Raw genomic sequence first — 58314 nt, 5'->3', positions numbered from 1 at the left:
GTTAAAAATGAAAAAAATCTTACAAAAAAAAACCAACACTCGGATCTGGCTGAGCCTGTTGTGTGTCAGGACTATAGAATGTGAGAGTTTGTCAACAGAACACAGTGATAGATATATTCAGTAAATGTCTCCGTCTTGAATCTCTCCTGCACAATGTAAGAGACACCCGGTTAAGGTAGAGAATGAGCATCTGCAGAAACCGATCTTATTCAATAAGTTCCTGTGAGGATAAGGACAAGCGGGAAGCTGACTGGAACCTTGGAGCAGGGAGCTGTCTTAAGCAGGGGAGAGAAGGAGGAGGAGGGGGAGAAGAAGTGTAATGTGGTAGTGGTAGGGAACTCAATAATTAGCAGGGCAGTTAGCATCCTCTGTGAGCAGGGTCAAGAATCCCTCATGGTTTGTTGCCTGCCTGGTGCCAGGGTGAGGAACATCTCGATCTGGATTGAAAGAATATTGGAGAAAGAGGGGAGAGAATCCAGTTGTTGTCATCCATGTTGGGGCCAACAGCAAATAGAAGAGTATACAAGGTGTTCTGTTTAGAGAGTGCCAGGAACTGGGAGCTAAGTTAAAGAACAGGACCACAAGGGCAATAATTTCTGATTATAACCCAAGCCACGTGCAAATTGACATAGGAATAAATAGATTAGAGAGATGAATATGTGGCCTAAGGGGTGATGTGGGGCACAGAGGCTCCATTCCATGGAATGCTGACACGTACTGCGACAGGAGGGAACTGCACTTTTGGGATGGTTCCATTTTAACTGGGCCATTATCAGGGTCCTAATGGAAAGGATAAATAGGGCATTCACAAGGATTTAAAACTAGTAAATTGGAGGAGGGTTCAGGTGGAAAAGGTCACAGAAATAAGAGCTCGAAAGCAAAAAAATTGTAGAAGAGGACAGCAAGAGTTAGAAATTGTGATTTAGACACTACCAGTAATGGGGAAGCTAAAAGATGTAAAGTAATTAAACCAGGAGAGATAAGTAAGAAGCATGTGAGAAGCTAATTTTCTGCAATATGACCTAGGACCAACTAGGCAATAAACCATGCTTGATTAACCCCCAATAGGGAACTGGCAGAAATTTTAACAGTTACAGAAAGGTCAGAACAATACAAATAGAGAACTGGCAATAGAAATGGAGAATGTTTGGAAATTGTGATTACAGGCTATAACGAACTAAATCAACGAATGTTAAGAATATTGGCAAGTTGCCTGAATTGTAACACTTAATTTCCCCACTTCTTGCAGCAGCCATTCTATTGCAAAATCCTAAGTATTCCAAAGGTACTGCCATGCTGATATACAGTTATAATTCTGTAATTAAAACTTGCTGCCAATGTTTGCCTGGAAAAAAATGGCCTGTCCTTTAAGTGGCAGTTACAGTCCTTTAAACAGTTGCAAATAAATCAAAAATACTATCCCCAAATTTGGAAGATCCCTGTGACTAGTAAGTTATATGCCAGCTTACGTCTGACCCTGCAAACTTTGTTGTGTGTGTGTGTGTGTGTGTGAGTGAGTGAGAGAGAGAATCCCACACTACGAGGGGGGAGGAATTTTGTCAACATTCTGCTCTCTCTTTTTGCCATTTCTCACATGATTACAGTTAAAATTCTAAGTGCTGGCTCCGTGCATGGAATCAGCGGCGGGGGGTGGGGGTGTTTTCAATGGTGAAACCTGCCATCAGCTGACAATGCAGTAGGTATGGGCAGGCTATTAAAGAGAATTCTGGTCAAACAGGGAATGTTTGTATCATGGACACATCTTTCCTACCCAGTTACAATGCCAGTAACATAAGATTTGCGAGCACAAAGGTGGCATAGGTGTTTTTCAAAATTAGATTTCATTTGTAAAGATTTCACATTACATTGGTTTCACTTTATTCATGGTACATTGTCATTATTTGTTGAGACTAGCTTAGTCAGAGAACTAAATGTCCCGACACACCTCATGGGTGGCACGCATTGATGGCTACAAGGGAGTTGGGACATTTCCTCTACTGTGGAAGAAACAATATTGTGGTTTTTTTTCTTCATTTATTATTGAATGTTCATGTCTCTGTCCCGCGTTCTACTCATCACTCTGTGGAACATGGCTGAACTTGTAGGCTCAGCTGGCCCTCCCTCCTAGGCATTGTAAAGGACATTTTCCAAGATCACTTTCAGTGGGGATAATTGAAATGTTGTAGGTGAACTCAAAGCCCTGTAAAGACTCTACCAACCTACATCCTGAGGTGAACATACATTTGGGCAGTACTGACAACACCCTTTAGGCCCCTCATTTTCTTACCTTGACTGACTGTTCCGACTTATATGCCCCACCAAGTCGAGGACGGCTTCTCACATCATTCCTCCATGCCCCCGACCCCACCCTCAGTACTCCCTTGGACCTCTCTTCCACTCTTCCATGCTCCCAACCTCACTATACACACCCACCTCACCATTGACTCACCCTTACTGGTCCTGACCTTCCGCGTAATCTGCCACTCTCCTGCTCCCCTTCCTTGTGATGTAGGGTTAAACAAGAAAACCTGCTGATCTAACACACAACTGCACAAAGCCAACTGCTGAACACCACCATTAAACGACGGCGAACTGGGTGCCACGGCATTCACATGCGCTGTTGACTTTATTCTGAGGGTTTATTGAAAATTGTTTCATGCTAACGAGTATTCACAGCATTCAAAATATCACAAATATGAACCTGCCACAAGCCAATGAGGCTCAGCACATGCAAACACACAGTTGACTTTATCTCTGCATCTTGTCATGTCCATAAGACATGAAAGAGATTCTAAGCTGTTTAAATCAAACCTTACTTTCTGTTTATTTAAAAATGGACCTTGCTGGACCAAAAACTACTACAGGTCACATGATTTGCAAGTTGACTACAGTTCTGGGAATTACAAGACAAAGCTCAACCCTCATCCTTGTGGAATCTCACACCTATCACTGTGTTCACCCATTACAATCAATGAAACAAGGGAGCAGCAGGTGGTCTGTCTCCCCAGCCTAAACTTATAACAAAGACTGAGAATGTAGGAGTCGTGGACACTCCCTGGAAACTGAGCGCAGACCTACAGGATGCATTTGTAATGGTTGCACACTAGCTGCACATTCAGCAAGTGGAAGCCCTTGCAGTTGACATAGTTGACTTCTTATTATGACGGAGATCTGAGCGCCAATTGAGTGCAGTTGATGGTACCCTGCACCTGTGGGAAACCTAAGATCTGGACAAATCCAATTGCTCTTGCATCCTGGCTTTACTATTCCCAGGCAAATTGCACATGGTTGTGTGCCCTCGCGACGATGGCATCCATGACCTCATGGATGCATTTGTGGGTGGAGACGTCTGATATCTCACAGAGGTCACTTCTGGAGCCCTGAAAGGAGCCACTGGTGTAAATATTGAGTGCTGCGGTCACTTTCATGGCCACTGGCATTCAGTACCCTCCATGTCGGCGTGGCGCCAAATCCTGCAGTAGCTGGCAGGTGTGACCGACCTGATGTACTCCTCCCGCAGGACGAAAGAGAAAGACACAGGTTTAGCTTGGCTGTACTAAGAACCTCTCTTGGTTAAGTCTGAAGGCCCCTTAACACATCGCAGACAGTGCTGGCCATCACTTGTATGGCCAGAGTTTAGTGCGCTGCATATCTGCCCGATACCCCACCCTCCTCTGCCCCACTCCACCTGACCAATTAGCAGCAGCTTTGCCCATTGGACTGCATGCTGTGCCCACAGCTGAGGAGCAGGCATTCTTCTAACCCACGCTGCAAGGCTGCACTGTTAACTTGAACCATGGGGGACACTGGTCCAAACCGGAATAATGACATTGGAAGGGGCTGTGAGCACCTCCACCAGTGACTGCTCCGTGGCCAACTTTCTCATGGAGATTGTACAACGTGCCCAGTCGCCCAACTGTTCTGCAGTCCACTAAAACACTCATCAGTTTGCAGTCTGTGCCCGAGGGGTGAAAAGCTCTGGAGCACTTGGTGGCACTTCCATGCCTCTGCGTTGCTTGGGTGGGCAGTTAAGCTACAGGCCCAACTCCAAGCATGTCAATGTGGCTGCGCCTGAACTGTCTCAGCTGCGGAGGAATGGTCACTTTATACAAGGTTTCCCTAATGTGTGGCTGCTTCCCTCCCCCCGACCCAACACGTGTTTGCGCACCACCAACAACCACAGGGCAGCCCTTGTTCCCGCCCCCCCTCAACTCGCCTCAACTGCAGGGCAGCCCTTCCCACACCACCCCCCCAACTTGCCTCATTCACAGGGGAGGTCTTGCCCCCTGCCCCCATCTCGCCTCAACCTTGAAGTCCAACATGTCACCCTCGCGAGCGCTGGGCAGCATTACCACGCACTCACCTCTGAATTCCCCTCAAAGTGCAGCCCACCAAGCATACCTTATGTATGCTATTGTGAAACACATCGGCGTGCAATTACGCCGACGTGCTCGGACAATCCAGCATAGGGGAATGATTCCAGTGGGCTGCCTTTATAATGATATGCAGATATATTACAATGAGATTCCCAACGTCCGACAGCGGGAAACGCGGCCCGCCATTGATGGGCAGAGCGGACAATCACAAACTGGGTTGACAACATCGTGAAACCGATTTTTGGCCTTCTCACCATATTGTCTGCTCATGCCGCCGAACATGCCCGACGCCAGCAGACATGGAAAATTCCGCCCATAGAAACTGATTGGTAACCTGAAACTGACTCACCAATGAGTGACACTACATGACCTAAGCTACTTTGGCCTTTGGAAAGTTTTCATGTTACATTCTTGGACTCCCAGGGTAGTCTGCTGTTAACATCCAGCCTGTCAACACCAAAGCAGGACTCTAATCTGACAATGAAAACTGCCTCAATTCTCAACCTCCTCGAAATCTGGTTCTGTGGAAGATCCCTGCCATCGCCTGTAGAGTGTACCAAGCCTCTGTGCACCAACCTCATCCTGCTGCGTCATCACCAGCTTTGATGGAATTTGGCACCTCCTGCTTTCAGCTAGCTGAACCCACCTGAACTTTAACTCCTATGTGAAGGAACCCTCACTGGACTCTGACATTCTGAACTCTGACATTCATGTGAATTAATATCCATATCTTTGTTTCTTTGTTGCTTTAAGTTATTCCTAGTTGTAAAACTTTTCTTTCCTATCACCTTTGTGTGTGTGTGTGTGTGTGTGTGTGTACTTGCGCCAACTAACCCCCAGGTTTGAATGTATGAATAAACAATACTTCTGACTTAAAGCTAAAGAAAGTTTGCTGCTAGTCACTTTCAAATTGACTTCACAAACAGAGGGTTTGGGGAAACACGCCACAGTCTATTTCAAAAAATTCAAACACCTCTACTTGCAGACAGACAGCCAGAAAAATAAAGGAGTTCAGTTTGCCTCTCTACCTTGTCTGTAACAGAAATTAGGGTCTCGTTCGGGATAGAATCCATTACAAATGGCTAAAATTTGACTAGAGTCCAAACTTAAGAAACAAGCTGAAACTGATACTAAAATGAACCAATTGGAAGCCAAGAGGAAAAGTTCAGTAGCTGAAACCATCTTTAAGACAATTAAACTATCGGAGCAAATTCCCTTCTCCTAACTCTAGAGCAAAATGGCAAATTTCGATGCACAGAAGTTTGTAGAACAAGGAGACTTACCTGGCGAAACACTAGCATCCCTAAGCACAGAACAGTTGAAAGCTATAGTTGGAAGGCATGATCTGATGAAGAGCAATGGATGTCATCCAGGTGTCCTGATCAACATTTATCTCTCAATCAACAGCATTGAAAATAGGTTAGCTCATTGCTATATTCGCTTATAAAACTGCGGTGAGTACACTTCAAAAATAATCACTGGCTGTAAAATGCTTTGGGATGCCTCGGGAATGTGAAACTTGTTTTATAAACCCAAAGCTGGAATTTTCCAGCCCCAACAGTGGCTGGTTTAAGGGCGGACGGCGGGAGGGATCAATGCAGTGAAAACTCGCTGGAATGAAACGATGGTGGGAATGTGCGCACCCATCCATCATGGCGGGTCGCCATTCCTGCCAGAGGCCGGCGTGAAGTCTGTTAACAGGATGCAGATGAAGGCCCGACCAGTTATCCCCTCTGTCCAATTTTCCACACCACCAGCAGGATATTATGCCAATCTGAAACACGTCCAGACCAACATGGTGTGGGCAGGTCAATACTCACCTGGTGGAAGGCAGCTTGTGGAGATTGAAAGATGGAAGCCTCCAGCGGTCATGGACCCTGAATCATCACTTGCAGCAGAGGGTGAGTGGAGCATCAACCATGTGGATCTTCTCACTACAGGAGCATCGAGGAGGTGGATCTTCTCACTGCAAGTGGACAGCTGCATGAGTTACTGCTGGTTGGTGATGGTCTGTGCTGGGGTTTGAGGGATTAGACGGGGAGGAGAGGTATGAAGAGGTGGGGAAAATATGGAGGCCTGGAGTGGGCAATGTAGATTGGGGGTGGTAGTGGAAAGAGAGAGAAGGGATTGTGGAACGTGTGAGCTGGTATGGAGCAGAAGGATGAGAAAGATCATGGTGGAGTGTGGGTGGGGTGGGTGGTGGTGTGCAGGTGTGAACAAGCATGGGGGCAATCTGCAGGTGTGAACGGGCAAGGGGGCAGTCTACAGGTGTGAACGGGCATGGGGGCAGTCTGCAGGTGTGAACGGGCATGGGGGCAGTCTGCAGGTGTGAACAAGCATGGGGGCAGTCTGCAGGTGTGAACGGGCAAGGGGGCAGTCTGCAGGTGTGAACGGGCATGGGGGCAGTCTGCAGGTGTGAACAGGCATGGGGGCAGTCTGCAGGTGTGAACAGGCATGGGGGCAGTCTGCAGGTGTGAACGGGCATGGGGGCAGTCTGCAGGTGTGAACGGGCATGGGGGCAGTCTGCAGGTGTGAACAGGCATGGGGGCAGTCTGCAGGTGTGAACGGGCATGGGGGCAATCTGCAGGTGTGAACGGGCATGGGGGCAGTCTGCAGGTGTGAACGGGCATGGGGGCAGTCTGCAGGTGTGAACGGGCATGGGGGCAATCTGCAGGTGTGAACGGGCATGGGGGCAATCTGCAGGTGTGAACGGGCATGGGGGCAGTCTGCAGGTGTGAACAAGCATGGGGAAAGTCTGCAGGTGTGAACAAGTATGGGGGGTAAAGAGGAAAGGGGTTCAAAGGAAGGAGTCCATGGTGTTAATTGATGAGCCCTGGGGGGTATACTGGGAAACTGGTTGATAGGAAGGGATGGTGAGGTTTAAAGGGGGCTGTGGGAGCTGATAGGATGTGAAGGCGAGAGTCCTGCGATGCCGGGTGAAGTGACGCTGAGGGTTGTTGGAGGGGACATGGATTCTGGGGGTAGGCAGGATCAGGGGGGGCATGTCTATTGTCATGGGGGTGGGCTCCTCGGGAAGGTAGGGGACATGGACATTCACCTGCACAGGACAGAGGGTGATGGGGGAGTGTTGCTTGGTCACTGTGAGGAGGTCTAAGGTCACACCAAGAAGGTCAATGGTTATGGGTTGTGGTGTGGGTGATGAGTGGAGTTTGGAAGATCTTGGACTCAACCTGAAAAGTCACATGCACTATGGCCACTTGCATCTATGTAGAGCCTCGAGGTGGAGATTACGAGATGCTGATTGGGAATTGGGTCAGCAGGGGTGGGCAGAGCGGCAGGTCAGTTCAACTGGACAACTGAAGGGGACCCCAATCATGTAGTACTAACAATGCTAAGGCATTTCAACAGATGAGTGCACACAGGGCAAAGACTCAGCGTATGCTGGATACTTCTTACACTTGGCTTGCAAGGGCCCTGGCAAAGATCCTTGCCTCTCCACACATGCATGATTCTGGGGGCAGAGACCCAGCCCAGGGTATCCCTCTGAAGCTGGTGGGGGGTGGTGCTGCACAGGCTTAAAGACTACAAATCGCAATTAAACCACATCAGCCCTCATTAAAGTGCAAGTGCAGTTTATTTACAAAATTGTAAGAACATTAACAATTATAGTGCACCCATGCAAAAACATGTGAAACCATATCTTCTTAATCTTGCATTCCCTACCACTTCTTCTAGGTGCTCTCCCGACATCCACAGCAAAGGTGGAGGCAGCCTACTGACCAGTTTGCCCTTGGATAACCTTGGCAGGCGTCCTCTGGAGACCCAGGGCCTAGAGGGCCCCAGCTTACTTTGGCTGTCCTGCTGTGGGGCAGCTGCTCCCTCTGCGGCCACAGAGGATGAAGCTGAAGGGGTCACAGGCAAGGGGGATTCCGAAGGGATAGATACCCTCAGAGATCCCTGAGCGGAGGTCCCGGGGTGTCCAACAGCCTCTGCCCTTCCCTTTGGGTGCCCGTGGGCCCCTGCCTGATTCCTTGAGGAGAAGGGACACCTGACGGAGGTTGTGGTGCCCTCTTGCCTAGCTACAGCAAAATCTCACCCATGGCTGCAGCGATGGAGTACAGGTCTGTGCGCACCTTTGACAGAAACTTGGTGTTCTGCTGGACAAAGTTTTCCATAGTGTTCGCCATCCTCCCCATGGAGATCTCCATGTGCACACAGGCCAGAACCATTTAGCCAGAGAGCAGGCAGATGGACTCCTCCGCCTCATGTGCCACTCTGTTGAGGGTCTCCACCAGCTCTGATGTCAACCTGTCTCTTGCAGCATGTCGCTCAGGGCTGATCCCAGAGGCTCGTCATCCGACTGGGACGTTGCAAATTCCTGTTCCCCCCTACTGGCCAATCCCCGGCAGTCCTCCGAGTGCCGGTGAACTCGGCTGACCCTGCCTCCTCCTGCTGTGTGTCCATGCGATGACCACCAGAATGTGAGGCCCTGTCTGAATTAGATCTTGTACCCACCGAAGCGTGTGTCTCCGGGCTGGTGGAGGAGGCAGGTGACTGCTGTGATGGCTCTACAGGTGCACTTTCTTCCTCCTACCCAAAGTCCTTGGTCCCCTGTGGGCTGGAGGTACTGCCGGACAGGGCTTCCACTCTGGTTTTCCCCTCTTCCTGCTGGCACCTGTAAGTGAGAGAGGAGAGAGCTAATGATTGCATGAGCTGCCTCCAACATGGAGGAACTCATGATTCTTAGGTTTCTATGTGACTACATTACACATGGATCCTTACTGGATAGAGTCTGCCTGCCAATCTTTCCACTTGCACAGGCTTGGTCCGGTTCCTCCCTTGCCAGCTTGGCTGCCTGCTCCTCAAACTCAGAAAGGTTCCTCAGGTCAGGCTAGACCCCTCCCATCTACTCTCTCTCTTTTGTTGTGCCATAACTTTTCCTGTGCAAAGAGAGAAGATGGGGTTGAGAGCAATTGGGTTTCAGGTATCTTTCTCATGCTTCCACTCTTACAAATAACCCACTGGATTGTGTACCATGTGATTGATGCACTGTGGGTTGACCTCAAGGGTTCTGGTGCAGTACCCTTCAGGGTGCTGAGCCCGCACAGATTGAAGGGTGAGGCTCCCAGGGATATGTCATTAGTGGTGGTTGTTGCTGCCCTCAATGCCTAACCCCCTTTCCCCTGCCAACACCACCCCGGAGACAGCATTTTGTGCGGAATGGTCAGGGACCCACAGTGGCCTCTCCACCTGCAGACTAGATGGGCTGCACTGGGGTTATGAAGCATCACTTTATCATATTGAGTAGCTCTTTTATGTATGGGCAGCACAGATGGTGGCCTTGCCACTAAGGCCCATGCCCCCTCTACCATTCATTGTGTGAGCAGTTGAGGGTTCACCCTCACTGGTGGCGCAGATGTGGTCATTCATCCATTTCCAGCACTGCAGAGCAGTCTTCCAGTAGAGGCGTGGGCACTGACCAGCCTGGCAACTTCCTCCCATACAGGGTTGTTCACATGACTTGGTCTCCTCCTTCCATCCTTGGGATACAGGACACACCTCCTGGCCTCGACTGTATTGAGCAGCACATCGAGGGAACCTGAATCTGGGGGCTAGAGCTCCCTGATTGCTGGCCCATCTCCTCCTTCCACAGTGGGTTTGCGACAAAGAAGTTGATATCCAGGTACCTTTTAAATATCGCACCCAGACATGGCGTCGGGGCGCACATCATCCAACCCGCCACGCCGCACAATACGTTGGGAAACCCCCAACTGCACAATTAATTAGGCCAGCATCATATAATTGGGCGTGAATTCCCACCAGCCTCTGTGACGGGAAACACTCCCGGTTCCCACCCCCGCCACCAAGGACTTAGGCCTGGAATGGATAATTCCTGGCCCAGGTTTGTAATAACTTGAGGTAGAAACAGGTTTGGTGCAGAAAAACTTAACTTTTATTGTGGACACATGTTACAATGCTTACACGCTTGGCACCCTCTGTCTACCGGAAGCCACGCCCCTTAGTGTCGACCCACAGTTGATAGATAGGAGGGAGGGACAACCAATCCAATTACTACATTTCGTCCTCCTTATGTTCCTTATATGTTTACTACAACAACATGTCTGAAAACTAACAAAACATTTATAATGTCTCTTGTCTTTAACTCCCTTTGGCAATCACTTCTAGGCTATGACTACAAATTAAGTCTCTGGGGTGCTCTGCAGGGCAGTCGAAGCGACGCAATCCTTCTGAGGGAGATTCCAGACCAATGGGGTCTTGAGCTGCACAAATAGATGTGTCAATGGAACTGGGTGGTTCTGAATTCAATAGCTCATTGGATGTGTCAGAAATAGCAGCTGTAGAGCGACCACACACCTCAGGGGTGGACTGTGAAACCTCAATCACAAGTTGATCTTGCATTTGTTGAAATGTTTCTCTTGCACAAATGTAATCTACATGTTTGCGCATTACTCTGTTCTCAACTTGAACTCGAAATGACAATGGACCTATTTCTGAAATGATGGCTCCTGTAGTCCAGAATGCTCCACTTCCAAAGTTACGCGCGTACACAGGATCGCCTACTTTGAATGTACGAATGCTGCTGTGTAGGACGTGGTTCAGTTTCTGAGTAGTTTGTTTCTGTCTCACCTTTCCCTCCAAACTGGAAAACGCCAAATCCAAACATGTGCACAAGTGGTGCTTCCATCAGCAGCTCTGAGGGCATGGAGCCCACTGTAGTCTGAGGTGACTCAGAAAGAACCTGGAAAGACAAGACTCCAAAATACCGCGAGACAACGTCTCCATACCAGTTTTAAAGGTCAGCTCTTTCAGTAAGACCATTTGACGAAGGATGCCACGGAGCTTTAAGTGCCAGGTACCGTTCAGGCCTGTGAACCTCTGAAATTCGACTCTCGTGAAAGCTGTTCCATTGTCAGAGACAATAATCTCAGGCAAATCATGTACACTAAAGGAGTGACGCAGCTTCTCAATAGTTGCAGCTGAAGTTGGCATTTTTACCTCATAGAAATCAAGCCGCTTCAGATGTGCATCGATGAATAACAGGAACATGGTGCCTAGAAATGGTCCCACATAATGGCCAGAATTTTTCTGTCGGCGAGTTGGGGGCAGGGCCCGCTCGCCGACAGGAAAATGATGCAGGATGACGTCGGGAGGAACCCTCAATGCCATCCCGCCCCATTTAAATATTCAGGAAGGCGGGCGGACAGCGAAATCAGCTATCCGCCCTCCGGCCTGTCAATGGCCAATTGAGGCCATTGACAGGATAATTAACCCAGTTAAAGGTCCTGCCCATCCAACCTTAAGGCTGGCGGGCAGGCCAGGAGCCCCAGTGGGTATTAGAAAAAGCATGAAACCTCATCCACTGGCTGGATGAGGTTTCATGTCCATTTTAAAAATCTTTAATAAACTTTATGTCATATTTATTAACATGTCCCATCTCGTGTGACATTGTCCCATGAGGGGGACATGTTAATCATTTTTTTATTTTTCTATTTTTGAGGTTTTTTAAACTGTGACCAATCTCCCTGAGACAGCACTTAGTCTCAGGGAGCAGTGCACTCTTTCACACGCACGCGCGAAAGAGCGCACTTTGGCAGTTGGGTAATCCCTCCACCCCCCCGCACAGGAAGCACATTGCACTTCCCGTCGGACAACCCGCTAGGTGGGCCTTAATTAGCCCACCCACTCAAAATGGTGGTGCGGCCCATTTTGGCAGCGGAGTTCAGCTGCCTGCCTGCCGCCGAGCCGCTGGGGCCCGCCCGCCCATCGAGGGCTAAACTCTGCCCAATGAATATGCAGTCTGACCTCAGGATGACCAGGCTATTCCCATGGGTGAAGAGGAACTGAAGCAGTTGGCTTCTGGTGTTGCTGGCAAAGGGAACAGTGTTTAACCATGTTTTCCATGTCACTGGCCACGAGACATAACTACGCGCCAACATCTTTATCCTTAGCATGACCCACAGCTGATAGACAGGAGGGACAGACAACCAATCCAATTACTGCAAGGTACTTCATTTCCAATTGGTTTCAATTGCGTAAGCTCCTCACCATTCCATGTCCACTGGCCAGAGAACCTCTCCAGGCCCTGGTGGCATGTGTTGCAGTTCACTCAGGAAGTTCGAGTTGCTTTCGCAACATGTATTTTTTACATGCATACTGTAGTCTGGAGCGATGATTAGTTATGGTGGAGGCGCCAACATTCTTTCCCTCACATGACTGACTAGGAATCTCTCCCATTCTTATTGCCTGCCAGTGACGTGTGTAGGAAGGATTTGTAGGTTGATGCTCAACCTGATTGGCTGCATTATGAGCACACCTTCCTTAGCCATCGAATCCTGGGGTAGGACTCGAACCTGGAGCTTCTGGCTCAGATGGAGGGATGTCACTGCCTAAGCCACAAGACCTCCTTCATAGTCCTGGTCAGGATGCTCTAATAAAGCCAGTTACTGCATCTACCTCCACCTTAAATGTATGGCTCAAAAATAACGACAAACAGTAATGAGCATCTATTATGGCATCTGCTCTATTAATCACTGTTACCTGGTAACAGAGCATTCCTATGCTGAAACTTGACCAAATGAAGATACATTGTCTTGTTTCTCTAATTATTACATATTGAGTATTGCTGAAAAAAAGAGACACCCTTCGACAGCATATCTCTTTTGTTCAGCAATACTTAAGTTCTGTACTACCAAATGTCTATTTGTCTTACACATTGGGCAGAATTTTACAGCCCCTTTCAGTGGGGACGGGGCCATAAAATGCAGCGAAACATTCTAAACCTCATTGGCTTCAGCGGGAATGTAAAATCCCGCTGCCGCAAAATTTCGCCCATTAGCTCAATTACCAGTAGTTAGAGTATTAATTCAGAAAATTATCCATCACTGTAACATCTCAACACTAACTGAGGAAAGGTAGAGATAATTTTTCTTCACTGTTGGTATTTGTTAAATTTACCCAATTAACTTTTTATTCACAAGCTAGAATTACATTTTAAGCAGAGGATTTTCCCAGGAATGGAGGGAGTGGACGTCTGTCCATCTGTGGCTGATAATGAGCAGAGACGCCAGGAGGCAAATTCAGCTGTGGTAGGAAATAGAGAGACAAGATATTAATGCAACTTTTGCATGTCTCATTAAGAAACACAGGGACAGAGAGAAAGTGAGAGTAAGCAAGAAGGGGAAAAAGTGTGTGAGAAAGACATTAAAAGGTAGATGATTTGCTGTGTTGTTTGTATATCTTGTTTGAATGTTACTGTTTCGGCTTTGTAACCAACATAGTAACACACACCCAATCCCAACAAAGTTTCCAGGGTCAGACATAATTATGTTTTCCATCCAAGCCCCTGGCATAGAACTTACTAGTTACAGGGAGCCTCCAAATTTGGAATTATTATTTCTGATGTATTTGCCGCTGCATGAAGGATTGTAACTGTCAGTTAAAGGACAGGTCAGTTTTTTCAGGCAATTATTTTAGAAGATAGTCTAATTATTTGTTTGTTCTCCACCAAGTTATAATAGAATATCACCATGATAATATCTTAGGGATTTCTGATTCTGCAATAGAACTGGTGTTGCAAGAAGTGAGGAATTCAGGCAACTTTGCAATATTCTTAACATTCATTGAGTTAATTCATTATAACCTCTAACTACAATTTCCAAACATGCTCCATTTAAATTGGCAGCTCTCTATTTGCATTGTCCAGACCTTTACGTAACTGTTATAATTTCTGTCTGTTCTCCACTGGGGGTAAAATTCCTTGGAGTTTATCCCAATGGAATCAATAATATTATGATGGTGGAGCATGAGAGAGCCTGAGGAAATCAAAGAGTCCAATAAACAATTCTGGTCTGTGCAGCTGGAAGTCCAAGGCTACAGAATGGAATTTAAAAGCAAAAAACTGCGGACGCTAGAAATCCAAAACAAAAATAAAAATAAAAATGCCTGGAAAGACTCGGCCGGTCTGGCAGCATCTGCGGAGAGGAACACAGTTAACGTTTTGAGACCGTATGACTCTTCAACATTTAAACTGGACACCGGACAGGAGTCTCTGTCTTATCGGACTGGCTTCAAAATTGGCTTAAAGAAGTCAAAATCCAACCATCTGATTTAAAACGACAAGGGCCTGGATCTCCAAGTGAAGTGTCAGTTCATCACCTCCCTTAGGCATGGAGAAAAAGAAATTAACAAAACCCTTTTTATCTTACAGAACCAGCCAGTTTCTCTGCTCAGCAGGTCAGCGTGTTTAAGACTTGGTCTTTATACAGAAACTCGACAAGGTACCAGTAGAGGATAGCAAAGTACTACTCAAGGATGAATTTCCACAGTTGGTTAGAGGACTGACAGACTTTGATTCAGCAGCAGCACTTGAAGTTCACTCATTACACAGTGGAGAGAATTTTCCCCCCGTTGGGGGGGTTGTGCGGGAGCGAGAACGCTCCCTGTGCGGTCGGGGGGTGGGGGTGTTCCCTAGGTCAGGAGGGTGCTCAGGGAGATTAGTGTTAAGGTTTAAAAATTTTAATAAAGAGAAAAAAAAATTTAAGACATGTCCCCTCCTGTGACAGTGTCACATGAGCTGGGACATGTCAATGAACTTTAATGAAAAAATGTATTTAATTTATAAACCCTTCATGAAACCTCATCCCGCCCGTGGATGAAGTTCCATGAAAATTGTGAAGGCCGCCTGAACTTTTCGCCTGCCCGCCAACCTTAGGGTTGGATGGGCAGCTTTCTCAATAGTGTTAATTAATTAATTAATGGCCTTAATAGGCCTTTGACAGTTCAGCTGAACTGAAAATCTAAATGACATGTGGTGACAGCATGACGCAGGCCTGGTGTCACCCTGAGTCATTTTACGCCTCGGTGAGTGGGCCCTGCCACTGCTCGCCAAGCTGAAAATTCTCCCCAGTGAGTCGTTCTTTATTACAGAACACCATCTGCTGGACATAGGAGGAGATTGCAGATCTCTCAATTCATGGGCAGAATTTTGCCGTCAGCAAGCAGGGGGCAGAACACCCAACGTCACCCCGTCCCATTTAAATTTTCAGGAAGGCGGGGGCACAGAAAAATCAGCTGCGTGCCCGCCGACTTGTCAATGGCCACTTGAGGCCATTGACAGGATCATTTAACCAATTAAAGGATCTGCCCATCCAACCTTAAGGTTGGCGGGCAGGCCAGGAGCCCCGGCAGCAAATGGAGAAAACATGAAACCTCATCCAGCGGAGGGATGAGGTTTCACGTAGGGTTTTAAAAACTGTAATAAAGTTGTTCTGTAAATTATGAACATGTCCCAACTCATGTGACATTGTCACATGAGGGGACATGTAAGGAATTTTTCTTTTCTCTATTTTTAATAGTCTTAAAAATAGAAGCAGTCTCCCTGAGGCTGCACTTAGCCTCAGGGAGATGTGCGGTCTTTCGTGTGCATGCTCGAAAGAGCGCACTCTCGCTTTTAGGGAATCCCCCCGACCACACAGGGTGCGCATAGCGCTTCCCGGTGGACGTCACGCTGGAAGGGCCTTAATTGGCCCGCCCACGTAAAATGGCGGTTTGGCCCGCTTCTCCGGCGGGGATCAGCTCCGCGCTCACTGGAGATTGGGCTGCCCGGCAGGCAGAAAATTCTGCCCCATTTCACAGATGGCTCGGAAATAGAAGGCACTGAAAAAGATGATGACAATCTGCTAGAGGAGCTTCTAGACCTTGGTTGGCTCGTTCCTGACAAAGATCATGAGAAAGAGGTGCAGAAGCAGGTGATCCATTGGAAGATGAGGTCCTAGATCTGGTTACATTCTTTGACTCCACTGCCAATGCAGCTGAAATTGCCCAAATCTTTTTTGAGGAGTCAGCTTTATTCATTGAAGAAGCTACTGAGGTGCTGAGTTTTTCTACTTGTCCCATTAAACCCACCCGTGAGATGCATCAACAACCACTAGCGGCCACAGTGAGCTATGCAGGGAGAAAGAGCTGTTTGATTCCATTCTGGACCAAACCACCAGAGGAAGCAGAGCTTATTAGTTTGTGTGAAATTAAGCTGCATCCCACACTTGAATCCCATCAGCAAATCATGCTTACGCTCAAATCACCCTTCAGTGCAGAAGCAGAGGCCCAAAATTCAGACCTTCTACAGTTGAATCGCCCTCTAAAGCATCCTGTCATCCCATTGCCTATTGCGGAGCATCCTTACGCTGAAACATGTGTAGAAATAACACCACTACATATAGTAAGTGTGAGTAGAGTAGCAGAGAAAACGTCTGTTCTTCATATTCTGCAATGTCTTCAGGATGTTCTTCAGTCTTCTTCTCATCTACCAAATTTATTCAAACCTCAGGTGTTGAATGCTTCTTTCGTCATTCATGCAGCAGTGAATGATACAGCTGTGAAATTCTTCGTCAAAGTTGTAAATGGTTCATTTTCTCAGACCTTTCCCCAGTGTGCAAAATGGAAACAGAAGATTCCAGAGAGAATTTCAGTTTTTCCTCTTCCTATTCAAGGGAGTGAGATTTAGCATGTCCTAAAGTTTTCTCTCTTGAATCAGTCTTTCATTGAATGGGTTTCACACCTTTACAGTCAAGTTATCACAATGATCACAGCCCAGATACCAGTAGTTGTCAAGAGCTGCTATCTGACTCCACCAATGTGTTTGCCTTCAAGGGAAGAAACAATGGAACATATACGCCTGCAATGTCTTCCAAGAGAACTGAGAACACTGTTGGACTTTGAAAACTAGGGTGACATGACTTGGAGGGGGGGAAAGGGTAGGAGTTGGATAGAAACTGTAAACAGTACAGGAGGTTTACAGATGTTGGAAAATGTAATGTAAATAGTTTAGCAAAAGAAAGTAACAGATTGAGATTATATTTGGGGGGGAGATGTAGAGTAATGGGTTAATGGTTACATTAATGAGACCATGATAGTGTTAATGATGCAAGAGCGACATCTAGTGTCAGATCACCAAGAGGCTCAAAGAAAGCTGGGTGCAGAATAATCTGTGTCCTGAATACCTTGTGCTTACCCAGAGGCCTTTGTAAATAGTTCTCAATAAATGGCTTCAAGTTAAACTATACAGACTATCTCAAGCCTGTCATAGGAGAAGCAAAGCTCATCAAGGTATATTAAGACAAGAAGATATGGAGCAGGATTTTATGTCCCATGGGCAGGCGCGCACCCACACTGATCGGGCGTAAAATAGCGCGCGATGATGTCGGGCGAGCGTCCGAGCAGCATCATGCACTCACATGATATTTCAGTCGGCGGGCGCAAGTGATAGTCAGCAGTGCGCTCACCAGTAATTAAGAGACCTGCTATGGCCAATAAGTTTCAATTCACTGCCATTTTTCCCTTACGGTTGGCGGGCAGGCGAATCAGCCTTTGGATTTTTTAAGAAACCTCAGGATGAGGTTTCTGACATTAATTTTAAAACAATAAAAACGTATTGACATGATTTTTATTATGTTTATGTTCATGTGAGTGAGTCCTATATGGACATTGTTTTCCGATTTTCAAAAGCTTTATTTTTTATTTTAAAATTCTCCAGCTCCCTGATGCAGCTCCCTGCCTTCTGGGAGCTTTCAGTGCGCACTCCCCCGTGCATGCGCAGACTTTTGCGCTCGCACTCCTCCCATCCCCAACCCGGCAGCGCTGAGCTTGTTAGCGGGTGTTTCACGCTGGCTGGCCGTTAATCGGAAATCGCGGCTGGGGGCTGATTGCGGGCAGAGGACCGTTTCCCAGCCGCTCCTGGGCCCACCTGCCATACCTGCCCAACGACCCGAAATTCCTGCCCATGGTAACGGTAAAACTTCACTGAACATCTGCACCAACCCGAAGCAAAAACTGTCCACAAAACCTTCCCTTTCCTCAGCTGGCACTATTCCTACTGATAATGTAAAATTCATCAAAAAAAAACAATTACATTTTGGACCTGTGTTCCTGTAAAGCTGGACACTGCACATACGTGTAGTGAGTGAGCTTACCAGGCCTAGGACACACACATTTCATCATGCTAATTGCATCGCACAGCAAGATGTATTTGGAACACAGCAAGGTCAATGGACATGTTTTTTTTAATTCATTTATACGATGCGGGCGTCCCTGGTTGGGCCAGCATTTATTGCGCATCCCTAAGCGCCCTTGAGAATGTGGTGGTGAGCTGCCTTCTTGAATTGCTGCAGTCCCTATGGTGTAGGTACACCCACAGTGCTCTTAGGGAGGGAGTTCCAGGCGATATGTTTCCAAGTCAGGATGGTGAGTGGTTTGGAGGGGAATTTCCTGGTGGTGGTGTTCCCATGTATCTGCTGCAGGATTACAGGTATCTCCGGGACATAAAACGTTTTTCGGACTGCTGTTCCCGTCGCATTCTGAGATCCACACTCAGTGCCATGCACCGCCATATGAACACACTCGACCTCTCCCTCCAGCAGCACCGCCGCACCCTTTTTCAAAGCTGCGCGTGCCCCCAGTTTCATTTTATTCTTCGCCTCATCCGTCGCCTCAACAAGAAACTTTTTCTCTTTCTCTCAAGGGCTAAGGAACGCAAGCTCCAACAACTCATCGACACCAACACCCATCTGGGACCCTCCACCCCTGCTTGTCCCTCCGTCCCCACCCCATCTTCCAATCCCAGCCCCAGCCGCGTATTCACTATACCCCCTGACCTTCCCCTCTCCGATGCTGAACGTTCAGTGCTCAGCAAAGGACTTAGCTTCATACCCTTACGCCCTCATCTCAATGAATTTCCGGCACGGCACGATGCTGAACTCTTCTTCCGCCGTCTTCGTCTCCGTGCTCACTTCTTTGGGCAGGAGTCCTCTCCCCGTTCAAAGGATCCTTTTACCCACCTCCAATATTCTCCCTCCACCTGGACCCCTCCCTCTGGATTCTTACCTTCTCTTGATCTTTTCATTGAGAACTGTCGGCGTGACATTAGCCGTCTCAATTTCTCTGCTCCTCTCACCCATTCTAATCTGTCTCTCTCTGAACTTACTGCACTCCGTTCCCTCAGGTCCAACCCCAACATTGTCATCAAACCCGCTGACAAGGGTGGTACTGTTGTTGTCTGGCGCACTGACCTCTACCTCGCGGAGGCTGAGCGTCAACTCGCAGACATTTCCTCCTACCTCTCCCTGGACCATGACCCCACCACTGAACATCAAGCCATTGTTTCCAGGACTGTCACTGACCTCATCTCCTCTGGAGATCTTCCTCCCACAGCTTCCAACTTGATAGTCGCCCAACCGCGGACGGCCCGCTTCTACTTCCTACCCAAAATCCACAAACAGAACTATCCTGGCAGACCGATCATGTCAGCCTGTTCCTGCCCCACGGAACTCATTTCTCGTTATCTTGACTCCCTTCTCTCTCCCCTTGTCCAGTCCCTTCCCACCTGCATCCGTGATTCCTCTGACACCTTACGTCACATCAACAATTTCCAGTTCCCTGGCCCCAACCGCTTCCTCTTCACCATGGATGTCCAATCCCTCTACACCTCCATCCCCCACCAGGATGGTCTGAGGGCCCTTAGCTTCTTCCTTGAACAGAGGCCCAAACAATCCCCATCCACCACTACTCTCCTCCGTCTGGCTGAACTTGTTCTCACGCTGAACAATTTCTCCTTTAACTCCTCTCACTTCCTCCAAATAAAAGGTGTGGCTATGGGTACCCGCATGGGCCCCAGCTATGCCTGTCTCTTTATGGGGTATGTGGAACATTCCTTGTTCTAGTCCTACTCCGGCCCCCTCCCACAACTCTTTCTCCGGTACATCGATGATTACTTCGGTGCTGCTTCATGCTCTCGTCGGGACCCGGAAAAATTTATTAAGTTTGCTTCCAATCTCCACTCCTCCATCATTTTCACATGGTCCATCTCTGACACTTCTCTTCCCTTCCTTGACCTCTCTGTCTCAATTTCTGATGATAGACTGTCCACCAATATCCATTACAAGCCTACCGACTCCCACAGCTACCTCGACTACAGCTCCTCACACCCCGCTTCCTGTAAGGACTCCATCCCATTCTCTCAGTTCCTTCGCCTCCGTCGCATCTGTTCTGATGATGCTACCTTCAAAAACAGTTCCTCTGACATGTCCTCCTTCTTCCTTAACCGAGGTTTTCCACCCACGGTCGTTGACAGGGCCCTCAACCGTGTCCGGCCCATATCCCGCGCATCTGCCCTCACGCCTTCTCCTCCTTCCCAGAAACATGTCCTCACTTATCACCCCACCAGCCTCCGCATTCAAAGGATCATCCTCCGCCATTTCCGCCAACTCCAGCATGATGCCACCACCAAACACATCTTCCCTTCACCCCCCCGGCGGCATTCCGTAGGGATCATTCCCTCCGGGACACCCTGGTCCACTCCTCCATCACCCCCTACTCCTCAACCCCCACCTATGGCACCTCCCCATGCCCACGCAGAAGATGCAACACCTGCCCCTTCACTTCCTCTCTCCTCACCGTCCAAGGGCCCAAACACTCCTTTCAAGTGAAGCAGCATTTCACTTGCATTTCCCCTAACTTTGTCTACTGCATTCGTTGCTCCCAATGCGGTCTCCTCCTCATTGGAGAGACCAAACGCAAACTGGGCGACCGCTTTGCAGAACACCTGCGGTCTGTCCGCAAGAAAGACCCAAACCTCCCTGTCACTTGCCATTTTAACACTCCACCCTGTTCTCTTGCCCACATGTCTGTCCTTGGCTTGCTGCATTGTTCCAGTGAAGCCCAGCACAAACTGGAGGAACAGCACCTCATCTTCCGACTAGGCACTTTACAGCCTTCCGGGCTGAATATTGAATTCAACAACTTTAGATCTTAAACTCCCCCTCCCCCCATCCCCACCCCGTTTCTTCCCCCTCCCCCTTTTTTTCAATAATTTATATAGATTCTTCTTTTCCCACCTATTTCCATTATTTTTAAATCTAAAACTAAAACTTTGTTAGTCTTTCCACCCCACCCCCACTAGAGCTGTACCTTGAGTATCCTGCCTTCCATTCTTAATTAGCACTTTTCTTAGCTAATATCACCACCTTCAACACCTCTTTGATCCTTTTGTCTGTGACATCTTTTGATTATCTTCTCCTATCACTGCTTGCTTGTCCCCACAACCACTCCACCCTCAACTTCTCTCTCCCCCCGCCCCCCACCTTAGACCAGCTTATATTTCACCTCTCTCCTAACTATACCTCAGTTCTGCCGAAGGGTCGTGAGGACTCGAAACATCAACTGATTTCTTCTCCACCGATTCTGCCAGACCTGCTGAGTTTTTCCAGGTAATTCTGTTTTTGTTTTGGATTTCCAGCATCCGCAGTAGCTTTTAACATTTTGTTTTTATATCTGCTGCCCTTGTTCTTCTAGATGGCAGTGGTCGTGGGTTTAGAAGGTGCTGCCTAAGGAGCCTTGGTGAGTTTCTGCAGTGCATCTTGTAGATGTTTGAAATAATTACTTAATTATATTAATCACTTATTTATGTTCTTTTCTTATGTATTTTGTTGACTTTACCACCTATTTGTGTACTATTTTAAACCTTAGGAATAGAATAGAACTTATCCACTCACCAGATACTCACCAAACAGCCAGCTCCTTTCCCTGTAGTAGAGCAAGATCCAGTTACTATTGGGTGAGAAGGATAGAGAAAGGAAACAAAGATCTTCTTCCCCCTTTACCAAACTGCCCCTCTCGCCAAACTCCAAGTCTTCACTCAGTTAGCTCAGCTGCACTCCATGAAAGAATAAAAAAGGGATGCTTATTATTAAAATAAAAGCAAAGAACTGCAGATGCTGGAAATCCAAAACAAAAACAAAAACAGAAATACCTGGAAAAGCTCAGCAGGTCTGACAGCATCGTTGGAGAAGAGCACAGTTGACGTTTCGAGTCCTCATGACCCTTCAACAGAACTAAGTAAAAATAGGAAAGGGGTGAAATATAAGCTGGTTTAAGGGAGGGTGGGGGGGTGTTGGGACAAGAAGAGCTAGGTAAAGGGCCAATGATAGGTGGAGATAACCAAAAGATGTCACAGACAAAAGGACAAAGAGGTGTTGAAGATGGTGATATTATCTAAAGGAATGTGCTAATTAAGGGTAGAAAGCAGGACAAACAAGGTACAGATAGCTCTAGTGGGGGTGGGGTGGGGTGAAGGAATACTAAAAAGGCTAAAAGGTAGGAGATAAAACAATGGATAGAAATACATTTAAAAATAATGGAAATAGGTGGGAAAAGAAAAATCTATATAAATTATTGGAAAAAAAGGAGGGGATCGGAAAGGGGGTGGATATGGAGGAGAGAGTTTATGATCTAAAATTGTTGAACTCAATATTCAGTCCGGAAGGCTGTAAAGTGCCTAGTCGGAAGATGAGGTGCTGTTCCTCCAGTTTGCGTTGAGCTTCACTGGAACAATGCAGCAAGCCAAGGATGGACATGTGGGCATTTTTGTTTTTTCCAATAATTTACATAGATTTTTCTTTTCCCACCTATTTCCATTATTTTTAAATGTATTTCTATCCATTGTTTTATTTCTACCTTTTAGCCTTTTTAGTATTCCTTTACCCCACCCCACCCCCACTAGAGCTATCTGTACCTTGTTTGTCCTGCTTTCTACCCTTAATTAGCACATTCCTTTCGATAATATCACCATCTTCAACACCTCTTTGTCCTTTTGTCTGTGACATCTTTTGGTTATCTCCACCTATCACTGGCCCTTTACCTAGCTCTTCTTGTCCCAACAACCCCCCCACCCCCCTTAAACCAGCTTATATTTCACCCCTTTCCTATTTTTACTTAGTTCTGTTGAAGGGTCATGAGGACTCGAAACGTCAACTGTGCTCTTCTCCACCGATGCTGCCAGACCTGCTGAGTTTTTCCAGGTATTTCTGTTTTTAGATGCTGGTTATTGTCGTGCTTTCCTGAATGAGTTGTGACATGGTAAGCAATATCACAGCACCTCATTATAGACAAGAATCTAACCTCCCTTATCAATGTATGTGAAGATCTTGTGGCTCAGAGGGTAGCATCCCTGGCTCTGAGCCAGAAGTCCTCGGTTCAAGTCCCAGTCCAGGATTTGATGACCAAGGAATGTATGTTCATGAAACAACCAAACAGGTGGAGTATCAACATATAAATCCTTCCAACATACGCCAATGGCAAGTAGTAAGAGTGGGAGAGATTCCTGGTCAGCTATGTGATGGAAAGAAATTGGAGTCTCTACCATCACTATCCCTAGCTCCAGATTACAACTTGCATGTAAAAGTGTATGGTGAGCGGGAAACCAGTTAGCTGGATGGCATGTGCATCACACTGGTGCCAACAGCAGGAAGCTTGCTGTCTAAGACCTTTCTACCATGGTGCACTGAGGGGCTGGGAATTGTCTAGACCCCTTGGGCTGTATGGCTCACAATGAATGTATGCATTACATATTAATTGTATTATAATTGTATTGAAGCACCTCAGAGTGCAACATGATGTATGTCAATAACTCCAATACCATTGCACGTATTGAAATGACTATAATATTAATTGATTGTATTGAAGCACCTCGTGATCCATGTGTAAAAGTTGAATCTGATTATACTTTTTGTGATGGCGATTTAAAAACATTTTGTAATGTTCTTCCAGATGTTTTATGAATAAAGTAATTTTTCAAAAAAAACAGCAGGAGGCTTGATGCCTGTTCTGGCTGGGGTGGATTTCAGACCTGCCTCCCTTACCCTACCTGAGACAGAGGTCATGGCAGCGTGGGTTGGACCCGCCTTTGGGCAGAGAATTCAAGAAGACCAATGTATGCTTCTGTCAAAGTAGATTCTCCTTTCCATTTTATATCTAAAATCATTATTTTTTATTTTGTCAAACAGCCAGCACCATGGGCTGGGATACTGTCCATATTTCTTCTGTACATTCTGAATACAAAACATTGGATGGGTTCAGCTGCACCAAACCAAATGACAATTAAAAAATGATGGGATAGTGTTGACATTGCTTAACACACCAGCTGCATTAATCTCTTCTTGGGCTCTAACCTCCCCGCAGTGATGGACTAAAACCCAACACTGGGATCAATGGCAATTTAGACTCCAATGTCATATCTTGTCATTCAAATCACTGGAAAATTGATGAGAAACAAATTGGATTGTGAATGTGAAATGATAAAGTCTAAATGTGAAATGATATATCCCAGATCAAAATGGCACCTTTAAAAAAATGGCAAGCCAAAAAAGGCAATAACTCCCTGGAGACCAGTCCATAGACACCCTCTGTTTTCTCAGGTTTGAGGTGTGAATCTTAGCAGTTCTTGTGGGCAGGATATTCAACCATGGACAAAGCCAAACCTGATCTTTGTGTAATAGTTACTTTCCAGTGTGATCAGAAATGGGAATGTTTCCTGACATTCTCTTCTAAGTCCAAAGGTCCCGTGTTATGACACAGCAGTTGGTAAAGGCTGAGTTATTTAAAATCCCAGGTGGAAACTTTAAACAACTGTCATAACCTATATTTTCAATTGGTATGTTTGAGATGCAGCTCTGAATTCAGGAATAAAACCCACCAAGCGTCAAGAGATTTTTTTCTGTAAATTAAATTAAACATTTATTAATTTAACAAAAAATTTAAACACATACACACGTCTATAAATTACTATCATAATAACTTTTAAACAAATCCCCTAATTAATCATTCCCAGGTAAATCTTCACCAAGGCAACAATAACCCACAGGCTTAAACAGACACTAGGCAAAGCACATTTTATCTTATGAATTCAAAATGAGGTTCCTTTCAATTTGGTTCCTTCACACAGTTGTAGGCTTACAGGCGGCATGTCTCTGACTTACACACACAAAACTCTTTTCTGTATATACCTAGCCTTTCCTTTGAATGTAAATTCTCTTTGTATCACCAGGCCCTTTGAACTCCACCTCTTCTAACAATAAAACCCCTTTCATAGTACCAATTTTATTAGTAATATAAACATATTGCTTGGTGTCCCCGAGCTAGGTGCAAAATTTCAACCCAGTCTTTGAATGGTTTATTCAAAAAAGTGCAAATGTACCCTCTACTTTACTGTTTAAAATCTCAAAACTACTATACATCAAAGCACCCAGACTAGCTGGCTTTAACCCAATTAAGACCCACAGACACACTATCTACCACAAGTCCAATTTAAAATAATTTCCAATAACATTATATACATTAATATCTTCATGACATCCGGAGGCAAATTCTAGATCAATTGCAGCCTCAGCTGAGAGCGGGAACTAAGACCAGGCTGGTGATGGAATCTGAGAGCCTCCTGATCGGGATGGTTCAGTTAAGCACCAATAAACTCAGCCATCCTGGGGACTTTTACCCACTCTCCTCACTGGTGAAAGTGCTCTGTAAGATTTTAATTACCAGAAGGTTATCAAATCATTTCACACAAACTGAGGCACATGTATAATCACGGCTACCATTTTGTTTGTTGTACCATAAACCAGAGAGATACTGTGTCACCTTCAGGCTTTCCACCCACCTTTATATTGGAGTGTGAAGAAATGGATTTTCCTGCAGTTCTTCATTTTAATCAAATATTAGACATGAGTATGGAGTGTCATCACTGCTTGATACTTTGATCTCTCTTTTTGCTAAACTCAGTGAATGGATGAGAATGTAGCCCTGTGAGGTTATCTACCCACCTCCTGCACGTTCTCCATTAAAATTCAATCACTTCATTAACAAATGTCCATGTATTTGACTTCCTAGACCACTAAAGAGTTCAATGAACTCATGAATGGATTCTTCCCAGTCGAATCTGATAACTCAACTGAGACGAAGTTAATAAAGAAGATGAACTTGATGAAGATGTAGATGATGATGAATTTGATGAAGACGAAGAAAATGATGACGGTCTGAGAGGTGTAACTGTCGACTGGTGTGCAAAAGGATATGTTGCTCCAGAAGGAATCCATCTAGTCATTATTAAGTGTGAGGTCCTGAAAAAATCTGATAGGCTTGTAGAATGGTTTCACTTCGGTTTTAGATCCTATTTGCCTGAAATTCAGGAATAAAGCCCACCAAGCCTCATGAGGTTTTTTAATATAAATTAAATTAAACATTTATTAATTTAACAACACATTTAAACACATACACATGTCTACAAATTACTACCGTAATAAATTTTAAACAAATCCCCAAGCTTTTCCTGCTTGCTCATTGCAGTTGCTTATGTGCATTGATAATGGTCAGGCATGGAATCATGATATGAGTTGTCTATCTTAAGTTCATTCTTTTTGCACAAAGAGGCTATTAAATGTGATATTGCAAAGTATAAAAGTTTTATTAAGACGTTAGAATAGATTTTAAAACTCAAGCATACAAGTACAAAATTATAACATGTTAAATAAAACGTTCGGATCCAACCTGGCAAAACTCAACACTGACAAGTTTCATATTCCACAAGAAAGCAGAGCATTTTGATAAGAATGGGAGTCAATGGGCCTGATCATTCCTCTTGGAGGCAGGAAACAGGAACCAGGTCTGTTTTTGTGTCAGAAAACCGCCTTCAATGGAAAACTGACTGAGTTTTGGATTTTCCTGGGTTGGAGCCTTTAATTGAAACTGTTTTCCTGTCCATTTAAAGCTATTGGGACAGGAAATGGGCTGGGTTCCAGATGCCCAAGGCAGTCATCACTGAGACTGCTGCTTGTCCTGAGAGAGAGAGCTCATGCCAAAAACGCTACTGCAGCGCAGGGACATGAGGTATCACAGAGGAGCAGGAGGACTGGCACCCAGGAGGGAGAGGAGTGAGGACCTCTTCCCAGAGTTTGACAGGAGGCGGCTACCTCGTCATGCAGTAGGGGCACCTCTCTGTTCAACATATTCTTCCTCAACTCCCAATTCCTCCTCCCCTCTTACCTCATGCCCCTTCCTTGATGAGCCATTTCCTGCCAGGACCTCACTCTCCTTAGGAACCACATCTCTCTGGAGGGCCATGTTATGGAGAGCATAGCAAACTGCACAAAAACCAAGACCCTTGCAAGGGGCATTGCAGGACACCCCATGACTGCATCAGACATTGGTCCCAGTGCCCCCTGAGGCCACAATGCCCATCAGTTGTGATTCCGATGTGTTGTTCAGCATCCATAAAGAGGACATCTGTCACCTGGATGATGTTCAGATGTGAAGCCTCCTGTGAGATGTCAAAGAGGTCCACAGTTGACAATGGCACTGATGTCTGTGACTGATGTCAGCCTAGATAGTCTGAGTCTCCTTCAGCACAAGTCCTCAGTATTCTACAAGTCTCTCCACCTCTGGCTGTAGATATTTCTCCTTTGTGCCCCTCATCCCTTTCCTCTGTCCTCGTGATGCCTGTTACTCTGCCCTCCCTGTGCAGATTGCTGCTTCTCATCTCCAATGGCTTTAATTTCTGAGGGTGCAGCACCCATTTCCAGCTGCAGCCAGCTTTGAGCTCAAGGGGAGTCCCATCAGCTGTGCCCACTGCTCTGATGTCCGTGCGATGCCAGTCGATACCAGGAAGGTGACAATCTCCTGAACTGGCAACGTTCCTAATGCTGGCTCCTCCCCTGACCTGTGATGGGCTTCTACAACTTTAACTTCAAAGGGTTAAGCCCTTTAAATTATAAAAAGCATTTTTACTTATTAAAACCTCTTACTAAACTCTTCCTGCCTCCATGAGTTGGCCCAGGCATGGTCCACACCTCAATGCGACTGGACTGATTCAGTCAGCTACTAAACTCCAACCCTCTCTTAGAAAATTTGAAATGTTTTGAGGGTTGGGCTTTTAAAATGCCCAGAACGTTGTTAATTAGCCTAATACTGTGTCAGGCCTGTGGTCCCCCATTCCCTTGGGAAAGTCAGGGATAACAGAAACAAGAGGCAGGACCTGCGGCTGTACAGAGTTGTGGTCAGCTTTTTTTACCTGACTCTCCTCTGTTTGGTCTCGATCGGAGCCAGGAAAATCCGGTGCAGTGTCTCATTACTTGCCATTCTACAAGGACTACTCAATCAGCACACAGTTTAAACAATCTTCAAGAATAGGTTAACAATATTCAATAGAAAGCCTGGAAATGTATCTTTGTCTATATCCCATTTACGTATTCCTATAAGTTCACATTTCCAGCCCACCCTTTAGCTTATGGCTCCATAACACATTTGGATACAATATTCAGCTTTTTCACACTTTGAGAATTCTACACAACATGGGCCGAGTTTTCCTTCCCCGAAATGGGGCAAACCCACATTGGATGAGGGGAAAAGGAGCAGGTGGGGCCCAATGCCTGGATTCCTGCCCCCATTGCTGTGGCCTGCTGTTCTGTAGGGCGTGTGATAAGGGTGCGGGTTGTGAGCCTGCGATGTTGGCTGCTCCATTTAGGGGGCAGTGATTTCAGAGCCCCTGCAATGGTCATGGAGTCGGGCCAGCTGCTCAATGTCACCAGCCTGAAAGATGCTGGAAAGCGTCAATCCCTGAAGCTCTCAGCATTGCCTCGTTCAGCCTGTGCTTCTCTATACTGGATAAGTTTCATAAGCCTTCGCTGCTATCCTTTGATTCCTAGCCATTATATGGGCTGAATTTTTCACTCATTGGGCAGGTGCGCACCCAACCCAAACGAGAGTAAAATAGTGCTCGATGATGTCAGGCAAGCATCCCAACATCGTCGCCCAATCTCGTGATATTCCGGTTGGCGGGCGTGCCCAAGAGGCAGCAGCGCGCCCACCAACAATTAAGCAGCCTATTGAGGCCCTTAATCAATTAAGTAAATCCAATTCTTTGCTGCCCGTCCAATCGTTGGGGCATAGGTCATGCGGCCTTCGCATTTTTTGCGAAACCTCATCCACAGGCGGGATGAGGTTTCGACCAGCGATTACAAAAAATAAAAACTTTTAAAACTCATTTTTAACATGTCCCTGCTCATGTGACAGAGTCACTGAGGGGACATGTTTTCCTTTTTTGTTTAATTCTTTATTTTTATTGTTAAAAATCTTCAGCTCCCCAAGGCAGCTCTGTGCCTCAGGGAGCTTTCACTGTGCATGCCTGCGCGCATGCACGAGCTTCCGTGCTCGCCCTCCTCCTGCCCCCACCCAGGCAGCGCTGCAGTGCGTGATTCACGCTGGCTTAGACGTTAATTGGCCAGCCAGTATGAAATCGATGTCGGGGCCCGCCCGCCGTGCCCGCCCAACAAGGTTAAAATCCTGGCCTATATTTATAAGCCTGCACTGTTTAATTATTCAGATGTCTAACCAAAAGTGAATGGGGTATATATTTTATATGGTAAACACCATCCAATTTAAACATATATTGTATAGTTCAGAGGAACTAGCTCCTGTCCCCTCATCTTTTAATCAAAGCAGCCAATTCCAAGTTCTGGCTTTTCTATGATAGTGTTTTATTTAAGTCATTCAAACCAACACATTGTACCAATTAGAATCATCAGGATAATTAATTGGGTTATGACAAAACACATTAATATTATTCTAGCCCATGGGTGTTGACTCACGTCACTAAATTGTCTCCCATCATGTATGACTGTCAAGGGTAGGTGCCTCCATTTTAATGACAGCATTACATTGCTTTATATATATGTCATAAAAACATAAGAAACAGAAGCAGGAGTAGGCCATTCAGCCCTTCAAGTCTGCTCCACTGTTCAATAAGATTATGGCTGGTCTTTTACCTCAATTATTCGGTGAAATCACATATCTTTTTCTAACCTATTTGGCCCAGGCTCTGAAAATCATTCATCATCACGTAAGGCAATTAACTTAGAGCCCATTTGATGATGTAATTTTGCTGTTTCTGTGTTATATCCTCAGCCACTTCCTGTCATTTAATTCTACCATTAATTACCATTTCATCTCATTTCTAATCCCTCGGGAAACTTTGATGTCCAATGCTTTATCATTAAACCATAAAACATAGTCTAAGCATTCCCAAATTAGTCCAAATTATCAACACACTTTTGTATATTTTTCATAACTTCTTCTGAGGTCTTTTATTTTCCAAAGTACCTCCCTCTGTTGTACTTGAGTCCTCGCTATCATTTCAAAATGGTCCCAAATCCAGAGAGCGGTATTGTCAGAATGACAGGACTGGTCAATGTTTAATTTTGTTTTACCGATGAAAGTTTGCTCTTTAATACACAACATGGGCCAGAAGTCACCTAGATTCCACTGTTTTTTTAAAAAAGATTATTCCCTTAAACTCCCAGTAACCTTTCCCTTCTGAAGCACTTGAACAACAGTTCATGTCATTTACCATGTCAGTTTCAATTTCAGAAGCAGGTGATGCCCGGGTTTGATCATTTTAGTTGAGATAAAAGCTTCCAACTACTTTTGGAGGAAACTTTCATATCTCCACCCCAACCCCCAAGGGCACTCTGTCTCAGAAGATAAGAAATAATCCTGAATGGATTGAAGCCAAGCCTTTGGGAGGCAAACATTTAAGTACAAATTGTCACCATTTTCTGACGTTTGATACCTGCTAATATCTGAGGACGACAGATTAAATTCTTCACATGATTTCCCAGCGATGATTGTTCCTTAACTCAATGAAGTCACTTTCATGCCAAAGAACTGCTCTCAGTAATCCAGCCCCATCGACACGCCTCCATGCTTGAATACCAAAAGCCAAAAAACTGCAATTGTCCATTGTAGCTGTGCTTGAAAGCACAAGGGGTTAATTGCATAACATGCATTCGTCAATCGATGATTTTTTTCTGTCACCATAGGGAAATACCCACTCAAATTAAGAATTCAAAAATTAAATAATGCCTGATGAATGTTTATGCTCAGCAATGCAAAAGTTGTTGCTTAATTAAGTAAAGCCAGCTATGTGTGGGAGGACTAAATTCTTTGCAGTTAAAGTTAGACAAAGCCAGATATTATCATTCACGCAGCTTACATCACACACAACTTTCACACAGATTCAGGAAATTTTTGCTGATAGAAAAATAACCAAACTCCATTTTACTTTTTTTTAAGTCATTGGGCGGTATTTTCCCAGAACTGCACTAAGCGCGGTAGCAGGCTGGTAAAATGGAGTCCTGTCTGCTGGCGAAAATAGCGGGCCGTATCGCCTCAGGCCCACGTCATTATTTATTCACTCCAGCGAAACACACCGTTTCCATGGTGAGTGGGCTTTCATTCGCCCGCCTGCCATCACCCCACTGTGGCATCACACTGGCCGCCATCTTTAAAAGGCAGCCACTAGCAAAGCGCTTATCGCCCCCAGCTCACCACCGCTGCCTGGGAGACATGGCCAGCAAAGGAAAAAAGACTGCAGCCTCCAACTTCAATGACGGGTCCCTCAAGCGACTGCTGGATGCCACGGAGACCCGCTGGGATGTGCTCTACACCCACTCTGGCCGCAGGATTGGCAGCAAAATAACCAACCCGGCTTGGGAGGCAGTGGCAGCGGCGGTCAGCGCAAACGCTCTGCAGAGGTGGACAGCCACCCAGTGCCGCAAAAGGTTGAATGATCTCCTCCATTCAGCCAGGGTAAGTCTCTCTTCTCATCACTCCCAACTCACACACTCACAAAACCATCATACATCCACAGGGCCCTCACTCACTGCCAGTTCAGGGGACATCACCATTCACTCTCTCACACACACCGTCATTGTCCTCATCCCATCCATGGGACCACTCATCACCCACACAGGCCAGGCATACTTATCATCTAGTCTAGCAAGCTTCCCGATACACTTTCCCCATCTCTATCCATGCAGGACAAACTGGCTCACAACAGGAGGGAAATGTTGCAGACAGGTGGAGGGATGCCGGAATTCAAAATTCTGACAGAATTCGGAAACAGAGCCATCCAGCTGGCCGGCAATGACCGGGACCGGTCCTGTGCTGACGGTGAGGTCGGTGCTGCTCTACCAAGTGAGGATCCAGCAGTGCAACATCCATCAGATAACCATGCTGTGAATGATGTGTCCTCTTTCACAAGCCACTGCCATGCATTAATTATCTCCCCTTGCTTTCACAGGCACATCTACCAAACAGCCGACAGAGTCCATGACCCACGGCCTCCAATCAAGCCCTGAAGAAACCTCTGAAGAGGAATCTGAAGGCACCCTCCCTGAAGTCCCGTGACAGCACTCACCCACACCCTCCACCAGCGCAGAGACACACACCTCGGTGGGACCTAGCTTTAGAGTAGCCTCAGGACCACAATCTGGTGAGCACATCGCACTTTCTGATCCACAACAGGCGGAGGCAGGGAATTGCCAGGTCCCCGGCACTCGGAGGGTTGCTGGAGGCCAAAACATTGCTGAGTCCGAGTCAGATGACGAGCCTCTGGACTCGGTCATGTCACAGTTGCTGGAGCTGCAAAGGCAAGCTCGGGAATATCAGGAAGGGATGTCCGCTGCACTTCTCAGATTGCAAGGCATGATGGAGGAGTCCGTTCGTCTTCAGGCTGAGGTGATAGCGCCAGCATTGCAACACATTGAGGTCAACATTGGCAAGATGGCGGTTGCCATCGTGACCTTGATTCAGGATGTCACTCCTGCACTGCTGCGCGGGCTTAACCCCATCCCTGATGCCATAGTTGGCCTCCAACAGTGTGTACACAAGAGCAGTGCTGGGCAGCTGGATCTCGCTCCAGCCACCCCTTCAACTCACGAAGTTAGCCAGGGGCCCTTGGGCACCCATAGGGAGGAGGATCAGCAGGTGCACACTTGGGAGCCATCCACCTGGGTGACTCTGGGAGTGTCCGGCCCATCCAAATCCCATCTTCCTGTGACCTCCGCAGATCCAGCTTCACAGGCCAAGGAGGGTGGCCACTGCCACACAGCAGAACCCTGAAAGCAGGCTGGGGCCCTCCAAGTCTTGGCACTCCAGAGGGCGCCCACCAAAGTCATCACAGGCAGGGCCTCATAGTCAGCAGGCTGCCTCCACCTCCACTGTGGATGTCCGGGAAGCACCAAGACGTAGTGGCAAGGTTAGGAGAGTTAGGTAAAAATAGCTGCACAGCCTGGGCACGGGTGTTGATGACTTGTACATGCTGTTCACTATTGTCAATAAACTCCCAAGAATGTCACCCTGCCTGTGGCTCCTTGTTCTGATGAGCAGTTTTCTTGTCACTCAGATGTAAAACCTTTCTGCACAAGATAAAAGGCAGGTGTCTCAGTCCAGGGCCTCTTCCCTGTGCTCTGTGCTCTTCAGTCCACAGTGATGGTCCAGCCTCACACTCCCTGGAAACTTTACTGATGCCTGCACCTCAACAATGCTGGCCATTGCTGCCAGGATGTAGTGGGCAGGCACCACAGAGTTCTCTCATACTCTCTGTGTGCTCTCAGCACCTTTAAGGTGGGGCTGGCCCCCATCACACCAGCATCTGTGACCAGTGATGCTGAAGGGCTGAGGTGCTGAAGGCAGACACAGCATCAGATGTGTCTAAAGTTTCATGGCTGCGTCTCTGAGATGGCCCTGATCATGGAGTGCAAGCAAGCTGCCCTCAGCCAAACAGGGGTCAGACATTCTCAGAAGCGATGTGAAGATCTATGGAGTGTCCTCATTGCATGTTGTCATCACCCTCCTGCGATTGAGTGACTATTAGGGCCTCCACTGCATTTCCATGACAGGAGCATTCTCACAGAGGGTATTGGCGCTGCGCTAGGCCAGGTTGGAGTCAAACATTCACAACTGTGATGTGAGGATCAATGGGGACCTCACTGCATGTCGTCATCATCCTCCACAAATCTGGCAGCTATGAGGGCCTCCCGAGTGTGCCTGCCTCGTCTAGCCAGTGCAAGGGCCTCATGCCCGTCATCGTCACCACCAAGGACCCCTTCACCCTCATCCCTGTCGGCATCCTCCTCATCGGAGGGGGCATGCAGCTCCTCCATCTCCTCCTCAGCCAGCACCTCAACCAGTTGCAGCGCCAGGTTGTAAAGGGCGCAGCAGACGATGACGTTGTGTGACACCCTCTGTGGACTGTATTGCAGGGCTCCACCAGACCGGTCCAGGTACCAGAACCACATCTTCAGCATCCCGATGGTCTGTTCCGCCAAGTTACGAGCTGCTGCATGAGCCTCATTATAGCGTCGCTCTGCTGCAGTCTGAGGCCGCCGCATCAGCCACGGCCTCTGCAGGTAGACCCTGTCCCCAAGGAGCCAACCCTGCAGCCTCTGTGGACCCTGGGAAACTGCAGAGATCTGCAAGCGACTCAGGATGTAGGCGTCATGCACACTCCCTGGAAACCATGCGCATACCTGCAGGCTGTGTTTCTGGTGGTCGCATACCAGCTGCACGTTCAGTGAGTGGAAGCCCTTGCGGTTGATGAAGTTCACTGAGTGCAGCGATAGAGACCTGAGCGCCACATGAGTGCAGTCAATCGCACCCTGCACCTGTGGGAATCCCGAGATCAGGGCGAATCCAATGGCTCTTGCATCCTGGCTGACCCGGTCCTGGGCGAAATGCACAAAGTTGTGTGCCATGGAGAAGATGGTATCCGTGACCTCATGGATATATTTGTGGGTGGCAGATTGTGAAATCCCACAGAGGTCACCTGTGAAGCCCTGAAAGGAGCCACTGGCATAGAAATAGAGCGCCACGGTCACTTTCACAGCCACTGCCAGTGGATATCCTTCATGTCCTCTTGGCGCCAAGTCCTGCAGCAAGTGGAAGATGTGAGCCGCCAGGATCCCTAGACATGTGCAGTTGTCAGCGACACTGGTTCTCAGTCATCTGCAGGAATGGCAGACGGCGTCTATAGACCCTGGGTGTCGCTAGGCACCGACCAGCCACGGCTCGCTGTCGCTCCTGGGCAGAGTGTGCAGGAACCCCTGCTGCCCCTTCTTCATGAGGTTGCTGCTCCTGCCTTTGCATGGCCAGGAGCCTCAGTCACTCTCTCCTCAGTCTTCTACACTCTCTGTAGGCCATCAGGCATACAGCTAGGTCACCAGGATCCATAATCCTGACGTAGTCCTCCTGCATCATGAAAGAGAGAGAGACATGGTTATCATGGGTGTACTTAACACCTTTCCTGGCCCTGTGTGACTGCCTCTTAATGCTTCCCAGAGAGTGCTGGTCACCCCTCGGATGGCCAGAGATGAGTGGGCTGCATGGCTGCCCTGTCAACCTGTGACATGGGGGACACTGGTCCAAACCAGTTTGCTAAGATTGCAAGGGGCTGTGAGCACCTCCAGCAGTGACTGCTACATGGCCAGCATTGACAAAGAAATTGTACAATGTGTGCAGTCCAACTGCTTCGGGATCCAATAAAGTGGTGGTGGACTCAAAGTCTGTACCGGGATGTGGGGGGTAAGGTATAGATTGCTTGGTGGCCCTTTGGTGCCTCCATGTTGCTTGCATGGACGGGCAGGCTAGGAGCCCGACCCGAATTATATCACAGTGTCTGCGCCTGGTCTGTCTCTGTTGCAGAGGCATGGTCAGTTTATATAGGTGTCCCTAATGCGTGGCCACTTCGCTTGCTTGCCCTGCCGCCCACCTCGATTGCCTGTGTGTGGGATACAGCGCTAGGGCAGCACTTGACCCCCACCCCACCATCAATGGTCGCCTCCGAGGCTGGCCAGAACTTTCCCCCAAACAACCCCCACCCCTCAGCAGTCACCTGCGGTGCCAGGTATCAGTTTCCCCTCCCCACCCCCGGCGACCCTGAGGCCTGTAAACAATGGGTGAGCTGTGGTGAATGCTGCTGGTCACTCACCTCCGTTCCCCCAAAGTGAAGGCCACCAAGTACACGTCGCCTGTGTGCTGTTGTGAAACACGTCGGTGTGCTTTCCCATCGATGTGGACGGACGATACAACAGGGTTCCAAGAGCCTGGCAGGATGGCCTTTTAATTATATGCTAATGTATTACAGTTAGCTCCCCGCTGACTGATGGCAGGAAACGCAGCCCGCCGACGATCGCTTCACACCGTCGTGAAGCAGGTTACACCATATTTTCCACGCACGCCACCTAAACTTCCAACCATTCTGTTATTTAAAAATTGCTCAATGTTTTGATAATATAATTATGTTCACCCATTGTTCTCTTATAGATTTCCTGTCAGTTTTTGGCTCTATTCCTCCTCCTCCACTTGGCCCACCTCATTCCCCAGCACCAGATCTGGTTGTGCCTCCTCCCTAGATGGACCAAGAACATTCTGGTGAAGGAGGTTCTCCTGAAAACGTTTCAGAAATTCCTCTTCCTCTTTTCACTTTACTCTAACACCATCCCAATTGATATTTGGCTGAGTAAAGTCCCCCAATATCATAACTCTGTAGTTCTTGCACTTCTCTGGGATTTCCCTGCAGATTTGCTCCTCTATCTCCCTCTCACTATTTGGAAACTTATAGAATTCCACCAGTCGCGTGATCATACCCTTTTCTCTTCTCATCTCTAACCAATAGATTCTGCCCTGGTTCCCTCAAGGACATTCTCGCTTTGCCACACTATAATGTCTTCCTTAAGCACTGCCACCCTACCTTCCCCTTTCCTTCCCTATCTTTTCTGAACACTTTGTATCATCGAATATTAGCAGCCCATCCTCACCATTTTTAACCATGCTTCCATTATTGCTGTGACATCATATTCCCACTTGGCTCTTTGCACTTGTAACTCACCAATCTTATTCACCACACTTTGTGTGTTTACATATATGCATTCTAAACCCGTCTTTGCATTCTTTGTAATGGTGCTTAGTCTACTGCTATGTAATGTGGCACTACTTCCTTCTTTAGTACTATCCAATACTCTCACTGTTTGCACCTTATTCCACTTTTCTACTTTGCTGGTGCCCAACCCACTGTCAATTTAGTTGAAAGCCTCCCAACCTACACCAGTGAACCTCCTTGTGAGGATATTGGTCCCTGTCCAGTTGGGGTGTGACCTGTCCTTTTTGAACAGGTACCTCCTGTACCAGAACTGGTCCCAATGCCCCAAAAACCCTGAAGTCCTCTCTTTCCGCACCTCAAGCCACACATTGATCCTCCCTATCTTCCTATTTTTATACACGCTAGTGGGAAGAGTAATCCAGAGATTACTGCTCTCGAGCAGTCATCCTCTAGAGCTCCTATTTTTTATCTTTCTCCCTAGTTCCTTAAAATCTTTCCATAGGATCATAATACCTGCCCTCTCAACATCATTGATATCAACATGTACCACAACTTATGGCTCACTCCCTTCACCCTGCAGAGTGTTCTTCATGTCCTTTACTCTGACATCAGCAAGACAACACACCATGCAGGACTCCCGATGACAGTTACAGAAACACCTAACTATGGAATCTCCTATAATGACTACATTCCCACTCAATACTGTTCTCCCCTGTGGAGTCCCATTCCCTTTGATGCTATTGGACTGCACTCTTTCAAGGTGTTGTGACTCCCAGCCATCTCCAATGCTGTGTAGCCATTTGAGAGTGTCACCCCAGAGATTCATGCACCACCTGCCTCTTCCTACTCTTCCAGATGGCCACCCATCTACCACCCTGAACTTTTCTTGCCGTGGAGTGACCACCTCCTGGAACGTGGGAACCAGGAAACTCTCATCCTGATGCTCCACAGTGACTTGAGCTGCTCCTCAAGCTCAGAAACCCTGAGCTCAAACTGAAGCAGCTGTAAACACTTCCTACGTGCGTGGATTTAAGCCTGGGTCACAAGCAGCGTGCTCATAAACTGTGCCCCTGACTCTATCCCTAACATTTCTTATTAAATTATTCTGCAGTCTATCCTGCCTCAGAACTAAAAAGCAAAAGTTTAAGCGATACCCTGTCAACCCTGCCACTCAGACACTCACTGACACCATGTGTTTTCTAGAAACCTCATAAAGAAGATGAACTAACATCGTCCATCTGTATTCCTTCTGACAAGAGATGGAAAGAAGGTTTTATTTTTATGTCAGAATGTTTTTAATGTGATTGTATTTCTGTAATTACCAGGGGCAATGTGGTTCTTGCTGGGCTTTCAGTGCGGTTGGTGCTATCGAAGGACAGTGGTTTCACGCAACTAAAAAACTGATTCCTCTGAGTGAACAGATGCTGGTTGATTGTAGCACGTATAGAAACAGAGGATGTCAAGGTGGATGGATGTCACATGCCTTTGATTTTGTCGTCAATAATAACGGCATCAGCTCCGCTGCAGATTATCCATATAATGCACGGGTAAATCTCTTTTAAATATGTTTTCAAATTCACCAGGTACAATGTGTTTACAGCATTCAGGGTATTAGATAGTGGAGCCCAGTCCAAATAGAATGGAAGCTGACATCCTACTTTGGATCAATTCTTCCCTGAGAATCTGCTCCCAGGTTTCCAGCAATGTCACCGTATAACCAGCGCGAGACAGGGTGAGAGAATAACATCTTTCAGGAAGGGGCTAGCTCTCCCTCTCATTCCTCCCCTAATCTTGTAAAAATGTCTCAAATCTCTACTCAACACCTCCTGCTATCATGCTATTGGAATGAGGAGTTAAGAGTGTTTAAGCTCATACGTGTTGCTGCTCACCATTCTGTGACCCAGAATGTTAATGTGATGGCCATTGGAATCAACATATCATTTGACATGCTCTGCTCTGTGGAACGTATAACATCACCCAGTACAACTGTTGCTATGGCAACACAATGATGTACGGGACTGAAAAAATAAGACCAGAAGAGATTGTCTTGGTCCATCTGACTCTCCCGTACGCTCCTCCTGGCTCGTCAGTTACTCAAATGTAAGCTGCATTTTAAAATAAAAAACAGTTTAAGTTTAGGGTGTGACCCATACACAGGGCAGAATATTCCCCTTGGCATGTGGGATCAGCAGGGGCGGTCGGAAGCCGACTGCCGCCTACTATCGGCAGCGCTCCGCCATTTTACGCGGGCTGGCCAATTAAGGCCCGTGCAGCGTGATACGCAGGCTGGGGATATGCGCAAAGGGGCAGGTGGGTGTAGAGGCATGATGTCCACTGGGCCCAATGGTGACCCGGCGGCTGATTCAAATATGGCCTCAGCAGCCCCTGGAAGGCTGCCACCGAAGGACGCAGAAGTGTTGCAAATGGAAACCGTAGCGGGCAGACACGGCAGGCAGGAGGGCAGGTCGGCGAGGCAGTCAGCCCTGCGTTTTTCAGATGAGTGCCTGGCAACCCTCCCGGAGGAGGTGGCAGCCAGGAAAGAAACCCTTGTCCCCAGGGATGGGAGGAGGAGGCCCCCCCCCACCTCACCAGAGAGGCCTGGGAGGAGCTGGCATCCAGGGTCAGCAGCCATGACGTGGTGAGGCGCACATGGGGGCAGTGCCAGAAGCGCTTCAATGATCCGCTGCGATCAGGAGGCGTGAGTACCGTGTTGGCATGGGTCACTTTGCAGAGCAGTTAAGAGCTGCCCATCCCCCTGTGGGCCTCAGAGGTGTTAGAGTGTGAGTGGAAAATGTCAATGAGGCAGGAGTTGGCCAAGGGGGTGAGCCCTGGCTGCTCGGACTGAGTGCCTTGCGGCCCCAGGGTTATGAATCAGCTGAGCCCTCCGAGGTGTTCCTCAGGTGGGATTGACCAGGCTGCAATGGCGCTGCAGGTAGAGAGCGGACTAATCAATGCTCCTCTGCCCTTTCAGGAGAAAACATCCCATAACAATGCTGAGAGGTCGCGGACTGGCGAGACCTCCACACTTCCCTCATCCTCAGTAGATACGAGCAGGAGGCCCTGGAGCTGGAGAGGCGCCATGCACCTCAGTCAAGTGGCCGCTGTGAGGTTGGGGTACCAGAGGAAGGCAGTGCACTGAGATGAGAATGTTGGTTATTCCATTCCAGTGTAGTCTCTATATTGATGTGAGCCTGGAACCTGGAATCCCCATTGATAATCGAAAGGCAAGGGCACCATGATGCAAATTTCTGTCTCATCAGGGTGCCAGGCATGCACAGTGACAGTTTCATGACTTAAGCTAATGACATGTCCTTCATCTCCCTTTTAGACTCACCAGCAGCTGTTTGTTATGAGGACCCTGAAGGCCCACCCTTGAAGACCACCATGCTCATCATGCACCTTGGTCGCACCCTCTCTGAGAAGCAGGCACCATCGTAGAAACCAGCACCGCGGTGGGCATAACATCACCGTATAGTCTATCGGTGAGGGCACATCGGTGAGGCTACTTCACACTCGCTTGAGGTGCAGGCAGAGAGTGCCTAGGGTGTCTGCAGTCGGAGGACTGCTGGGGACAAGGGCAATGCTCAGTCAATGGCTGATGATGGGCCTCTGGAGTCGTCCATGAAATAGCAGATGCTGGATGTCCAGCAGGGTGTGCGGGAGGATCTGGCGGAGATACATGAGGGAATGCATGCCATGGTGCCCGAGTCCATGTGGAGCACAAGCCCTGTGTTGACCCTCATGATCGAGCGCACTGCCTCATCCACGGAGAGAGTGGTGACTCTCATGGAGAGGCTCTTCCAGGAGCTGAATCAGGGGTCCCTGGAGATGGGCTCGGACCTGCAAGCCCTCACACCGGCATTGACCTCAGCTAGTCAGTGTTAGTGTGGGTGATAGATTGGGCACCCAGTATCCCAGCTAGGTGCCCGTCCATCAATGGTGAGCAGGGAGGTCCAAAGTGAAGCCCCTCACTTGGGGCTTCTACCCCTCAGAGGGGTAGAAGCCCCTCTGCCAGTGACCATGGCATCTGATGAAGCATCCGGCGGCTGGGGATATTCCAGCTATGGCATTGGCCACTCCCTCCCAGGCGGGGCCAGCAGAGGTTCCACGGACCAGAGGACGCCTGCCAAGATCATCAAGGCCAACAGGACAGCAGAGTCAGCAGGCTGTCTCCAATGCCAGTGCCAGCGAGGGGGGACCTACCTAGACATAGCACTCACAAGCCAAAACTTAAAGCACCTTAAGCACGACACGGACTTATCACAGGTGATATTTGTTTCCCCCATTTTTTCTTTTTTTTTAATGGTGTGTTGGAAAACACCGGTTCATGTTAATTCCTGCACTGTTTAACAGTCACAAGTAAATGAGATGTTATTTTGTGCTATTGGCCTCCATATGTTTCACTTGTTCTGTGGGTGCAGGATAGGCCATGATGTTATGATGGACACGTGCCTCCTGAAACTTTATTGCAAAGGCACATAGCTTATGTTGTTGACCAAGGAACTGGTCCTGTCAGGGATCGAGTATGGAGCCTGCAACCCTGGCATGTGGTGATGGTTCTTATTTTGTAGTCTAGCTCAAGGATCATTGGGTCAAAGCGTCCCGGGTGTCCCTGCCTCCCTCTCGTCAATGCGCTCAGCATTTTCCTCACCGTGCTTGTCCTCAGACTCACTACTGACTCATCATCTGTTGCCTGTGTAGCTGCATCAAGATCTTCTTCCTCCACTGCGTCCCCCCTTTCCAGCGCCAGATTGTGGAGAGCGCAGCATGCAACCACTATCATTGACACACGATCTGGGGGGTATTAGAGTGTGCCCCCTGAATGGTCCAGGCATCGGAAACGCATCTTAAGAAGACCAATGGTTCTCTCTACCACTGCCCTTGTGGAACCGTGGCTCCTGTTGTACCGCTGCTCAGCTTCTGTTCTTGGATGGCGGAGAGGAGTCATGAGCCACCTTTTGAGGGGATAGCCCTTGTCACCCATCAGCCATCCATCCAGCCGGGCTGGAGCACTGAAGAGCCTCAGCATCTGGGAGTGTCTCAGGATGTAAGCATCATTGGAGCTGCCAGGATACCTTGCACACACTTGTAGAATCTGCATCTTGTGATCACGCACTATCTGCACGTTCATTTACTGGAGTCCCTTCATGTTGACTAAGGCTCCCGGCTCACCCACTGGCACCTTGATGGCCACATGTGTGCAGTTGATGGCACCCTGGACACAGAGGAACCCAGAATTCACTATGAAGCCTCTGTCTCACTCTATCTATCTGGCCTCGTCTGTATGGTAATGGATGAAAGTCAATACCCACCTGAACAGAGCGTCTGTTACCAGTTTGACACAACTGTGGACAGGTGATTGGGGCACTCCATAAAGATCCCCCACTGATCCCTGGAAAGAGTCGGAGACATAGAATTTTAAGGCCATCGTGACCTTCAGCGTCATTGCCATTGGGTGTCCTCCCACACAGTTGGAGCTGATCTCAGGACCAATCGTCTGACAGATAGAAGATACTGTCTCCCTCGAGAGACGGAGCTTCCTTCGGCATTGCACCTCAGACATATTGAGGTAGCTGCTTCGCTGCCTGTAAACCCTGGCAGCAGGATAGTGGCATCTTCTGCAGTCCCTTCTGCCTTGGACTACCTGCTGGCCCTGCGCCCCTTGTGCCTGCGCCTATCCCCCCACAGGTCCCTCCCCTGGAAGCTGCATTGGAACACCTGGCCTCCTCTCCCTTCTGCCCCTCTCTTCCTCCTCAGAGGAGATGCCGCCAGTGGAGACCACAATCCCCATTACCAGCGTAAGTGAAGGCTGTCTGATACCTGGAAGGGTCCACATGGTGTGAATCCTCTGGGGGCCTGGAAACAACAGTTGAGTTCTGAACTAAAGTCTCTAAAATATCTGAATGCAGCTCTGAAGCGAAATGAAGCGGTCCTGTTCACTAAAGCAACCAGCAGCAAGTGATATCCTGCACTCCTCACTAGTCGCTTTGACAAGGCCACTGACCCCCCTTATCCCACCCGTGGATGGGGTTTTGCTAGTTGTGGCCTCCCCGCTTGCCCGTTTTGCTCGTATGACGGCCTAAAAATTGCACGAGCTTCATAAAGTTGGAGACAATTGGTGTCTCAAGGGCCTTAACTGGCCACTTAATTAATGGCGGATGCGCCCCTGTCTCCAATGCACTCCCATCTAGCGAAATGTCACAAGATTGCACGTTGAAATGGCACACTCAGCTAACCTTGTCCTGCTTCATTTAATTCTCGAGCGAGTCGAGCGCACGTCCACCCGCCAAGCTAAAAATTCTGCCCACAGTTATTAATGTTTGGTGGGAAGGCTCAAAGTTGGTGTGTAAACTATTTGAAAGCCCAGCCTTTGTGTAAATATGGCCATTTGGACAGAGAGGAGTTTACTCTTTAGGAATGCAACTCAAGCTGCAATTTGATAGTTTGAAGTGTTGAATATTGGGCTGGAATTAAGAAGCAACTTGGTTTGGAACTATTCTTCAGTGAATATTTGTGTAAATTCCTTTTGTGCTGATGTTGTTCTCTAGCAGTCACTATTCTTACTGTTGATGGTACTTCATGTCACAATTGTCCCTCTGCATTGGATGTCATCCCAATCAGCCTCCTGCAGCACTTCCCAGCTGTTTGGATCAATGTCACACAGCTTCAGCTTGTTCTTCACTGCATCCTTCAAACCTTCCCCCATCTACTCCACACACTCATGTTTGAGCTCCTTGGAGACGACACATACCTGTCTGTTTTCACCCAGCAGAGTTGTGATGATATTGGGATTGTCTCAACACTGTTTGATTTTCCCAGTTTCAGCCCCTCACACTGGCTAACGGGGCCTTGCCTTTTGATATCCCTAATGGGTCTGAAGTGCTGTGAAATTTCTGCAGCTTTCTGATTTGAGGGCAGCAACATTTTATCTTTATATAGCGCCATTAACAGAATGAAATGTCCCAATGCGCTTCACAGGAGCATTGTTAAACTAAGTATAACACTGAGGCAAATATTAGTTCAAATGACCAAAAACCTGATCAAACAGGTAGATTTTAAGAAGTGTCTTAATGGAAGAAAGTGAGGTAGAGAGGCCGAAAGATGTAGGGTGGGAATTCCAGGGTTTGGGACCCGGGCAGCTGAAGGTACGGCCGCCAATCTTGAAGAAATTATGATTGGCAATGCACAAGAGGTCAGAATTAGAGGAAGACAGATATCCCAGAGAGTTGTGTGGTTGAAGGAGATTACAGAGATAGGAAGGAGCGAGGTCATGGAAGGATTTGGAAAATCAAGACCTGGAGCCATTAGAGGTCAGCAAGCACAGGGTGATAGGGGTTTTCCCCTGCCTTGTTGTGAATTCAGGCACAGACAACAGTTTTGGATGACCTCAAGTTTACGGAGGCATAAAGGCAAACTGAGGCCACAGCAAGGCAGGCATTGAGATCACTGTGTTACCTCACACTGAGCTCCCCACAGATCCAGCCTTTCACCTACCACAAATCAACTGAATGAAAGCAGTGCTCCTCTGCATATGGACGTATCAATAATTGATTGGTTGTGCGTCACCTTGCTCTGAACCTCCTCTGTATTGAAAATCTTCCCACCAAGAGACAAGTAGGGGATTCTTCAATCGTTACCACATTTATAATTGTCCCTTTTTCATTTAAATGTGGAACAATGGTTGTGTCTTCAATGTCTGAAACATAAGAACTAAGAGCAGGAGTAGGCATTTCAGCCCCTTGAGCCTGTCCCACCATTCATTACGATCATGGCTGATCTCATTTCAGCCTCAACTCCAATTTCTCGTCCTCTCCCCATAACCTTTCAACCCGTTACTAATTAAAAATCTGTCTATCTCCTCTTTAAATTTATTCAATGTCCCGGCATCCACTGCACTCTGAAATAGTTAATTCCACAGATTCACGACCCTTTGAGAAAAGTAATTCCTCCTCATCTCTGACTTAAATCTACCACCCCTTTGCCTAAATCTATGGCCTCTCGTTCTAGAATGCCCCAGAAGGAGAAACATCCGCTCCACATCTACTTTGTCTATCCTCTTTAGTGTCTTATATACCTCAATTAGATCTCCTATCATCCTTCTAAACTCTAGCGAGTATAGGCCTAAACTGCTCAATCTCTCCTCATAAGACAAGCCCCGCATCTCTGGAATCAATCTAGTGAACCTCCTCTGAACCACCCCCAATGCAACTACATCCTTCCTCAAGTAAGGGGACCAAAACTGTGCACAGTACTCCAGGTGCGGTCTCACCAATGCTTTGTACAGTTGCAACAACACTTCCCTATTTTTATACTCTATTTCTTTAGCAATAAATGCCAAAATTCCATTTGCTTTCCTTATTACCTGCATACTAGCTTTCAGCGATTCATGCACGAGGACACCCAGATCCCTCTGCACTGGAGCATTCTGAAGTTTCTCTCCATTTAAATAATAAGTCACCTTTTTATTCTTCTGACCAAAATGGATAACCTCACACTTATCCACGTAAAACTCCATCTGCCAAATTTTGGCCCATTCACCTAATTTGCCCATATCCATTTGTAAATTTCTTATTTCTTCATTGCAACTTACTTTCCCACCTATTTTGATGTCATCTGCAAATTTAGCTATAGTACCTTCTACCCCTGAATCCAAGTCATTAATATAGATTGTAAATAGTTGGGGCCCAAGGACCGAAACCTGTGACACCCCACTAGTTACAGCTTGCCATCCAGAAAAGGACCCATTTATCCCGACTCTCCGCTTTCTGTTGGTTAGCCAATCCTCTCTCCAAGCTAATATATTACCCCTAACTCCATGTGATCTTATCTTGTGTGGCACGTTATCAAAGGCCTTCTGGAAGTCCAGATATACTACAGCTACTGGATCCCCATTATCCACTTTATTATCCATTATCCCCTGCATAATTTTTAATATCCAAGGTGCTGTTAAAAATCCTGTAGAGATACCACTGGAACTTTGAAAAAATCACACGGTATCAATGAACTTTAACATTTAACATTTTGTTTAACACTTAGGATCAAAACTGCGAGTTTAGAAAAGACAAGGTTGTTGCCAAAATCAGGTGCTACCCATTTGTCAGAAGAAGCGAAAGCCATTTAGCAAGAGCAGTAAAAAGGATCGGACCATTATCTGTTGCTATTGATGCAAGATGAAGTCCTTTCCAGTTTAATAGACGAGGCAAGAAACAGAAGCTGTGAGTGATAAGCATCAATTGGCCTATCAACCAATTCTATATAATATATCAAAAGTCAAATATTCACACACATTTCCTGCCAACTATTTATTTATTATTAATTCTTTTTCATTAATTATAATGGAAACTACTGTACCCCTTCACCTTGTTCATATTTTACCATCCCCCATGCTACATACTCTCCAGTGCTGTCAAACGCCATGGGGTTAAAATTGAATCAGGCTGGTAATCAAGAGTGGGAATTGCGATGGACAATTTACCCCCACCATTCGTAATGATCCAGGCAGCTCACAAACTTTGTGCTGTCTGCGAATTTAACTTATAGAGATGTGCAGCTCAGTGCCAAAGTGCGGCCGAGTGACTGCAAACCTCAGCAGCGGGTCCAAGTTTGTGTGAGGCTAACACCACTTAAAACTCGACTGCATGACTTAAAGTCAACCTGTACCTCTTAAAGGAGCAGGTGCTGGAACTCAAGAAGAGACTCTGAGCGGAAAGAGAAATGGAAATGGTGCAACAGGGCGATAGCAGCCCCTGGGCTGTCTGACACGGCACTGGAGGCCTTGAGGCAGGAGAAGAGAGGTCCCCTTCTTTCAGGAGACTAGGAGGCCCTCCAGACAGACATGGAGAAGGCAGTGGGAGCAGGTAGCATCACGGTCAATGCCAGCAGTCTAGTTCCAAGGGACTGGATACAGTGCTGCAAAATAGTTCAATGACCTCATATGAGTGGTCAAGGTGAGTGAGTGCATTACATGCTACACCCTTACAAATGCACCACAAGCTTTACCTACACTGCGCCATTCACCACAGCCACTTTACTCACCTACTAAAAGCCACTATCAAGCACAACACTTAGCTCACATTAGTAGCTTCACCTCACCCTGACATACTTAACACTAATGCAAGCATCACACCCACATCTCACAATTTGCACACGCTGCCAGGTATTCAACTGTGATAGCCATTTTACCCAAGCAGATTGCACCACACTCACTGGCACACTTCCCTTTCGTTTGCAGGACTATTTGGCCCAAAACCAGAGGCAGCAGCATCTAACCAGAAGGGGACTGGCTTGGCAGATGGAGGGGCCCATGCTGTCAATCATTGGTGCAGTCACAACTGAGGCTGTGGCCAGTGGCAGGGCTGAAACAATAGCTGATGTTGGCTTATTCGTCCCGAATCCACCTTCTCACATCCCACTTCCCCCTCATCCCACAACCTCTTGTGATTTACAAACTGCGGATGGCGTTAGCATGTGTCACTTGCTTTCCTCCACTTCCTTCACCTCAACCCTACCCTTGTACCTTTACCCTTTCAGATAAGCAGGAACTGCCAGCTGGTCAAGAGCTGGTGCAGGAGCCTGAAGTGCAAGAAGGACAAGAGAGAAAGAAGAAACACTGTCACTCAATCTCACGCTCGCAGGCAGCAGCTCAGATACTGTCACTGTGTGAACGATAGAGGGTAGCACAGAGGCAGGATCCACACATGGTGAGTCACTGGGCATGTCTGCTGCAATGAGGGTAATGGAAAAGAATAGCACAGTGCCAGCTCACCGAAGGGCAAGGCTGCAAATGGCTTCTGCTGCAGGGAACTTAGACTCGACTGGAAAGAAAACAAAAATGGTCTGATGGACATGCACACCGGGGTACTTGCTGCATTGTCAGACCTGGCAGAAAGCCTGCTGTCACTGTCAATGGACATGGAGGGCTCCAACTCCAACCTGGCACAGGGCTTTGTGCAATATTTGGTGCCTGTTACGAGCTCAAAAATTGCAGTCTTTCTAGTCTGAAGTCTTTATTGAACTGATTGTAAAATGGTTGCTTATAGAGAGAGTCCGTCATGGCAGATGTCACATGACTACAGCAAGCCAGATAGGACATGTAATAATGTTGCATTTCAAAACCTGAACGTTTCCCTTTTCATAATGGACAAAAGACCATTCTGGAATTTTTCAAGGATGTAACTAGTAGAGTTGATGAGGGGGAGCCAGTGGATATGGTTTATTTAGACTTTCAGAAGGCTTTCAACAAAGTCCCACATAAGAGATTAGCGTGTAAAATTAAAGCACATGGGATTGGGGGTAGTGTATTGAGATGGATAGAAAATTGGTTGGCAGACAGGAAACAAAGTGTAGGAATAAACAGGTTTTTTTCCGAATGGCAGGCAGTGACTAGTGGGGTACCGCAGGGATCGGTGCTGGGACCCCAGCTATTCAAAGTATATATTAATGATTGAGATGAGGGAACTAAACGTAATATCTCCAGATTTGCAGACGACACAAAGCTGGGTGGGAGGGTGAGCTATGAGGAGGATGCAGAGATGCTTCAGTGTGATTTGAGTGAGTGGGCAAATGCATGGCAGATGCAATATAATGTGAATAAATGTGAGGTTATCCACTATGGTAGCAAAAACAGGAAGGCAGATTATTATCTGAATGGCTATAAATTGAGAGAGGGGAATGTGCAATGAGATCTGGGTGTCCTTGTACACCAGTCACTGAAGGTAAGCATACAGGTGCAGCAGGTGGTAAAGAATGCAAATGATATGTTGGCCTTCATAGCCAGAGGATTTGAGTACTGGAACAGGGATGTCTTGCTGCAATTATGCAGGGCCTTGGTGAGACTACACCTGGAATATTGTGTGCAGTTTTGGTCTCCTTATCTGAGGAAGGATATTCTTGTCATAGAGGGAGTGCAGCGAAGGTTTACCAGGCTGATTCCTGGGATGGCAGGGCAAACATATGAGGAGAGATTGAGTCGGTTAGGATTATATTCGCTGGAGTTCAGAAGAATGAAGGGGGGATCTCATAGAAACCTTTAAAATTCTAACAGGACTAGACAGGATAGGTGCAGGAAGGATGTTCCCAATGTTGGGGAAGTCCAGAACCAGGGGTCACAGTCTGAGGATACGGGGTAGACCATTTAGGACTGAGATGAGGAGAAATTTCTTCACCCAGACAGTGGTGAGCCTATGGAATATGCGACCACAGAAAGTAGTTGAGACCAAAACATTGTATGTTTTCAAGGAGGAGTTAGATATAGCTCTTGGGGCAAGAGGGATCAAAGGATATGGGAAGAAAGCAGGAGCAGGCTATTGAGCTGGATGATCAGCCATGATCATAATGAATGGCAGAGCAGGCTCGAAGGGCCGAATGGCCTACTCCTGCTCCTATTTTCTACGTTTCTTTGTTTCTAAGACACAAACCTTCCATTTTTCCTAACAAACATAATATCCAAACATGCTTTTCCTAACAAACGGAAGGCACATTTGCATGCAATATCATGTATAACTGTGGGCTGAATTGTCCCAGATTTGCACTAAGTGCAGTAGCAGGCGGGTAAAATGATGCTTTACCAGCCGGCCGCAATGACGGCTTTTCATGCCGTATCATCCCAAACCCACCACTTTATTTATGCATCCCTGGGATCCATGCCGTTTCCATGGCAGGCAGGCTCTCATTCGCCCACCACGACATCGCCTCACAGCTTCATCACACCGTGCGCCATATTTAAAGTTCAGCCACGCGCACACCTCTCAGGGCTTCCAGCTCACGACTGCTGCACAGAAGACAGGATGGCCCCAAAAGGCAAAAAAACTGCGGCCCCCAAGTTTAGTGATGTGTCCCTCGAGCACCTTTTGGATGCCATGAAGGCCCATCGTGATGTTCTCTACCCCTGCCCTGGCCACAGGAGGGGCAGCAGCATCACCAATCCAGCATGGGAAGTGGTGGCAGCGGTGGTCAGCATCAACACCCTGCAAAAGAGGACAGCCACCCAGTGCCAATACAGGGTGAATGGCCCCATCCATTCTACCAGGGTAAGTCACTCTTCTCATCACTCTCAGCTCACACACTCACAAACCCATCACACATCCACAGGGATCTCATACCCCAAGGGACAACACCACTAACTCTCACACACACCCTCACATCTCCATCAGGCTCATATCCTCTGGAGCTCACGTTCTCATCCCGTCCATGGCTCCGCTAACCGCACAAACATTCCATGCAGTGCCATGTGTCCTGTTCACACTCTCTCCACCTGTTTTCATGCAGGAGAAGCTGGATCACAACAGCAGAGAGAAGTCCCAGGCCGGGGGCGGAGTGGCCCACATTAGGCCTCTCACTCACTTTGAGGAGTGTGCCATCACGCTGACTGGTGAGGACATGGACCGTGCCTGCGACGACAGTGAGTTTGGCAGTGAACACTCTCATGAGGATCCTGAACCACATCATCCCTCTCTCAATGCAACCATGAGTATTCTCTCTCCTGTTTTTGACTCTGCTGACATGCACTAATTATCTCTACTTTGGTTCACAGGGAGCTCTGCCAAGCGACTGACACCCTAAGCCAGCCAGTCCATCAGTTCCATCCATATTCTCACTCCCAGCCAAGAGGACACCTCCTCCATTGAAGAGTTGGAAATAAGCAGCCTGGAAGACCCACCACAGCCCTTATCCACACCCTCCACCAGCACAGAGACACACACCTCAGTGGGGCCTAGATCTAGAGCAGGCTCAGGTTCACAATCTGATGATGACCGCATGGATACATGTCTGCAGCAGGAGGAGGCTGGTTTGGCCGAGCTCCCTGGCACTCGGAGGACTGCTGGGGAAGAGGCATCTGTGAGGTCCGAGTCAGATAATGAGCCTTTGGATTTGGCCTTCCAACTGGTTGTGGAGAGTCAGCAGAAGGCGGGAGAACATCACACAGAGCTGCTGGAAGCCCTCAACTGAGTGATGAAGTGGTGCCCACATGTATGTGTATGAAGGTATCCATGGGGAGGATAGCGGACGCTATGGAGACCTTGGTCCATCAGAATGTGGAGATGCGCACAGACCTGCACTCCATTGCAGGAGTCATGGGTGAGTTCCTGCAGTGGCAATGCGAGAAGGAAACGGGGCATCTCGGTGTCCCTGCAGGTGCTTCTTCCCCTCAAGGAGTCAGGCCAGGGCCCACAGGCACCCGGAGGGAGGAGGAGAAGCAACTGGATACCCCTGGGTCATCCACTCAGGAATCTCAGAGGCTGTGCTCTCCCTCCGAGTCCCCTTTGCCTGTGAGCCCCTCAACCTCATCCTCTGTCACCACAGAGGGAGCAGCTGGTAGTGATTCTGGAGGGAGAAATGTGTGTGTGGCAGAGTCTTTCGGAGCCACGTGCAAGCGCTCTCCTACGCACACGGATACTTCATGTATCACAATCAGTCAGTGTCCTGAGCATTTTCAATGCTGCCTACTGGGGCTCGCTTTCACTGGTCCATCTGAGCTGACCTGCATCTCCGCCCATCCAATGATCACACTCCATGCAGCACCTGATCTTGCCCAACACCACAGTTGTTTGACTTTCGATTTAGACAGCTTGGTCTGGATTTGCTCTTTCGCAAGCTCCCCCATCTTTTCCCCTCCCCCAGTCACCTATTTCCTTTCCCCCATCATAGTTGATCCCCTGGCATCATCTTCCACCTCCCCTCCATGACCTACCAGCCACAACCCTTTTCCTTTGGGGATGTCCAGGTGAACATGCACGTTCCCTTCCTTCCCGAAAATTTCACCCCCATCCACATTAACCTCCCCGATCTCCTTCCCACCTCCAGGGTCTGTGTCAGCCTCCGAGTCTCCACCAACCACTCTTGCCATCCCTTCTACTGCTACCATCGCACCCGCACCCTCCCACCCTCCTGCGTCACTCTGCCCTTGGTCATTCTCACCATTCCTTCATACTATAGCTACAGTTGGTTCACTCCCAAGGAGGCAGTCATGGACCCATCAAACCCCTCCCTTGCGCGTTTACATGAACATTGCCCTTCTGAATCCCTTCCCCCTTCTGGACCCCTTCCCTCTCCAGAACCCCTTCGCCCCCAACCTCCCCGGAACTCCTTCTCCCTCTGTACCCCTTAGCCCCCACTCTGGATCCCTTCCCCCATTGGAACCCTTTCCCCCCCCAGATCCCTCCCCCGCCCCCCGCCCCCAAGAACCCCTTCCTCCCCTTACCCCCTCCCTCCTTGTTCCTCCCACACCACGGGACTCCAGTCCCCCACTTAGTTCCTTCCCTCTTCCTGACTCCCTCAGACACCCTTACTTGTTCCGCCACCCTTTGTCCTTCCGCCCTCCCGACTCCTTCCTCCAGCATTACCGCTTCCTCTGGCCTCACTTCTTCCTCCAGCCTTACTCCTTCCCCCTTCCTGACTCCCACAGACACCCTCACTTCTTCCCCTGGCTTTATTTCTTCCCGCTTTCCGACTCCTTCCTCCACCCTTACTTTTTCCTCCACCCAGACTTCGTCCCCTATCCACACTCTTTCCTGCCCCTGGATTCCCTCCCCTCTCCACACCCCTTCCTCTCCCAGGGCTCCTTCCCCCTCCCAAACTCCTTCCCTTATATCTTCCACCCCCCTTACACCTATGCCCCCGGCTGCCAGCTTCTCTCCGGTTACCCCCTCCTCCCCTATGCTCCCTCCCCCCAACTTCAAACCCCGACACCTTCATTACACCCCTCCCAGCCTCACCCCTCTGACACCTTCATTCCACCCCCCAACCTCAGCCCCCAACAAGTCTTCCTCTCCCAGTTGATCCTAGACCTTCCTCTCCCACCCCCTCGACCATCATCTGTTGTGGACACAAGTGGTGACTTTCCAACCTCCGTGAGATGCTTTGCAGCGGAGCCATGTCCATGAGAATCCGCCCAGCATGCCATGGACGTTCCTCCAGTGTGTCGTTGATGTCGGGCTTCAGCATCTTCTGCTCCTCGGATGTCCGTGATGTGAGCAAGGCCCTGGCGGTAAGTCCCGATTTCTGCACGTCACAGTTCTCAAGACATGTTCTGCACCAACATGTTTTCCCACCGACGTGGGTAGACAACCCAGCGGTGGGGATGAGTCCGGCGGGCTGCCCTTATGCTGATGTATTACAATGAGGTTCCCGACACCCGGTGGCGGGGAACATGGCCCGCCATCAATGGGCTAAGCAGCTGATCACAAACTGGTTTCACGATGTCTTGAAACCGATTTTTGGCACTTGTGTCATATAGTCCGCTCCCGCCACTGAACACACCCGACACCAGAGGGCACGGACGGTTCTGCCCCATGAGTTACCCAAGTTACCCACCGTTCTCATGCATTAACAACTATTTCTTCTACTTGTCAGTCTCTGCACCGGCATTGCATACATAGTTTTTAAATCATGCAGGTCTCTTAATGGTACATGTTCGCATTGTCATTGGCTGTTCATCTGGGTGATATTCCTTGTCCATAGAGCGTCGCTCCTTGGCAGTTGTTGCTGAGGTAACTGTTGTTGTTCCATTGCCATTGATGGGGACACGCGGGTCTCTGGGATTAATGGTAGTTCTGTACTCAGCAAAGCTGGTGAGATCCCTTCTCCCTGACCTGCCGACTGCCGTGAAGGAATATCTTCGCTAGCTGTTGGTATATGCCTGGGGTTGCGCTGGTATATTTGCTTGATCATTTCCACCACGTATGATGGAGATGACAATTTCTCTATACCTGTCCCACATTGACACATGCGCTGACTCCTGTTGAGAGCGTTGAAGGTGTGTACTCTGACTGGCCCTCTAATGCTCAGCTCTGGCAATAGCTTGGCAGTCTTGTCAAAATGAACTTTGGCTTTCTGCTGTTTCACCTTGATTTTTTCACTCACACCTGTTACTACTGCTGCCTCCAGCCCCACCTTAAAGGTGCTGAGAGCAGACAGAGAGTATGAGAGAACTCTGTGGTGCCTGCCCACTACATTCTAGCAGCAATGACCAGCACCACTGAGGTGCAGGCATCAGTAATGTGTCCAGGGAGTGTGAGGCTGGACCATCACTGTGGTCTGAAGGCTGCACAGAGCACAGGGAAGAGGCCCTGGACTGAGACACCTGCCTTTATCTTGTGCAGAAAGGTTTCGCAACTGAGTGACAAGAACACTGCTCATCAGAACAAGGAGCCACAGGCAGGGAGACATTCTTAGGAGTTTATTGACAATAGTAAACAGTATGTACAAGTGATTAACACCCATGCCCAGGCTGTGCAACTAACTCTTCTTAACTTCCTAACCCTGCCGTTATGTCTTGGTGCCCCCCACCCGGACATCCACAGCAGAGGTGGAGGCAGCCTGCTGACTGCTACACCCTGTCTGTGATGACCTTGGCGGGCGTCCTCTGGAGGGCTGAGACTGGGAGGGCTCCGGCCTACTTTCGGGGTTCTGCTCTGTGGCAGTGGCCTGGGCCTGTGAAGCTTGAGCTGCTGAGGTCACAGGAAGATGGAATTCTGATGGGCCGGTCACTTCCAGAGCCACCTGGGTGGATGGCCCCGGAGTGTACACCCGCTGATCCTTCTTCCAATGGGTGCCTGAGGCCTCCAGGCTGACTCCTTAAGGAGAAGGGGTAACTGGAGTGAGATCGAGCTGCCCGGCTCCCCTCTTGCATATACTCCGTTGGAGGCCAACCATGGCCTCAGTGATGGATTTGAGCCCATGCAACAGTGCAAGAGCGAAGTCCTGGACCAAGGTCTCCATGGCAGCTGCCATCCTACCAGCATTGACCTCAGTGTATTGGCATACTGGTGCTATCACCTCAGCCTGAAGACGGACGGACTCCTCCATCGTGCCTTGCAATCTGAGGAGTGCAGCGGACATCCCTTCCTGATGTTCCTGAGCATGCCTTTGCAGCTCCAGCAACTGTGACAGCTCCAGAGGCTCATCATCTGACTCGGACTCAGCAAAGTTCTGGCCTCCAGCAGCCCACCAAGCGCCGGACACCAGGGAGGTCCCTGCCTCCGCCTGCTGTGGATCAGACAGTGCGATGTGCTCACCAGATTGTGATCCCGAGGCTATTCTAAAGCTAAGTCTCACCAAGGTGCGTGCCTCTGCGCTGGTGGAGGGTGAGGGTGAGCGCTGTGACGGGACCTGAAGGAGGGTGCCTCCAGATCCCTCTTCAGAGGTTTCTTCGGGACTTGATTGGAGGCCCTGGGTCATGGACTCCATCGATTATTTCCCAGATGTGCCTGCAGAAGCAAGGAGAGATAATTAGTGCAGGGCAGTGACCTGTGAAACAGGACACATTACTCACGGTGTAGTTGTCTGATGCATGTTGCACTGCTGGACCCTCACTTGGTAGAACACTGCCGACCTCACCATCAGCACACGAATGGCCCAGATCCTCGCCAGCCAGCTGGATGGCTCTGTTTTCAAAATCAGTGAGGACTTTAATTTCAGGCATTCCTCCACCGGTCTGCGACTTCTCCATGTTGTGTGCCAGCTTGTCCTGCATGAATAGAGATGGAGAAAGTGTAAGCAGGATGCCTGCCAGGCCAGATGATAAGTATGCTTGGCCTGTGTGGGTGGTGAGTGGTCCCATGGACGGGATGAGGACAGTGTGTGTGAGAGAGTGCATGGTGATATCCCTTGTACTGGCAGCAAGTGAGGGCCCTGTGGATGTGTGATGGGTTTGTGAGTGTGTGAGTTGAGAGTGATGAGAAGAGTGATTTACCCTGGCAGAATAGAGGAGATCATTCATCCTCTTGCGACACTGGGTGGCTGTCCTCTTTTGAAGGGTGTTGGCACTGACCACCGCTGCCAATGCCTCCCAAGCCAGATTAGTGAGGTTGCTGCCCATCCTTCAGCCAGAGCGGGAGTAGAGGACATCCTGGCAGGACTCCACTGTATCCAAAAGGCATTCCAGTAACGCGTCGCCGAACCAGGGCCTGCAGTCTTGTTGCCTTTCAGAGCCGTGTCTTCTTTGCAGCAGCCGTGGTCTGGAAGCACTGAGATGTGTGCGTGTGACTGGCCTTTAAATATGGCGCCCGGCGTGATGCAGCGGCGAGGTGACAGCATGTGGGCGAATGAGCCCCCTCGCCATGAAAACAGCCTCTTTCCTGGGAGTGCATAAATAACTTTGTATTACCGGCCCACTACCACACTCAGTGCAAATCTGGGACAATTCCACCCATGGTCTTACACTCTCATCTACTTCTAAATGATGTTCTCCAGTTAGACATCGCAACCCTGTAAACATATCTTTGTACCCCTCCAGGATCTGTTCAGCTGTCAATGGTTTTGTGTGCTGTGACACATTGTAAATCTCTGTTGGCACATTCAGGGTTACCAGTCCAAGCTTTAGACTTGCTTCAGCTGAGATGAGCGTCTGTTGCGTATAATCTATGATCTGGAACTCTAGATCTTCCTTCTTGCCATTGCATTGGGCTCTCAGACTAATTTGTCCTCTTGGTATGAGTATTGAGCCATCATACAGCCTCAACCTTACATTTGAAAGCTTAATTTTTTTAAATCACCACATGGAGCTGCTTCATACAGGCCTGTGAAGGTCATGATGCTGTATGATGCGCCAATGTCTATCTGAGACTTCTTGTTCGCTTGATACTCTCCTTCTGTGGTCATCGTTGTAACAGTCGCAAACCATTTCTCACCTATAGACTTGACAGAACCAACCTGTTGTATTGTGTATATTGCTTCATTAGACTCCTGCTGATATCTTTCCAGTGGCCATCTGAATAGGCTTCCTTTGCTTCGTTCTAGCCAAACACTTGTGTGTGAAATGATTCAGCTTCTTGCAGTTAAAATATTGCTTTCCTCACACTGGGCAATCCTTCTTTTCTTTTTTATAATGTCATCAGCAGTATTTGCATCCTGCCTTTTGTCCACGATTGTTTTGCTCTTTTGGCATGGAATGTCTCTCAGCATAATGTATCTCTTGGTTTGCTCTGCCATACATGTGCTCTACCTGATGTTTTACAATGTCCACATTTCTATCGCTTTCTTGAGTGTACATTTCTCCTCTTTAAGTAGACTTGTTCTCTGAAAGGGATCTCATGTGCTTATGACTGTTCTAACTTTAATCAGAACATCTTCTAGTTGCCCGAATTCACATGATTCTGCAAGCTGTGTTACTGCAGTCACATACTGATCAATGGGCTCCATTTCATCTTGAGCTCTAGTGTTGATTACATAGTGTTCATAAGTTATGTTCACTTGGAGTTCGAAGTATGCCTTCAAGGCTTTCAAAATCTCGGTTATCAGTTTCCTTTGTTCGTTGGATAGATTTGGGTGGAATAAAATTTGTAGCAGTCTCTCCCCAGCAATGTTAGAAGTGTGGCTACTCTTTTAGGCTCTGGCCTTTTAATTAAATCTTTTGCAATTTCGTAGTTTTGCCAACGCAAGTGGAAAAACTGCCAGTTCTACCACATATCACCTTTCATTTCGACTGATTGTAAAATGGCTGCTTACAGGGAAAGAGCCTCGTGGCAGAGGTCACGTGACTACAGCAAGCCAGATAAGACATGTAGTAATATTGCATTTCAGAACCCAAATATTGCCCATTCTTTCTAGCACGCAAGTGCTGGTCAAGTCCATGAGAACTCTATGGACCCGGACATGATCAGGCTCTGATGGCTGGTGATCACAGAACAATCAGAAGCCACTACACATTGTAGGAAATTTTATGCAGGCAACAGGGGCCTTAGCCGTCGGCTGGAGTGCCAGCGAGCAAACAACATTGTTCCCTTTCGGCAAGGCCTGTTGAATTATAGGCCAATCAGGGAATTAACAGGTCACTGGTGGGCCTTCCATAGGATCAGGACCCCTGGGTCAGGGAGTCCCTCCTACCAAGAGCTGCCTGCCATGAGCAGCTTTTGTACGCAGCACCACTGAGGAGGCAGTGGCTGTCGTGGGAATGACAGCCACTGGAGGCCGAGGATTGTGGAGTGGCTCATGCAGGCCACAGATAAGGGGTAAAAACAAAAAGCTACTGCGGATGCTGGAAATAATAAGATAAGGGGGAAGGGTTTTGTGGGGTCAGCATCAAGAGCACGCCAGTGGCTTTCAGTGGTCCCGGACCCTTCCTCCCTTCTTGATGCTGGGCCACTCAATCAGGTACTGAGTGCCATTGAATGAGGGATTCATCCCTGGAAGCTGGGCACAAGCAGCCTGCACAGGTTTGCTCATCATGTTCCCCGCATGGCAGCAGGACCACCCACAACTGGATTAATCCCAGCAGCAGCAGAATGAGGCCCTTAAATCAGCATTAATAACCCACTTAAGGGCTTCAATGGGCAATGGGATGGGAGGGTCATCCACAGGCCTTCCCGCCATGGCCTCAATCAGAGTGGAGGTGGGAAGTGGGCTGGGTCCCCACCCTCCACCCTCCACCCTCCACCTTCCCCTGTGATTAAGTGCCATCTCTTCCACTAAACCTGCCTGAGAGAG

At 48.1% G+C, this 58314-nt stretch overlaps 1 pseudogene; it reads left to right on the top strand.

The window, feature by feature from the left end:
- Positions 1-15176: 15176 nt before the first annotated feature.
- LOC144688304 (procathepsin L-like) lies at positions 15177-46065 on the top strand (annotated as a pseudogene).
- The last annotated feature ends 12249 nt before the right edge of the window (positions 46066-58314 follow it).

The sequence above is a fragment of the Cetorhinus maximus genome, chromosome 13 (genome assembly GCF_964194155.1).
Source record: "Cetorhinus maximus chromosome 13, sCetMax3.hap1.1, whole genome shotgun sequence".
In the NCBI taxonomy this organism is placed as follows: Eukaryota; Metazoa; Chordata; class Chondrichthyes; order Lamniformes; family Cetorhinidae; genus Cetorhinus; species Cetorhinus maximus.
The sequence above is the reverse complement of the archived record's forward strand: the minus strand, read 5'-3'. Positions and strand labels throughout refer to the sequence as shown.